Source organism: Neovison vison, chromosome 12 (genome assembly GCF_020171115.1).
Source record: "Neovison vison isolate M4711 chromosome 12, ASM_NN_V1, whole genome shotgun sequence".
NCBI classification, from domain to species: domain Eukaryota; kingdom Metazoa; phylum Chordata; class Mammalia; order Carnivora; family Mustelidae; genus Neogale; species Neogale vison.
The window spans coordinates 120,680,613-120,751,679 of NC_058102.1; the positions used below are offsets into that span (position 1 = coordinate 120,680,613).

The 71,067-nt window shown below is 45.9% G+C and overlaps 2 protein-coding genes across 6 annotated transcripts in view; both read right to left on the reverse strand.

Annotated features, from left to right (window-relative positions):
- Nucleotides 1–10,037, reverse strand: part of LOC122891703 (phytanoyl-CoA dioxygenase, peroxisomal-like) — a 22,865-nt gene extending 12,828 nt beyond the window's left edge. The window contains exons 1-4 of one of the 2 annotated variants that reach the window (XM_044227570.1): nt 9,734–10,037; nt 6,280–6,338; nt 4,210–4,320; nt 3,412–3,580 (exon numbers count right to left, since the gene is read on the reverse strand). In XM_044227570.1, coding sequence (XP_044083505.1) covers nt 3,412–3,580; nt 4,210–4,320; nt 6,280–6,338; nt 9,734–9,808 — 414 coding nt within the window. In that variant the 5' untranslated portion in view covers nt 9,809–10,037. Of the gene's footprint in view, nt 1–3,411; nt 3,581–4,209; nt 4,321–6,279; nt 6,339–8,879; nt 9,076–9,733 lie in introns of those variants that run through there. The other variant, XM_044227569.1, reaches the window with a different exon arrangement.
- A 10,444-nt stretch (nt 10,038–20,481) lies between these two features.
- SEPHS1 (selenophosphate synthetase 1) lies at nt 20,482–51,769 on the reverse strand. Of its 4 annotated transcripts, XM_044229297.1 has the most exons (10): nt 48,940–51,102; nt 48,468–48,737; nt 42,602–42,705; nt 39,718–39,825; nt 38,683–38,837; nt 34,742–34,832; nt 32,693–32,792; nt 24,011–24,223; nt 22,257–22,426; nt 20,482–20,913 (listed from the first exon to the last, which is right to left on the reverse strand). In XM_044229297.1, the coding sequence occupies exons 2-10, from the start codon at nt 48,658–48,660 to the stop codon at nt 20,887–20,889; spliced, it is 1,161 nt and encodes a 386-aa protein (XP_044085232.1). In that variant the 5' UTR covers nt 48,661–48,737; nt 48,940–51,102; the 3' UTR covers nt 20,482–20,886. The 4 variants fall into 4 exon arrangements, with proteins under 4 accessions (XP_044085232.1, XP_044085230.1, XP_044085231.1 ...); XM_044229295.1 differs by lacking the exon at nt 48,940–51,102 and adding an exon at nt 51,630–51,769 and having other exon boundaries at nt 20,482–22,426; XM_044229296.1 differs by having other exon boundaries at nt 20,482–22,426; nt 50,774–51,101.
- Nucleotides 51,770–71,067: the final 19,298 nt, after the last annotated feature.

A 71,067-nucleotide genomic window follows, 5' to 3' on the forward strand; every position in this document is an offset into this window, starting at 1 on the left:
AGTGGCACAAAGTACAATTATCTGTACAAGAGCCAAGATGCCTTCATTCAACACTTGGTAGGAGCACCTGGGTCGCTCAGTCAGTGAAGCTTCCAACTCTTGATTTCTGCTCAGGTCATGATTGCACATTCACGGGATCAAGCCCTGCACTGGGCCCTTTGTTCAGTGGGAAGTCGACTTGAGATTCTCTCCCTCTGCCCCACCCCTCCAAATAAACAAACAAACAAATATACATATTTTTAAAAACCACTTAGTATTTCACAACATTGCAAACAAAGCTTGAAGGCAGGAAAAAGTTGTAACAGCAAGTCTGCAACACTCTGAATTAAACAGGCTTTTCCAAGCCAGTTGGAACCTAACCACTTTTTCTACATGGGAGGCATGTGGGGGCGCCTGTGTGGCTCAGTGTGTTAAAGCCTCTGCCTTCGTTCAGGTCATGATCCCAGGGTCGTGGGATCAAGCCCCGCATCAGGCTCTCTGCTCAGCGGGAGCTGCTTCTCTTCCTCTCTCTGCCTGCCTCTCTGTCTACTTGTTATCTCTGTCTGTCAAATAAATAAATAAATAAATAAAATTCCAAAAAAATGGAGGGAGGCATGTGTTTCTCTGAGAAATCAACTAGGAAGGGCAGAGATAAACCTTCTTTCAACTGGAACTCTCCATAGATACGTAGCGAGCAGGCAGCTTCCTCTCCGCCCCCACCAAGACACTTCATAAGGAGGGACCATGAGGGGGGCTTGGCTGGCTCAGTAGGTAGAGCATGCAACTCTTGAGCTGGGCTTGTGAGTTCAAGCCCCACATTGAGTATAGGGCCTACTTAAGAAAAAAAGAAGGGACCATGAGAGGCCCCAACATGTGCAATGGCCATGCATAGCCCAGAGGAAAAGAGAAGGGCAACTGGGGTGCTACCTCTTTACCTCTAACCCACCGAGGGAGGGGTACATGCAGAAAGGAGTCTGCAGTGTATGCCGACTTCCTGCAGGGGGCTTTATGCATCAGCCCACCTAAACCACACAGCGATCCCTGAAAAGTAATGCCCCCATGGATGAATAATCCTTTAAAGTGAACACCCATACAAATAAGCCCAAAGATAATAAACTGCCCTAGTTTGCAGAGCCAATTCAATGAAAAACATGGTATTGAATCTCCAATTCTGTCTGACTCTAAAAAATGAAGCATATTCTACTGCTTTCTCGTTGTTTGATCCTGTGTAGAAGGAATACTGGCAACTTGAGCAGGAAATGCTTGAAATGAAACCAAAATCCTAGAAGTCAGGCCTCCTACTTGTTTGTTTAAAAGAGTGTCAACTTTTGCAATTTCCTTAGGCCAGTATTTTCTTTCTCTCTTTTTTAAATAATCCCTAATAAAACAATGATGCTCGAACTCAGGACCTTGAGATCAAGGATTTCATGGTCCCACAACTAAGCCAGCCAGGTGCCTCTGACCAGTATTTTCTAAACCTCAGTGACCCTCAAGAGCCATTTTACCATTTCTATCATACTTTACAGAGGTGCCCAATATAGTTAGCCAACAATTTTTCCTAATTAACTTACGTCTTATCCTGATTAATAATATTCCTGAGGTCCTAGGTTGGATGTGCTGGTTATTTTTTCCAATACACATTAAAATAAATACCTAACTACTAAAATCGGGACCCACCTCCTAAAAATCATTGCATGAACCAGCAAGTGCATGGTTCAGATTTTAGAGCGGTGGGAAACCTGGATGTCCCGGCCGTGCTAACTCTACCCTGTGCTGCCTCTAACGTCAAGATTTTCCTCTTTGGTGGATGGACACAACTTCAATTTCCATAGCAGGACTTGAGGCTGGGAAGTCATATCCCCTCCTGTCCCCCAGCCAAGGGTCTGGACTTCATAGCTGGCTTACCTGTACACAGTGTTTTTTATGAGGCAAATTTTCTTTATTTTTAAAATTATTTTAAATGTTTTTTTTTTTAGATTTTATTTCTTTGTCAGAGAGAGCAAAAAAGAAAGCAGTAGGTCGAGGGAGAAAAGGGCTTCCTACTGAGTAAGGAGCCTGATGTAGGACTCCATCCCAGGACCCAGGGATCCTGACCTGAGCCCAAGGCAGATGCTTAACCAACTAAGCCACCCAGTTGTCCCATTTTTTTTTGAAAAAAAATTTTTAAGTTATAATTAACCTCCACAACCAGCCTGGGGTTCGAACTCACAACCCAAGACCACATGCTTGGGCCACTTGGGTGGCTCAGTCGGTTAAGCAACTGAGTCTTGGTTTCAGCTCAGGTCATAATACCAGGGTCCAGAGATCCACCCTATGTCAGGTTCTGTGCTCAGCAGGGAGTCTGCTTGAGATTTTTCTCTCCCTCTGCCTCTGACCCTCCCCCTCCACCCACCCCTCCCCTCTAAAATTAACGCAAACATCTTAAAGAAAAAAAAGTAGCCTGCTCTACCAGTGCAGCCAGCCAGGTGCCCCCATGGGCAAATACTCTAATAGCACTTGGGGTTATAATTTCCAGTATGTACTATATGCAATGTGTCCTTCAAAACCATTCTAAATAAAACGTTCATAAACTGTGATACATTTATGCAATGGGATGTTACACAATAATTTAAAAGTATAATATAGATGAATGTGTAAGTGATAGAGAAGGATGTGTAAGATCTACTATAAGTGTAGAAACTACACTTGTAAAGTGGACAACCAGTATGTTCCCATGTGACACAAAAGGTGGGGGTAGACAGATGCACCCGCATAGCCATGAGAGACTTCTAGTTGAAGACACCAGAAAGCTTACTGTGAGTGGGGCTGGAGAGTGGGAGACTTTCCTTTTCATCTTATGCCCTTCTGTACTATGTGGATGTCTTTGTAAACCTGAACTACACTTAAAAAATATTGATTTTTTAAAAAATGAGTTTAAATCTGAACACAAACTTAAACCTCTACTGACCAGTTCATTAGACAAAAAGAAACAATAAATGGATGTCCAGTGAGTAGAATCTGCAGTGTCCCTCCACAGTGCCCATATCCACAGTGAGAGAGGCTCCGTCTCTAAGGCAGAATTCCTGCCCTTCGCAACCAAGAATGATGACCAGACTCCAGAAGAGGGTTCTCCATCTGCCCACGACTGACAGTTGGAGCTCGATAAGTCATCATTTGGGGGAGGGACTATTCTGCACATGGTAGGATCTCTGGGCTCCATTAGCAGCTCACCCACCTACCATGCCCACCTCTACCCTGACAGAAGCACACGGTCCCCACCATGTGCCAAGCCAACACAGCTCCAGGCACCACCAAATGTCCACCTCCATTTGAGAACCACTGCTCACCAGCCACAAAACAGAGGGGCCAGATAAAGTGTAAGCAATTCTACAGGCAAGCATGCAGATGCGTTATTCACTTAAAGAAAAAGAATACGCAGGAAAGTTCTCGAACCTCAGGGAGAGTGCAGTATCTGAAGAGTTCCTCATCTTCTTGGAAATCTTGGATCTTTGAAACCATCTTTTCACCTGGAGTAAATTCTGATTTTGCAATGCTTACATCTCTCATTATCATCATTCCCTGTGGTTTCACCTCCCCTTTGCAGATTCTTTCAAACTCGTTCCTAGAAAATTAAATTGGCAGATGATGTCATGACTGCAGGCTCCAGGCACCTGTCTGGCCAGTTCTGTGGAAAGAGTCTCAGAGATAGAGCAGGGGGGTGTCTCTGCACCAGACTGACCTCCAGGTCAGGCTGAGTAGTTCTGAGGATGGAGAGAGAAAATGACCAGCGCAGCAGCCCCTGTCTCCTCACTGTGAGGCCGGAGCTCACTGCGGGGACTCCCCTATTCCTTAGCCCAACAGAACAGTGAGGAACCGTCTGTGCTGTGGTGTACCTGAGTAATAACGGCAAATAACTTCTCTCACGCTTACCATGGGCCAGGGCCCGTTCAAAGGCATCTGTGTGTACTTCACCTTATCCAGTCCTTACAACAACTGCCGCGTAAATACGATTAACATCCCCATTGTACAGATGTGAAAACAGAGGAGTAGAAAGTACGTTGCTCCAGGACACACAACAGGAAGTAGTCTGGCTAAGAAGAAAGCCAGCCAGTCTGGCTCCAGAGCTCATGTCCCCTAACCGCTTCCCAATGGGCCAATCACCGAAAAATATTTGAACACACACGCTAATCCTACTCACATTCCCACTGCAAACACAACATCATTTTGTACAACAACGAAGGGTTACTGTACCGAAAGCGTTCAATATCAGCATCAGACACCAAATTTCTAATGACGAGAAACCCATTTTCTTCATAAAACTTTCTCTGTTCTAGGCTTAGAACATTATTATCCCGAGTATACCTAAAGGAGAAAAAGGAATTACAAATAAGTGTAACTGAAAAATCACCGCCCAACAACATGTATCAAGAGCCTGAGGAATCTTCATACTCTTCCACCCAGCATTTCTACTTTTATTTACTCTAAGAAAATAATCTGAAATTTCTTTTTTAAACAAATCTAGAGGGAAGGGTTTATCTATTTTTTTTTTAAGTAATCTCTATACCCAATGTGGGGCTCAAACTCACAAACCAGAGATCAAGAGTCACATGCTCTTCCCACTGAGCCAGGCAGGCCCCTAATCTGAACATTTTTAAAAAGGTTTAAATCTAAAATGGTAACTACTACTGTTACCAAAAAATAGAAGAATAATGAATTATATCTGCTCAATGGGATAGGACACCGGCCTTAGAAATGAAGAGCTTGGGGCCCCTGGGGGGCTCAGTCAGTTAAGCATGGACTGGTTATTTCAGCTGAGGTCATGATCTCATAAGTCTGAGATCGAGCCCCCAAATGGTCTATGGGCTCCGTGGGGAGACTGCTTGAGAGTCTCTCCCTCAGCCTCTCCCCCAACTTGCAATGTGTGCACTTTCTCTCTTAAATAAATAAATCTTCTAAGAAAATGAAGATCATATAACGGCATGTACAGACTGACTATAATAAAATATACTTAGATTTGTGTAACACCAAAACACAGGTACCTGGGTGGCTCAGTTGGTCGAGCATCTACCTTTGGATCAGGTCATGATCCCAGGGTCTTGGGATCGAGTCCCACATCGGACTCCCTACTCATCAGTGAATCTGCTTTTCCCTCTGCCCCTCCCCCTGCTCCTGATCTCTCATTCACGTCCGGTCTCTCTCTCTCTCTCTCAAATAAATAAATAAGATCCTAAAAAGGGTACCTGAAAAAAATGCAAATAAATTTTAAAAACACAGTTTTTAAGTGATTGCTTCTATGTAATGGAATTGTGAATGATTTTTCTTAATTCCACTTCTTCTCTTTCAAATTTCTTCGATAATGACTACGTATGGTTGTTCAGGTAGGAGACAAATTCAATACATTTTATACTTTAAATTGTCTAGATCATATCTTCTCAGAAGAAATCAAAGTGACAAAATCCAAGTAAGTGCATAGCATATGCACAAACTCAGATCACCCAGTCCATTCTTCCAGATTGGAAATGGGGCTCTATGAGAATACTCCATGGAGATCGATGTCTTCCCCTACAAAGGTAATTTAAGATAAACCAAAGACGCTAGCTAATAGAGCAATAGGACCACAAGCCATAGGCTAACTTAAATCAGGTATAACATGTCTGAATTTGAACAAAATCAGATTATACAACTCTGATATTTTTCCTCTTTCTGAACTTTAAAATACATATAAAATTACTGTCATCTTTAAATTTTCATAATTGAGTTCTAATTAGAACTTGTCCTGGCAACAAATGATTTGTATAATGAATTTTTTTAAGAATTTATTTATTCGGGGCGTCTGGGTGGCTCAGTTGTTAAGCGTCTCCCTCGGCTCAGGTCACGATACAGAGTCCTGGGATCAAGCCCCGCATTGGGCTCCCTGCTTGGTGGGAAGCCTGCTTCTCCCTCCTCCACTGCTTGTGTTCCCTATCTGGCTGTGTCTCTCTCTGTCAAATAATAAAAAAAAATCTTTAAAAAAAAACGAATTTATTTATTCTCTGTAGAGATAGGGAGAGAAAGAGAGGGCAGGGGCAGGAGCAGAAGGAGAGGGTGACGCAGATTTCCTGCTGAGCACAGAGCCTGACCCATGACTGATCGATCCCACAGCCCATGAGATCATGACCTAAGCCAAAATCAAGAGTTGGATGCTTAACCCAGTAGCCACCCAGGTGCCCCTGTGTAATGAATTTTCACCAGACAACATGAGATGTGTTTTATATCTTAATTACCCCTAGGAAATGCTTTATACACATTGTATGGTTACTAATGACAATTCAATCTACTTACTGGAATTGTGGAGGATGGAAACTGTTAGGAGAAACAGCTCCTGAAGTGCAGTGAGCTACCTAGGTAGTGAATTAAGGCAAATAAAATGAAATTTAGGAGTCAACTCTTTCTAGAAACAACAGTCTGCCCTGAATTAGCTCTCATCATGGAAGACTGGGTTACACACATAGCTGCGGACAGGCACGCACGGTTGCTTACATTGTCTCATTTCACAGAGCCCAGAGGAGGGGCTGGAAGTCCCAAGACCTTTATCACCATCCCTGCTGCCCAGAGCAGGAGAATGAGACTCACAGGGCTCAGTAACTGGGTCCCAGATCATCCAGCAGGCCTCAGGCCAGACTCGACCCATACTCTTTACTTCATAGCTTCCACTAGTTTCTTCCACATACTATTCCTTCCACTAAACTGCCGAACAAATAAAAATTGTAAGGTTCAAATCTAGCAGTAAGAAGAAATGTGCTCTTCCAAAGAGAAATTGAATTTAGTGGGAATCCATTCTGAAATACAAGAAACCATTTGGCTTGTTACTCTTCAAAAAAAAAAAAAAAATAGATTAAATAACAGTGGCTAGGCTCTAGGGAACATATGATCCACATAGTTTAGTATAATTCTAACTATCTTAAAGAGCTAGAAATTCTTTCTAGTTTTCTATCCAGAGAACAACAGCAAATTTACTTAGCCTCTTCTAATTTTTTCATTGTTTCTTTAGCTTAAAGAGTGAGTATAAGAATGTCATTACTCATAAACATGCTATTTTTGTCATGTCTTTATGTAATTGGGGACAGTATAATCCTCTGTTTTCCTAGACAAAGACTTAATGACCTTTGTCAGCTACTAGCAAGATGTGGTGGCCAGAAGGCAGTATTCCAGTTCACAATTCTTCTCCTTACCATTGTGGGTTCTGGTGGTGGTGACTGCTTTCCTCGGAGAGTTTTTTCAATGATGTGGAAATGTTTCATGTCCTTACTATATAATGTTAGTAAACATGAAAAAATGGGTCCAAAAAGCTATTTATACAGGATGGCTATAATTAATGTAAATGCACAGGAAAGGAACACACCAAAACATTGACTGATATTGATCCGTGAGAGTTGGAATTATAGGTCATATTTGCTTTCTTCTCGATGCATCTCTGCATTTTAAAAATGCATTGTGTTTTATGTTTTAAAATCCCTGCCTTATGCCAGAACCCACATCTCTCTAGAACCAGTTAAGGCTAGGAAGAGACGGCCACGTGATTTGCAGGATTGTTTTTAAGCCCCAACCACATGCACGTTCACTGATTGTTTCAGCAGAGTTGTCCAATACCAGAGCCCCTGACCTCGTCTGTCTATTTAAATTGAAGAGAATGAAGGGGCACCTGGGTGGCTCAGTGGGTTAAAGTCTCTGCCTTCATCTCAGGTCGTGATCCCAGGGTCCTGGGATCGAGACCGGAGTTGGGGCTCTATGTTCAGCATGGAGCCTACTTTCCCCTCTCTCTCTCTCTCTCTACTTGCCTACCTGCCTACTTGTGATCTCTGTCTGTCAAATAAATAAATGAAATCTTTAAAAAGAAAAAGGAGAATGAAAAGGAAAACTGCCCCTAGCCATATTTCAAGTGCTCAATAGCCACATGGGGCTCCTAGTGCTGGATAGTGCTGGTGTAGAATTCTCCACCATGGCAGAAGGTTGACAGGATAGTGCTCTTCTAGTCAACACAGATGAAAAAGAAACTCTAACCTCAACACTATTAGAGAAGAACCAGCAAGATCTGAATATTTTTTTAAAATTATTGTTATTTTTTAAGTAGGCTCACCGCCCAGCATGGAGCCCAATGCCGGGCTTGAACTCACAACCTGAGATCAAGAGCTGAGCCAGGGGGCGCCTGGGTGGCTCAGTGGGTTAAGCCATGCCTTCAGCTCAGGTCATGATCTCAGGGTCCTGGCATCGAGTCCCACATCGGGCTCTCTGCTCAGCAGGGGCCTGCTTCCCTTCCCCTCTCTCTGCCTGCCTCTCTGCCTACTGTGATCTCTTTCTGTCAAATAAATAAATAAAAATCTTTAAAAAAAAAAAAAAAAAGAGCTGAGCCAGAATCAAGAGAGGTCTCAGGGACTGAGCTACCCAGGCACCCCAGAATTTTCATAGTAGTCACAGACTGGACCTGGAAACCTTCATTCTGGTTCCAGTTATCTCCAGTCCCCACACGTTGGTGGTTCTCACCGGTGGGCATGTATCAGAAACAAGTGAGAACAGATGCTGGGCCCCACTCCGCAGTATGGGGAGTCCACATGAGCCTGGGAATCCGCATGTCTAACAAGTTTCCAGGGGAAGTTGTTGCTGGTCCTGGGAACACACTTTGTCAACCCCTGGTTTCGTTAATTAAATGTCTTTGGCCAAAAGTTTTAATATCTCCTGGCCTCGGTTTCTGTGTTTTCACTGGTCAAATGAGATTACATAATCGCCTTGATCTGCGACGGCATTTTAGGTGGACAGTGGTTCTGCTACATCGTGGCTGGAAGTAAAAGTAAAATAAAAGTAAAAAGAGACATTCGTAGAAGCATTTTTAGGAAGGAGTTCAGGATCCTGCACACAGCAAAACACAGCCTAACACCATCACTTACGGGGAAATCCCACGCAGTGTCCTCTTCGCCCCCAAAGTACCCCCTGAAAGAGAGCACTGAATCGGAGCAGGAGAAACAATTCCATAGAGATTCTGACGTCCGTGTCCCGTAGTGACATTTTCCGGGATCCGACACGGGTGGCGCACACATCGCCTCCGAGAGTAACTCCGAAAGAACAAGCGGGAGACCTCGTATCCACTCCTGCGGGGCTCAGGGACGCCCTGGCGGAGCAGCTCGCACAGCTCTCCTCAAGGAAAGACGAGCCCGAGGGTGCGGGCCGGTGCCTCCCTCCCTCCCCCCGCCCCAGCGCGCTGCTGCCTGAGGGTCCACCGGCCCGCCCGCCCCCGGTGCTCCAGGCAGCCCTGCGCTCCTGTTTACGAGCGACGGGGACTGGGCTTCGCGCGCCTCGGACTCTGGGCGGTCGGAGGACGCGCGGCCAAGTGCAGAGAACGCCACACTAGCTGAGAGCAGGCCCTCAGGAAGAACTTCCGTTCTCCCCGGGCCAGGCAGGGAAACAGGCCCTAGCAGGGCCGCGAAGCCTGGGGCGGCGCCACAGCAGCCCCTGAGGCCGGCACGTCACGCGGCCGCCGAGCGAGCGGGCAGGCCGGGCCCCCGGCTGGGAGCTCGGGGCTACCCGCGCTGGGAACTCGGGGCTACCCGCCTGGGAACCCTCCTGCCCCGGCTCCCCTGCCGCCCCGGCTCCCCTGCCTCCCCGCCCCTGGGCGCCCGGAACAGCTGACGCCAACGCCGGGACGCGGGCGCGCAGGAAGGGGCAGAGTCCGCTGGGCGGCTGCGCCATGAGCCCTGGAGACCACCACACTTGCAGCCCGAGCCCCGCGCACCCCAAAGGATACGCCGACGCCGGCCGAGCGCTGGCCGAGGTGTCCGAGCACGACGCGCAGGCGAGTGCCTGCATGGGACTGGTTCATGGCTCCCGCGAGGAGACGAGTCAGCCGGGCCTCAGTCTTCCCTCGGGGCGCCGGGCGGGGCCTGGCCGAGCGCTCGGAACTCCGGGGATTCCGCCTGGTGCGGGGATGCACGGGGCCTCAGGGTCCACGCACTGGGCCACCGACCCGAGCGGACCTCCTGTCCGCGCGTCCAGCCCCTCCGGGATCACAGAGCTCCTGCCGCACAAAGCAGGGAAACTGGTTGTGAAGGGCTTAGCAACCCGGTGAAGGTCGCCCAATGAGAAATGAGCCAAACATGACCCACCTTCCCAAACTGTCAGTCTAGTTTATCCCACGTGTCTGTCTCTCTGCTGCTGAAGTAGCATTTCAGATGTTCAGCCCTAGAAGTAACGTGCTGTTCAGAAAATGCGTTTAATTTGTTGGGAATGCAGTGTGAAATACTAGAAACATATTGGCTTTCATTAAAAAGGAAAAAAAGGTACATGAAATAAATGACTTTGTGAAATGCGTCTGATCCACATAGTCTAATATAATCTTAAATTTTCTTAAAAATTACAAGTTCTAGGGGCGCCTGGGTGGCTCAGTGGGTTAAAGCCTCTGCCTTCAGCTCGGTCATGATCCCAGGGCCCTGGGATAGAGCCCTGCATCAGGCTCTCTGCTCCACAGGGAGCCTGCTTCTTCCTCTCTCTCTCTGCCTGGCTCTCTGCCTACTTGTGATCTCTGTCTGTCAAATAAAATCATTAAAAAAACAAAACAAAACAAACCCCTACAATTTCTTTTTCTTTCTTTCTTTCTTTTTTTCTAAGTTTATTCGAATAATCTCTATACCCAACATGGTGGTCTAGTTCATGACCCCAGCGTGAGGAGGTAGGCATTCCACCAACCAAGCCAGCCAGATGCTCCTTCCTTCTTCCCTTCCTTTTTCCCTCCCTTCCTTTCTCTCTCTCCCCCTCCCTCCCTTCTTTCCTTCCTTTCCTCCATCTTCCCTCCCTTCCCTACACCTTCTTCCTTCTTTCACTCATTTTTTCTCTTTTCTCTCTTTCTTTTCTCTTTCTTTCTTTCTCTGTCTCTATCTCTTTTTCTTCCTTTTCCAACAGTGTAAATACTTCACGGACAAATATACAGGATTCCGGCCACCATCATCAAGGTCATAAACATCCATCACCTCTCAAAGTCCCCTCCCAGACTCTTGCCCTGATTATTTTGTGTGTAGGTGGTAAGGACACAGCCATAAGATCTACTCTTTTAGCAAATTTTCAGTAGATAATGCCCCATTGCAAGCTACAGACACTATACTGTATTGTAGATCTCCAGAACCATTTACTTAGCATACCTGAAACTTGGTAGCCTTAAACCATCCCCTCTCCACTCTCCTCTCCCTTCACCCTGGTAACCACCATTTTCTCTGCTTCTATAAGTTTGACTCTTAAATTCCTCCTATAATTGGTAGCGGGTAGTATTAACCCTGTGACTGACTTATTTTGCTTAGCATTGTGCCCTCAAGCTCCATCCACGTTGTCACAATGTCATTTATTGTCACAAATGGTAGGTAGGATCTCCTTCCTAATTAGGGTTGAATCATATTCCATTGTGTGTGCCTACCGTATTTTCTTTATCCTTTCACTTGATGGCAGACGCTTAGGTTGTTGGCATATCTTGGCTCTTGTGAAAAGTGTTGCGATGAACATAGAGGTGCAGATATCTCTTTGAAATCTAATTTCAGTTCCTTTGGAACTGGAATCCAGTGGGATTCCTGGATCATATGATAGTTCTATTTTTAATTTTTTGAGGACCTTCCATACTGTTGTCCATAATGGCTATAAGAACTAGAAATTCTTTCTGAAATATCTTCCCCGTCTAGTCTCTGCAGGTGACTGACACGGCATCGAACTGTTTCTTTGCTCTCCCTCATTTTTCTCATTATTTCTTTGTCTCAAAGAGTAACTTCCAGAATGTCTCACCTTATAAACAAGTTATCATTTCTTTTTTTTTTTTTTTTAGATTTTATTTATTTATTTATTTAAGAGAGGGAGAGAAAGCAGGGGAGCAGCAGAGGGAGAGGAACTGGCAGACTCCGTGCTGAGTGCTGAGCCAGAGGCCAGGCTCTATCTCAAGACCCTAAGATCACCAGCTGAGCTGAAATCAAGAGCCAGCCACTTCACGCATTGAGCCACCTGGATGCCCCTAAACATGGTATAGTTTCTGAAGGGATGTCTTTACGTAATTTGGTGAAACCGCCATACTCACAGAGAAAAGCAGGCCAAGACTCAGAAATTAGTTTATTAGCTGCTGCCTATTTCCTCAGAGGCCGGGTGGACAATTGTCAGCACCCAGAGCAAGGCCAGCCCTTTGGCCTTCATCTTTGGGTTCTCTATCCTTTACCCATGATTCCTCCCCACCCAGACTCTCAGATTTTTTAGGTTGACAGAAATATCCTGGGCCTTACCCCCTTAGTTCACCCACAAATTGATCATCCCAGGACTGAAACCTGATCCTGAACTCGGTGACTGGGTTGCCAGGGGTCTTCAGGAGAGGCGCTTTTGTTTATCATAGTTTAAAGTGAAGTATCTGGCCTTTGGTAGGTAAAGCAAAGAGATTCTCCATCTTTCTGCTCCTGAGAAAAAGGGCTCCTCCATCAGGCATGGGTGACTCCGTGGGTCCTTACCGCCCTCGCCTGGTGGAATGTGGGCACTGCAAATGTAAATTCAATCCAGGCCAACCCAGATTATTTCAAGGTCAAGGCATTTACCCGCACAGGCCCTGAAAGTTTTTGACTTCCCTGACCAATGGGAACAGACAGTGAGATGAGACTACCTACACCTGTAGTTTTAATGTTCCCCCCAAATACCTCATTTTACAAGTGTGTGAAAATCCCAGCTGCTCTACTGTGAGCTGGTTTAAGTGGATGGTTGTTCAGAGAGACGAAGAAAATCTTTGAACGCTTCCAATTATTGCTGCCTCTCTTAAATTAAAGGATGATGGGTTTAAAATGTCTCATTGAAGATCCCATGGGGGAATTAGAACAATAATTTCTCCGTAGGTAATTTGATGAATGTTCCCAGTTTTAAAAACAGTGATTTGGATTATTTGGAAATTCCTTAAGTACACGTCTTTAATAATTGTGCTATTAAAATAAATATATCTGAGAACATTTGAAATGGAACAGTAAAGGAAACCAACATTATCACAAGAATGATCATTTCTTTCTCCTTCAGCATTTGGTATTTATTCTTATTGAAGTTGGACTTTTGAAGATCACTTCAAAATCACCTTCAAGCAAAATCCTCTTCAAGCAATGTGCTTGGTTTCCCCAAACACTGAAAGTAACCTTGAAGACAAATACTGAAACACAACGATTTTCAAAACCATCCGAGGAATACTTCTCCCCAGATGTGTAAGAAGTTAAAGAAAATGATTTTTTAACAATTAGCCATATTTGAGCAGCTAAAAACAAATGAGCGTGACCAAAGAAACTTGAATTAAATTGTTTAAGAGTTGTGCACACCTATGACCATTTTTAAAAGATTTTATTTTTAAGTAACCTCTACACCCAGCTCAGGCCAGAGCCCACATCCTGGAGACCAAGCGTTTCATGCTCCACCAACTGAGCCAGCCAGGTGTCCCAAAACTCTCTCATTATATGAAGGAGAAATTGCAATCAATCCCAGATTCAGATTCAAATATACCATTCTTTCCTGAGAAGAAGAGATGATCGTATCCCAGTAATTTAGCAGCAAGGTTTAAAGTTGGTCAGATTCATCCGTGCATCAAACAGATGGCCATTACCTTGGCCATTGCCTGCAACTCTCCTCATCCTGGACTGTCTCAGCTATGGGGGCAGTTCAGCGCTCCCAGCGAAGGCCAGTCCTCCTCTTGGGCAGTGACCCCTATCTCCTGTCTTGACTATTCCAGAACCTTGTTCAAGCGATTCTCCCTTCTTCTCCACCCTGTTGGCTCCCCCTCTTCCACCATTAGCATAGAAGCCTAAGGCTAGCACTGCATCTCTTGGAGGCTCCCTGGTGATACCATTTCCTCCAGCTCCCACTCACACATTTCTCCATTCTTTCTGCAGCAAAGCTTGAAAAAACTGGATACATTCCCTGTCTCCACTTTTTCTCCTCTCCTTTTCTTTGGAAGCCAGTCAATCTTCCATTCCACCCAAAGTGCCGGTCAAAGTTGACCAGCGATTACCATGTGGTGCACCCAAAGGTGGATTCTCATTTTGAAGCTTATAAGACCCCAAGCAGCACGGGACTCAGCAAAACACATATGCAACTTCCCTCCCTGTTCCTTCTCAGGCTCCTTCACTGGGTCTCCCTCACCTCCATGCTCCTTTGACAGCTCCTTGTATACACACGGTTTCCCCAGTAATCTCCATCTTGTGACTTTAATTTCCTCCTGTAAACTGATGATCCCCAAATTTAAATCTTTGGCCTGAGCTCTCCAGAGGATTCCAGACCCTGCTTCCACATCGTCTAACAGACATCTCAAAACAGAATTCCCGAACTTCTCCCCTCAAAAGTCATACCCACCCACAAAAAAAAAAAAAAAGTATGTTTATGGCCTAACCCCCAAAAAGGGTGAAAGTGACATTATTTGGAAAAAGTGTCCTTGTGGGTATGATTAAGGATCTCAAGATGAGATCATCCTGGATTATTTGGGTGAGCCCTCAAACCCAAGGAAAAAATCTCTCCAGGTAACGACATCTGACTACCCCCACTCCCTTTCTGCTGAGCACCACTGATCTCTGGTATTTTGTTATGAAACTGAGAGAGGGAGGAAAGAAACAAAAACATTGGAGGAAAGGAAGGGAAAAAAAACAACACACATGTACCCAGGCACACACTCCACTCATTTCCATTCCTTTAGACCCAAATTATAATTCAGAATCTGTCCCATAAAGATCATTGTCTTCTCACATGAAAATAATTTAAGAATAACAGTATAAATCTAATTCTAGGAACACAAATTTAATTAAGCTATGTGTTGTAGCTATGAGACAAGCTTTCTATAAATCATTTCCACACAAAGAGACACAAGTGTATTTTCTCCGAGCCTGTTTCCGGTATCAGCCATAATTAAAACTAGTCTGAGGGACTGACAGGGTGTGTGCTGCCCAGATTCGTGATCTTTCAGCATGAACTTGAACCTCAAAGATACATATGTATGAATCCAGCAGAAGATGAAAGGATAAAATTACCACTTACAGAATTGTTCAGGTTGAGATACGTCAAGAGGCCTGTGGTAAATTACCTAGCGTGAAGGGAAGAAAAATCAACCCACAAACCTTCATACACTCCTTGAGCACCTCACTTGTGCAGGGCTGTCTGCAAAGTAGAGGAAAATAGTGGACAGCTACCCTTCCTGTGAGCAGAGCATTGACGGCCTAGCTGGGGAGAAAGACAGTAAGATTCTCGCAAGGGCAGGCAAGCTGCAGGCGAAACTTCTTCCCAAGGTGTGTGTGCGGCCGGAGGAGAGGGAGACAGGCACCAGGAGACTCTGCTGGGGGGAAGCAGTGTTCATGGTCCTGATTTCAAATTGCCCAAGAATGAAGAGACCTATCAGTCCTGCTGGAACATTCCGCCTTCCATGGCCCCTTGTGTATATTCCAGCTTGGCATTTATAATCTTCATATATGTACATATGTTTGGGGCATCTGGGTGGCTCAGTCAGTTAAGCATCTGCCTTTGGTTTAGGTCCTGATCCTGGGGTCCCAGTGGGGAGTCGGCTTCTCCCTCTGCCTCTTCCCCTCCACCTACTTGTATTTTCTCTCACTTACTCTCAAATGAATAAATAAAACTTTAAAAAATATATATATTTTAAAATATGTGTGTGTGTGTGTGTATTTAAGGTCTGATGTTTTGTGATCAAATGTAATACATAGGCATTGTAGAAAAATTGAAACTAGAGAAAGAATTTTTCAAAACTAAAATTCACTCATGTTCCTGCTCTCTAGGAGAAAACTTGTGTTAAAATCCCATGTATTTTTCTCCATTCATATACAGCTGGAACAAGGAGCCTGACGAGGGACTGGATCCCAAGACACTGGGATCAAGCCCTGGGCTGAAGGTAGATGCTTAACTGCCTGAGCCACTCAGGCATCCTAAATAGCTACTTCTAAAATCCTCAGATCTTGGGGCACCAGCCTGGCTCAGTCTAAGCAGCATGTGACTCTTTGTCTCAGGGTCATGAGTTCAAGCCCCATGGGGTGTAGAGTTTACTTACATAAACTTCAAAAAAAAAAAAAAATCCCCAAATCTTACTAGCTAGGGTATGGATGTACAATAACAAGGTTCTCAACATTCCAAGGATTAGCACTGAACACAACTTAAGGTGAAGGGACTGGAGACATTTGGGAATATCTTCAGTATTTATCTATATTTCAGCAACTGAGTATCCTGCGGCCATACAATGGAAAACTAGAGGAGCACCAGGGTGGCTGAGTGGGTTAAAGCCTCTGCCGTGGGCTCAGGACGTGATCCCAGGGTGCTGGGATCGAGCCCCGCATCGGGTTCTCTGCTCAGCGTGGAGCCTGCTTCCCTTCCTGTCTCTCTGCCTGCCTCTCTGACTACCTGTGATCTCTCTCTGTCAAATAAATAAATAAATAGAATCTTAAAAAAAAAAAAAAACTACATTAGGGTTAACATGAATGGGGATATTTCTGTGATCTATGATTGGGAATTATGATAGAAAATGATAGGAAGTTATGTCTAGAATATAGTAACTGAGAAGAAACACTTTGCACAACTATATATGTATATATTATGTAAAACTAACTATATATGTGACTATATATATATATATATATGCCAATTTTTAAAAAAGATTATTTTAGAGAGACAGAGAACATGAGTGGGGGAGGGGAAGAGGGAGAGGGAGGAGAAAAGCAGACTTCCTGCTGAGTGCAGACCAGATTCACGGCTCCATCTCATGACCCTGAGATCAGGAGCCGAGCTGAACTCTTAGACGCCCAACCGACTGAGCCACCCAGGTGTCCCTATACCAATTGTTTTAAAGCTGCACCTCTCATTTGGTATTTCTCTTAGTTTAGCTTACCTCAGTGATTTTTTTTTTTTAAGATTTTATTTATTTATTTGACAGATAGATCACAAGCAGGCAGAGAAGCAGGCAGAAAGAGAGGAGGAAGCAGGCGCCCCACGGAGCAGAGATCCCGACATGGGGCTCGATCCCAGGACCCTGGGATCATGACTGAGCCAAAGGCAGAGGTTTTAACCCACTGAGCCATCCAGGCGCTCCTTACCTCCGTGATTTTAAATTGGAAGTTCTCACATACTATAAAATCTGCCATGGAAATGCTGTGGCTAGATTCACGGCACTCTGATCACTGGAAATCATGATCGTCTGGGGATGTGCCCCACCGGCCACTTGGCAGTGTCACAATGTCTGCAGTTCACTTATGACAGTGACTCTACCAAAACAAAGGAATGTTTATGTGTATGTCCATATGTGTGCATGTCTGTGTGCAGGTGTGGAAGGATATCAGCACCTCAACACTTCTAGAGTTGTCTGTTGTACTATTTTGTTAGTTTTTGCTTAAACTTGCTCAAAATAAAAAGTTGGGAAACAGAAATAAATGTCATCTGGATTTTAAGCACCCCACAAACTTACTGTAAGTGGATTTACTAGACTGATTTGACTGGCTAAGGTGGATGATGGCTATTTACTTTTACTTTTAATTTTTTTTTAAGATTTATTCATTTATTAGTGAGAGACTCTCGTCACCTGTGCAGGGGAGTAGGGGAGGGGGAGAAGGAGAGAATCCAAATAGACTTCCTGCTAAGTGCTGAGCCCAATGTAGGACTTGATCCCATGACCCTGAGGTCACAACCTAAATGGAAACCAAGAGTCAGATGCCCAACCAACAGAGCCACCAGGGTGACCCTTTATTGGTAACTTTTTAAAGTCCTGGTTAACAGTCTCATATTAATACTTGAGAAATCCTTTATAGATGTATCTGATTCCTTTGTGTTATTTTTTTTTTTTAGATTTTATTTATTTATTTGACAGACAGAGGTCATAAGCAGGCAGAGAGGTAGGCAGAGAGAGAGGAGCAGAGAGCCGCTGATGTGGGGCTCGATCCCAGGACCCTGGGATCATGACCTGAGGTGAACACAGAGACTTTAACCACTGAGCCACCCAGGCACCCCTTCTTTGTGTTATCTCTTAATGTGCTAGAAACAGAATCTAGCTTTTTACTTAAAACTTAAAAACAGGAGTTTATGGGTGGATCTAGAAGGTATTCTGCTAAGTCAGAGAAAGCTGTACCCTATGATTTCACTTATATGTATAATCTATTTTTTTTAAATGTGTGGAATCTTAAAAACAAACAAAAAGCAGAAATAGACCCATAAAGACAGAGAGCTGACAGTTGCCAGAGGGGAGATTGGTGCAGGGATGGCAAAGTGGGTGAAGGACAATGGGGGGGGGGGTACAAGCGTCCAGTGGTGGAAAAGGTAAGATACTGGGAGGAATGGTACAGCAGAGGGAATATAGTCATTATTTTAATAGTGGTGAGAGATGGTAGCTGTACTTGTGGGGAGCACAGCATGAGCAAGGTAGGGTTCAACTACTATAATTTTCTTAATTATTTAGATGGACCAAAGTGGGGCCATGCTCCAGGAACCACTATATATCATTCTTCTCTACTAACCAGGCAAAATATAAAAGACATTATATTAACTCACTATTTCATAGGTCTCAATGAACCTCTAGACGCATTTGCTTTTGTTCTTGAAATACAGATTAAAAATATGTTGGCTATTCTGCAACCAGATTGCTAGTACGTGGAATTTTCTCTTTCCTTCCATAAAGTTTTGGCAGGCTTCATTATATGCCAGCCTCCCAAGCAGGAGTTTCCCTCCACAAGCAACAGGACTGGGAAGGACAATCAGAAACCACTAGAAACACCCACTATGTACCAAGTCAGAGATCAAATATTGATGAACCTAAAAATAGGAAATACAAGAAACCCTACAGAGAACACACCTGGGAACTATCCCCCCGATGTCCATGGACCTGCCCAAAGCAACCGGAGGCTTGGATTCTGCAACTCTTGAGCAGATCTAGATATCCATGGGCACCCTGTCCCACCGATGGTTTTACTTGGGGAAGGCCAAGCGAGACTATGGTTCACTAGGTTGAGCCACGTTTAGGTTCAAGACACAGAGACTCAACCAGAGGCAAAATGCTATTCCCACACTTCACTTTAAGAATTGGTTTTTGAATCTGTTGGCTTTCCTTGTGTACCTTGGCAGGTTCAAAAATTGCAATTGTTCATGTGTCGACTTCTCATGAGAAAAGGTACAACTTACGGTTGAAAATAAATTATATTATCTGTGCCACCAATACCTCATCTAGAGAAAAACGTTCATCTGAGCATGTGAAATGAGCAGCTCAGGGACGTAGGTAGAGAGAAATCCAGATCTTTCTATGAACACACACACATGCAAACACATGACAGTTAATTATCTGAAGCATCATTATTTGTGCTTGCTTTACTACTTCTGAAAATATAGTAGTAGTAGACTAGTATAGCTATTCTGTCTCTCTTTATGCAGAACTGTAAAACTTAGAATTCAGATTTAACTCTTTTAAAGGCAATGCTAAATTCAGATTGAAACTGCGAGCTCATTCATTTAAAATCAGAACTTAAACACTCACATTTATTTATCATAAGGCATGCTTGGGAGACTAGGGTACTAATTCAAAAAATATTGCCCAAAAAGTACATATTGCTTACACAGTATTTTAGAGTCTCTTCCAGGAAAAAAATTACCGGACAGTCCATGTTTCCACACAGCCTGTGCAAATAACAAGCTAAGCTTGGATATTCTTGGGAAGTCACTCCGGTGGCCCGAAGGATGATTGAGCTCACCAGGGCCCCCCGCCTTTTCAGACTGTATGTAAAAAATTCGGTGCATTTTAACAAGTTGTATTTTTGGATGCAGCTATGCCATAGGATTTAAAGAAAATAAATCACTATACCGAGATCAATGTGAAGTTTGAAAGTACTAGCAGGAAGCCAAATAATTGTCTATTAACTACTCACCAAATTTTAAGATACCTTACACAGATATTGTTAGAAGTCAAAGATGCATCACTTGATTCAAGAAACTTTCAAAATAACATGGGGTTTTTTATGTGCTTTGTTGGGCCCAGATGTCAATCCCCAGAGTGGTCAAAATGGGAAAGAACAATTCCAGGAAAAGTGTACTAGGAGAGCAGCTCCACTGTCCTTCCCTCCTTGGCCTCTCCTGGCCCTTGGTACCTAACTTCAGTACGCTCGGCCACGGGGGGGATGTGTCCGAGTCAGATTCCCTAGACCACCCGAGCTTGGACTCTGCACATCTGCGGCGTGGCTGGAGAATGTGCCTGTGACAAGCAGCCCCAGCTGATGCTAAGGGAGGTGATCTGGAATGCTCTCTGGGAAATCCCGCTTTAGAGACCTGTTCTTCCTCCTCAGGATCACACAAATTACCCAGACCACCATGTACCCAGCATTTTCTAAATACTAATCTTCATGAAGATGGTTTCCTCGGGTGCATAATCTGCTTAGCTCCCTTCCTCTCAGCAGACTTGCCACCGAGGAAATCAGCATTCAAGACACGATCAACATTAAAAAGAATTCAGTTCATCATCACTAGTGAAAGAAAAAAAAAAAAAAAAGCCCAACAGTCTGTTCACCTTACTCAGAGGTTTCCAACACATTTTATTTTTGTCGACCACTGGTCTTTAGCTTTTGAGGACCAACATCTGTATAAATCCCTAGAAAACGTCCAACGAATGTCCGTTCCGAAGCAGCCTTTTGGGTGCCGCACACCGTACTTATGGCTTGAGTTCCAGCTACACTTGCAAAAAGGCTGCCCTCTGGCTCCTGACGGAGGGCGCATCCAAAGGGAAGCCTCTTCGGGGCGTCCTCTCCGCAGGGGTGGCTTCCTTTGGCAAGAAGATCTGTCGACACGGCTTTGGTGCCCGGGCGCAGGAGGCATCAGAGACTCGCAGGGCCGGCGGCTGCTTCCCTCAGGCGGACACTCGAGGAGTCAGCGCGCTGCTTACTAACCGCGATCCCTCCTTATGGTTTAGTGGGTTAAAATAGAAGGAAGCCTCTGTTTTTAAGTAACACAGATAAACACCTTTTTAGATCGTCTATTTGTTCTAGCACTACAAAATTTAATTCAAGAAAATATAGGTCCCATGAAAGACTTAAAAGTTTTATAAAACTAAAATCTAGTTTTCCCCAATAAATTGTACTTTTAGCCAAAACCCTCCCAACGCTTCTCAAATGATACTAAAGGGGGCATCTGATTATACAAGAGCAATAAAAAAAATTAAATATTTATTTGAATAACAAGTTTCAGTTCGAGCTGCGACGTTGGCAATGCAGATTTTTAACACAGATCACAAAAAGCGTGCACAAAAACGTACTGGCGCCAAGGACAAAATAATGCTAAGATTTCGGCTAAAGAACTGCTGAGTTCAGGAAAACAAAAGGCCTGAAATCACTATACAAAATATAAAATGTAGTAACCACTACCATCCACAGAACAGTCTTTATTATTGATTATATTTCAAAATTATTTGTGTAGTTAATTATAGACTGAATTGTAAAGGAGTATTCTACATAAACCCCCTTCCGGAAGGCTGATTCCTTGTTGCACGAGCGAACATCTAATTACATTGTAGTAAGGATCCTTGCTTGCTGTCCATAAAGAAAACAGTTAATAGTATTACTGTAAATATTAGGAAGGCTACAAAAAAAGAAACTAGCTTTCTTTTTTTGTCTTCAAAGTGCTTTCCATGCAGAGTTAAGCACTTGCCTTACTGAACTGAATACACTACTGGGGAAATGTCTTGGGTCAAAAGAGACACTCTTGAATGAGGAGACCGGGCTTGACAAAGCAAGGACTAGAAGGAACCATGTAACCCTCTCACTCATGGGATACCAATGTGTCACTTACCAATTCCATCTTTCCAGAATACCATCCAAGACACTTACAAAAGACCAGACCGAGAATGATAAATACACACAAAATGGAAAGACACCAACTGCTATCTGACACCACGACGGGCATGTCTGTGCTACGGGAAAGCACCTTTAAAAAGAGCCTATGCGGCAAGAGATAAGTGTCTAAAGATTCAAAATGAATCAACAGTATTGGATAACAATATAATTCTCAACTCAGAAGCTGCCTCAAGATTAGGTGCATCTTCAGTTAATGTAACAGGAAAAAAAGGCGATGGATTTTATTTTATTAATTGCATCCACTCACAAATCGACCTAAGGTCACCAGATGTGTAGACACAATGAGATTTTTTTTGTGGCCGTTTATAGTCTTTAATTGAAATGATGAAAAAGGAAATAGATCTATTTAAAAACAAAACCAAAGAGCTACTTGGGTCGAGATTAAGAGGTGGCCCCCGGGGTGGGGTTCACGTTCTGAGTGGCCACCTGCGGTGCGACTTCGATGATCCGGGGCTTGTCTATGATTCTGGCCGTGCGGTTGCCCTTCTCCACGATCCCAATAATCCATGCTTGGTGGCCTTCCCCGTATTTGGGAGACTTGATCTCTGCGCAGAACCGGGCGGCTTGCTCTCGCGGTAAACAGATGAGGAGGCCTCCTGGCAAAGCGACAGAGAGAGAGAGAAAGGATCATCGTCTACTGGGATGCCCTGTTGGTGGTTTCTGGGCCGCTGGCTTTCCAGGGCACACCCACCCCCACTGCCAGCTGGCGACCAACCCGTTTCTGTCTCTAAGTGAGTCACCCTTTTCAGTCAACAGACTTTCCGCTGATGACACGGTAGAGCAATGTGCAGCTTCTTGGCGAACAGCTTACTCTATTAGAGGAACACACGCAGTGAGCCTTAAACTCTGAAAATGACCTCGTGAATCCCTGAACATTGTGCACGAGGGAGGGGTCTGAGGGCTCAGTAACACACGTGGTAGCTACTTTCTTCTTCCCACACGGAAAGTACTTAAAACCGAAAGAGAACTTTTCTTTTTTGACTTGATTTTCTACGTGGATTCCTCCTTTTATAAAAAAGACTTTCTGTATTTTTTTTTTTTAACTTAAAAGTTAAGATCACGAAGAGGTGTATGTCTCAAAGTACAAAGGTCCTGTCACTGGCTTTGTTGCCTCCAAAAGAGAAAGAGCATAAAATATGTTACAAAAGCCTTCACCACAATGTCGCTAGCTAGGACAGAAAATTTTATGTATTCATAAGTAGAAATAATACAATCAGGAAAAAATATAGATCTATACTTATCAAAAAGTAGAAACTTTTCATTTTTGAGTAAAGGAAACATGGAATTTGATGGTACGATTTGTTTGTTCATTCAACACTTACTCCAGGCCCACCAGGTGGTGGGCACTGTTCTAGCCGGATGCGGAACCAACAGTTCCCACTGCCCGCCTGGAACTTTCTTACTAGAAACTGGATTTTGGTTTGTTGTTGTTTTAAGGACAGGAAACTGCAGGCTCCTGGACAGAGGCCGTGGGCAGCCTATAGGCAAAGCGCAGGCCTGCCTAGCTGGCGGGTGGGCAGAGCTCTGTGGTCTCGCCTCCAGCTGTACCCCCAGAAGCCCACTGAGGCACTGATAGAATTCCTGTGCACCAGGCCCACCCCAGACTGCCACAGTCAGGTTTCCTGGGGGTCAGGTATAGGCACTGGCATTTTTAAATCCCCAGATGATTTCACTGCTTTGTTAGGGCAGGGAAACTACGAAGTTCGAAAGAAAAGAGAAATACGAAAAATTGAAGAGTGGGAGGATATCCAGAGCGAAATACGAGAGTCCAGGTAAAGGGCAATCTGGAGACATCACATACTACCTCATTCTTAAAATAGCAATTTTGGACATTTTCTTCAAGGAAAAAAACAGCATGTTCAAACCTATAGGGAATCACAGTTCATTCAAATGCTAAGTTTCCTAGGAAAGCCGAGGAAGGACCCATTTCCCCATTCCCTCCCTCCTGTCCTGTTACCAAAAAAGCCACGGAGTTTCATGCCGCCGGATCACACACAGATGGGCAGGAGTCGGGTGACCTACAGCCCCCGGGGATGCTGAGGACATTCGTGTGAAGAAGGCCTAGGTTATCTGCCAGCACTGACCTCACACACAGTGGGGTCGTGCTCATGTACTTGTCAGGGGACTTTCCGTTAGCCTCGCTAGTTTAATCCTCAGATCTGGGCCCAGGATCCTTGTACCTGATGTCTCCGGGCAAGTCCCGTGCATGAGGCCAAACATGTTTCCACAGGCCTTGCTCACAGCAGCCATCTTGGCCAGGACAGGAAGGTTGTGGATCACGAAGGACACCTCGTTCCTCTGCTGCTTGGCCAAGTTCTGCGCATGACCCAAAATTCCAAAGCCCGTGATGTCAGTGGCAGCGTGGGCATTGAATGTGTGCATGAGCCCGGCAGCTAAGAGAAAACAGAGGAGCCATTTATTATCTGCTGACATAAATGAAGATGGACAAAAAAGCCGCCTTTCCTCAACTCAAAATTTTGCACACTTTGATTTCAAAATTGCAAATTTGTCAGGGTGGTGGCATACTGGAATAATGAAAATGTAATTTCTAAAACAAAACAAAAAAAGATCAGAGTGAAGTTTTGAAAGCAGATTTTTTTTTTTAAAGATTTTACTTATTTGAGATAAAGCAAGAGAAAGAGAGAGAGCATGAGCCATGGGGAGAGGCAGAAGGAAAAGCAGGCTCTCCTGAGCAGAGGGCCCGACGTGGGGCTCAATCCCAGGACCCTGAGAACATGACCTGAGTTGAAGGCAGATGCTTAACCAACTGAGCTACCCAGGCACCCTGAAAGCTTGTTTCTTATTCTACAAGAACCATTTAGAACCATCAGCAGCTTCAATCAACAGTAATTTTCCAGTAAACAAACAAAAAAATCTGTCCAGAAGAATCAGATCTAAACCATTCTAAAATCAAAGAACAAGACTTTTTAAGACAGACGTAATTCAAAGCACTATTATAAGTGACCTGCCTAGAAGGTTAATTTTCTAATTAAAAAAAAAAATAGAGGGGGGTTGGGAGAAGGAGGGTAGGGTTATGGACATTGGGGAGGGTATGTGCTTTTGGGTAAATTAGAAGGGGAGGCGAACCATGAGAGACTATGGACTCTGAAAAACAATCTGAGGGGTTTGAAGTGGCGGGGGGGTGGGAGGTTGGGGTACCAGGTGGTGGGTATTATAGAGGGCACAGCTTGCATGGAGCACTGGGTGTGTTGAAAAAATAATGAATACTGTTTTTCTGAAAATAAATAAATTGGAAAAAAAAAATAGTTCTCTAGTTTTAGGTTTAAAGAAAATTGAGCAGGATTACCGGAGGTTCCCGTATAGTCCTGCCTTCTTCTCCCATTATTATTGTTATTATTATTATTATTTCTTAAAGATTTTATTTATTTATTTGACAGAGAGAAAGATCAGAGTAGGCAGAGAGGCAAGAGCTTGATCCCAAGACCCTGAGATCATGACCTGAGCCAAAGGCAGACGCTTAACCCGCTGAGCCACCCAGGTGCCCTGCCCCTTCTCCCATTATTAACATCTACATCTGTTACAAGGGATCCAAGCCATTACTGATGCATTATTAAGTGAAGCTCATAGTTTACACAGACACCCACTCTTGATGCTGTACAATCTCCAGGTGCTGACGAGTGTACGATGTGTACCCATGATTGCAGTATCATATAGACTAATTTCACTACCCTTAGAATCCTGTGCTCTGCCTACTCAACCCACCCCTCTCCCCAACTCTTGGCAACCACTAATCTTCCAACTGTCTCCATAGTAGTGCCTTTTCCAAAATACCAGAACTGGAATCAGAATATTTTCTCTTTTCAGATTGGCTTTTTTCACTCAGAACGATGCATTTAAGTTTCCTCCACATCTTTTATGGCTTGATAGCTCATTTCTTTTTAGAACTGAGTAATATTCTATTGTCTGGATGGACCTGTTTACTTACCCATTCACCTGCTGAAGGACTTCTTGGTTGCTTCCAAGTCTTGGCAAATATGAATAAAGCTAGGACAAACATCCGTGTACAGGCTTCCGGGCGGAGAGGTTTCCGTTCAGTTTGGTAAATACCAAGGAGAAGGACTGCTGGATCATATTAGTGTTTATTGTATTACTATGCGTGGTAAAGGACTTTCTCCCAGTCTGTGGCTGGTCTCCTTTCTTAGTGTCTTTCACTGAGAAGTATTTTTATAAAGTCCAATTTCTCAATTTTTTCTTTAATGGATCGTGCTTTCGGTGCTCTAACTAAAAAAGTCATCACTAAACCTAAGGTCACCTGCATCTTCTCCGAGGTTACCTTCTAGAAATTTAACAGTTTGGGTCTATGATCCATTTTGAGTTAATTTTTATGAGAAGTGTAAGTGAATTTCTGCCTGCGAATGTCCACTTGTTCTGAGCCATTCGTTGAAAGGATGATCCATTCCCTATTGAACCACCTTTCCTCTGTCAAAGATCAAACTACGATTTATGTGGGTCCATCTCTGGACTGTGTATTCTGTTCCACTGTTACATCTATTATTACATCTATGTGACCAATATCACACTGTGGTGATGACTGTAGCTTACACCATCTTGGAACTGCTCTTTGGTGTCTGTCCTCCAAATGCTCTTCAACACTGTGTTGGCTGTTCTGAGTCTTTCCCCTCTGTATATAAACTCAGAATCAGGGGCACCTGGGTAGCTCAGTGGGTTAAGCCTTTAGCTCAGGTCATGATCCCAGGGTCCTGGGATCAAGGTTTGCATTGGGCTCCTTGTTCAGCAGGGAGCCTGCTTCTCCTCTGCCCCTCCTCCCATTCATTCTCTCAATCTCTCTCTCTCAAATAAATAAGTTCTTTAAAAAACAAAACAAAATAAAACAAAACCCCTCAGAATCAGTAATAACTGGCTAGGATTCTGAAGGGGACCACAATGAATCCATACACCAAGTTGGGAAGAAGTGACATCTTGACAATATTGAGTCTTTCTATCCCTGTGCCTCGAAAACTTCTCCATTATTTACATCCTCTTTGACTTCTGCCATCAGTTTTACAGATTTTCCTCACATGGAGCACATACTTTATTAGATTCATATTGAATTATTTCATTTTGGGGGAGTAACTGAAAGTCTAATTTTTAAAAAATTAAATATCTCTTTCTCATGAAATGAAATACAGCCTACGTTTACAGGAGTACCCTGGAGGAAATGTGGTTTTTTGGCAAATATTCTCTTTGTAGTCCAACATTCTCAACCACAAGAGGTGGAGAGAAGAATTGACATTTTCTGGTCCATCGTGGTAGTTAGGCAACCAGACATCCCATTCTGTTCATGCATTTGCCCCAGGGCAGTGGGGTAAGAAGCCAAGACCTGCACTTCAGAAGCTCTTCCTGGTGTCATCTTGGGAGAGCTTAGAGGCCCAGAGGATACAAGAGGTCACACGCGGACTCCTAGTCAGTAACAGGGATTCCATTTTTAAGGTACTCATCACCACCTTGTCCCTGCAAAGGGAACTACTGCTGCTAATATTTCCTATGGAAATTTTAATGAAACACAGAAGCAGAGAAGAATAGTACAACAAACTCCTGTGTGCCCAACAAAAACCAGCTTCATCCACTACCACCTTTCCACTAGGGTTCCCTCTCTTCTGGACTACTTGTTCCGGGATGTGAGTAGGGTGGGTGGATCACTTTATTTATTAATTTATTTGACACAGAGAGATCACAAGTAGGCAGAGAGTCAGGCAGAGAGAGAGGGGAAGCAGGCTCCCCACTGAGCAGAGAGCCCAATATGGGGCTCGATCCCAGGACCCTGAGATCATGACCTGAGCGGAAGGCAGAGTTTTAACCCACTGAGCCACTCAGGCACCCAAAGGAGTGTATCAGGTTAAAGCAAACCCTAGTCCTACCACTTCACCTGTAAATATTTTGATATGTATCTCTTAAGGAGTTACGTATCAAATAAATCTTAACCACAATACCACTGTTATTCCAATGCAATTAATACTGTATGTAACAGATCTCTCTTAAACCTCTGAATTTTTAAGCTTCCCCCTTTTCTCCCCCATGCCCTCTGTTTGTTATGGAAATGGAGTCCCTAGAAGTTCCTACATTCGGGATTTGGTGTCCTCCCTGATGAGATAGATTCATTTTTTTTTTTCTGGCAAGAGTACTTCCTTGGCGGGGATAAGGAGCACTTGTCACCTCCACCTGAACCTTTCACCTAATGGTTTTAGCAGCTGTTAATGCTTGTTGAGATTCCTTAAATCAAAGCGGGCAGTAAAAGTGGCAAGTGCGTGATTCAATCATTCCTCCTGCATTTATGAGGAGTGACTATTCTAAAGAGTTTAAAAAACAATTGTTTGGATTTCCTGAAGTACAGCCCATACAAGAAAGGTAAAATGTGTGACTGATTCCTTTAATTTATTTTCAGGATGCACTGGTGTTCTAGCAACTTCCAAAGGTGGTGGCCCAAAATGTTAATTATTGTTATGGTTTCACTGATGTTTAGGTATGTGCTTCAGCTGGCTTCAGTCACTCTCCTTGCTGATGTCCACATGCCCCTTCTTCCCGTTTGATTGGCAGGAGCCTCCCCGAGTTCTGGTGCAGTGACGTGACCCCATCAGTTGGCACCTCCATTACTTTCAGGCACAGGAGGCCCCAGGCTTATCTTCTGTACTTCCTTTCCCAGAGCTGGAATCAGCTGTTTCCCCAGGGAGTGCTGGCACTTTTTCGTGGGAAATGTTAATTTTCAGATTAGAATCTGGGCACTAGAAGTTCAATACTACTGGCTTATTATCACTTCCAGGCTTGGAGATAAACATATTTGGGGGGAAAAAATAGTCCTGAGTTCACACTGATAATTCCAAGTAAAGATTATAGTTTTTAACAACTTAGCTTCTTCAGTCTTCTTTTTATTCTTAAAATCTTTGTTGCAAATTGTATTAACTTATTTGCTTTCAGGGGTGCCTGAGTGGCTCAGTCAGATGAGCATCTGCTTTTGACTCAGGTCACCATCCTGGGGTCCCAGGATCAAACCCTGTTGGGCTCCCTGCTCAGTGGGGAGTTTGCTTCTCTCTCTCCCTCTGCCCCTCTTACCTGCTGATTCTCTCTCCCTCAAAATAAATCAATATTCTCACAAACGCAGGCCCAGTGAATACAATGAGATTTCTTTGTGGGATTTTGTCCCAAGGATACACATTGAAAATATCAGGCTCAAAGTGACTTGAAATAATTCTTCCCCGTGTGGTTTTGCCATTAATTTAATACGTTAGGCAGCTTTTAAAAAATTTTGTTTTAGAATTATAAGCAATGCTATTTTTTACATAAAATTTTAACCATTGAAAACATTCATTCTGAAGGCAAACTACAAAGAGTTTTACTTCCTCTTACATGGATCTATTTTTTTAAAAATATTTTATTTATTTATTTAACAGAGAGAGAGAGAAGAGAGAGAGAGATCACAAGTAGGCAGAGAGGCAGGCAGACAGAGGGGGAAGCAGGCTCCCTGCTGAGCAGAGAGCCTGATGTGGGGCTTGATCCCAGGACCCTGAGATCATGACCTGAGCTGAGGGCAGAGGTTTAACCCACTGAGCCCCCCCGGTGCCCCTACATGGAACTATTTTTATTCGTGATTCATTTTCCCAATGTTCTTTGTGAAAGTATAAAATACATATTATTCACATAAGAATGCACAAAATGTAGCATACCATATATGTTCTTCTGTCCCTTTCTTGTTTGATTATATCTTAGAGCATCCAGGAATAGAGAGCCTGCTTTCCTTTTAATGGCTGTATAGTATTCCACAGTGAACACGTAGACTAGATAACTCTATAACCTACTGGTAGACATGCAGATTGTTCCCCTTTTTTTGAAATTATAATCAGTGCATCAATGCATAATCTTATAGACATGCCATTTCATATTTTGGCCACTGCAGCTTTGAGGCAGAGTTATAGAAGAAGGACTGCTTAGGTCAAAATAAATGTATACACAATTTGCTACATATGATCAAATACTCCCCCATAAGCTTCTGCCATGTTGTCACTACCAGCTGTGCATAAAAAGTAAGGGTGGGGAATCTTAAATGCTCATATACAAGGAAACTGAAAATTCCTACAAATAAAAATTAATCCATTACAAATCCCTTTCTGTTAAACGACTTAAAGAATCAGAAAAGGGAAAAAGACTCCTTGTAGAGTTTAAATTGCACAGGAACAGAAAGGAAAAGCCTTGGTGGTAAGTGAAGAGAGCATCGGGGGACAAAAAATTAAACAATTACGATGTCACTTTGGAACAGGGCCAAAGAAATATTCCTGGAATGCAGAAAACAAACTATGGAAAAATGTGATGCCCCAAACAACTATTCAGGAGTGGGCAAAAGGTAAATTATGGTGTACCTCTCTGGTAGACCATCCAGGCATTAAAAATTGTGTTCCAGGGTTATATAATGTGAAAAAAAGAACTCAAAAAGCAGACTCAAATACAAATAAAATGTATGATAACCACCAGCTGAGAACATGAACAATAAAACAATAAGACAGTAAGCCCCTATCAACCACAGGAAAAAACCCTGGAAGGAAACACAAATATACAGTAAGAGATGTTTTGGAGGGTGAGACTATGGAAAAAGTTTCTTCTCTGCTTTTTTCATTTTCTAAGAACTTCTATAATCCGCGTGTCATATTATTACAGTAAAAAATATATATACAATAAATGGGAAAAGAAAACACATTACAGAAATTTTCTGTATGCAGTGGACCACTGGATGCCATCGTGTGTAGGCCCCCCGGAAACAGCAAGCGCTGGCCACAAAAGCCACAGCACCGCTGACCTCTTACACGTAGTATCCCAGAAGCCCTGGCCTAGAAAGTTCTCAGCGGGAACCTGAATGCCCTCCAGCAGTAGACCATATAAGTCAGTCACGGAGTGGAAAAGTATACAGCGGAGAAAATAAATTAAATACAAGTACATACACCAGGAGTAACGCTCAGGAACAAAACAAGAAAACCCCTTAGGTAGGATTCAAATAAGCAAAAATTTTAAAACTAACTGCTTAAAGATACAAGTCTCCGTGATGAAAAGACTTTACAGTGCAGAGAATGAACATGAGATTCAGAGCAGTAGCTGGGTCCCCCCGCCCCCGCCCCAGCAGCAGTCCCGGCGCTGAGTGTGGGAGGGGTAACTCTGGGCTTCCAAGGCCAGACTCTGTTTCTCATACCAGATGGTGCTGCATTGCTGATCCTGAAGCCCTGCACAGATTTTATAAAGTTCTTTTGTATAAACTTGGGATCTCATTAAAAAAAATTAACTTAAGAGGGGAAAGGCAAATATTGGGGGGAAAAAATGTTCTCACATTTTTAAGTACCTTTAAAACCAGACTGTCAGTCATCAAGATCTTTTCAGATCTGCTGGTCAACCCTAACATTTCTTCTTCTTTTAAACAACCGAAGACTCCATGATTAAGTATTACATACATTTGGTTCAAAATCATTTGGAGAAAGGCGAAGATCAGAGGGAATAAGACAAAGAAAATCCATTCAAATGCATTTCTTTCTTTTTTTTTAAGAGAAGCAGAGTCAAGCAGACTCCACACCCAGCAAGGAGCCTACTCGGGGCTAGATCCATAACCCTGAGAGACCGTGATCTGAACTGAAATCAACAGACTCTTAACCCTCCGAATCACCCAGACCCCCACATTCAAATCCATTTCTGGTTGGTGGCTTAGGGAACCCTGAAAAACTAAACAAAGAGTGGGTTTTTTTTGTTTTTTGGGGTTTTTTTTGTAGGCTCCATGCCCTGCATGGAGCTCAGTGCAGGGCTTGAACTCACGACCCTGAGATCAAGACCTAAGCTGAGATCGAGAGCCCGATGCTCAACCAACTGAGCCACCCAGGTGCCCCAAAGAGGGACTTTTTTAAGGAAAGAATTTCTGAACTTCATTTTTCAAGTTACAAAATAAAATGTCACCCAACCCACATCCTTAAATACAACGTGCCAATAATGATGAGAAAGAAAACTGGTTTTTCCAGAAAAAAAAAAAAAAAAAATCATAAAAATTTCCATCACTGAGCTTATCAACATTGATGAAATGTGGTACTGGAGGAAAAGCAGTGTTTATAGTTATACAGTTTTGGGTCTGAGAACAGGATCTGCCCATGTTAATGCATTTCCTCTAGGGCAAAGGGGAGAAAGAAGGTCGAGTTCTCATGATTATGAAAAAAAGGTCTGTGAGGCACCATAAAGAAAGCTAGCACATGGTATACAAAGTGAACTCATCCGGTCCACATTTAACGAAGACCTACAGTGAGAATGAGTCTCTCGTTCTTCGAAGCGCCGGGGCCACCGCAGTGAACAAAACCAGTGGAAATCCCCGCCCTCTGGAAGCTGACATTCTACATGCTAGTTCGCTTCCAAAACATCTGCACAGATGCTTTTCTAGAAACACTTCCTCTGGCATGTCAGAGATCAGGACTTCAAAGACCCAGGAGAAGAGCTTCCTTCTTAATTACACAATATGCCTGATATTTTCTACATCCATATGAAAGCCAAAAAAGGGGGGAGGGAGGGAGTAGAAGATGCTTGAACTGTATCAAGTAATTCCCTTGGCAAGCCTTGCTGCTTTCTAGAAGATGAACTGTGGTTCTTGAACTTTCCTGTTTCATTTTAATCTGCTTTTGAAACAGTGTGGTACCAAAGCACTCGCTCACTTACAGTGCATAAAGACTGTGGAATAGCCTCAATTTCTTACTTAACTATATTCAGAGACGATAGATAATAATACTTGAATGTGTCATAAGCGGTAGTTCCAAACCCCGGGTCCCCACTAAAGCACTGTGGGGCCCTGAGCAAGTTACCGCTCCGTAACCAGACGAGCCCTCCCACCCCCATACCTGTTCTGTTGAGCCTCGCCATGTTCATCATTGCCTCCTGGTACGCCAACTCGACGTCTTCTTGGGTGACCACTAGTTTGATCTTGTTCCATTTTTCAGGCTAGTAACAGGAACAGAGGTTAGGAGGAAAAGGGGGGGAAATGTGATTAATCTTTTAACCACTTGAAGAAAAAGAGTATTTGGGGGGGGGTCATCTTCTGGGGGTTTGTTTACCTAATTTTGTACATAAAGTTAGGTTTCCAACTTTCGCTTGTGACCAGTGTTTTAGGTGCCCCCATTGGACACGGAATCATGCGATCTTTTCTGTTTTCGACCCCCCCCTTCTGTGGTCCAGTCGTGCAGCTTCCTGGCCACATAAGCCCAGCAGGACACAGGGCCGCAGAGAGCAGCTACGCAAGTGCCAGGTGGCTTCTTCCCATGGAAGGGCGCAGATTACTCCGGGAACAGTTCCCAATGTCCTTTGCCGCTCTCCTCTAACAAGCTGATGACCTGCATTTTCATACAATTATACTTTTACTGACTTTACCTAAATTCTGCATTGAGCCATCCTGATGGACAAACGAGGACGAAAACAGCTTTGACTACGTGTGCCCCGAGGATAGCCTTGGGTAACCACAAAGGAGGTCACAAAGGTCAGGAGAAAATTAGTTTCCTTTTTCCTCAGTCTGATTTCCAAAGACTCTAGCATCATGATACTATCATCCATGCTCCATGAGTGGCCATCATCCAGGCATTTGGTTTTTTTAATAACACCCAATAATCCACCACCCAATGCTGTCACTGAAGTCCAACCATGTGCTCCTCCCTTAACCCACAGCTCCCCGTATCTCCCCCAGAGCTAACAACTAATGGAATTTTATACTCCTCTTTCTCCTACCATACAAAATGAAGTATTCTCGTACATATAGATGCCAAAACAATATACTCTTTGGTTGCTTCTGACCTTTATGAAAGGGCATTATGTATTTATGTAATTTTTGGATCTTGCTCTTTTTAATTCTGAGCATTAAAAAAAAAAAAAGTAAAGGTGGTGTCAGGTCGGGGGTAGGGAGAAGGATCCCAAACCCCTCATCTTAGAGGCTCCTCTGCCTCACCTGCTTCCTTGCTAAGAGACTCCAACCTCAGCAGTCGCATGGAGAGTTACTGTGGCCTGCTGGCCAGTTATGGCCTTCCGATCTGACTTAGAGATCGAACTTGATGGGAGGTGTCCCCTCCTCACTGGATGGAAGGGAAAAGTAACTCAAGGAAGTGGCTCAGAGATTTTTCTCTACTCTGCCATAACTAGGAAGATATATCTGCTTGATCAATAACATAAAATTATTATTCTTTTTCAACTGCTTCTCAGGAATGGTAGTTCAGATGACAGCAGCAGAAATTAAAAGCACCAAGCTATGTGAGGATAAGCCACAACTGTATTAATTTTTGAATTGTTGTGGCAAGGAGAAGATTCCTAAATGAAGTGTGATCATAGCTCAGCAGAAAAGTGACTCAGGATAAACATCTTCATATTCTAGAGGTTTTCTTTACAAGATAATTATTTATCAAAATGTTTGAGTTACTAATTAGTTTAAAAAGACAACACAACCAAACACCTCATTCTCATGAATAAAATTAAATTGTCAGCAACGCTGCCTGTATTTATACCCCCAAACACTACACTTTCCATATATTCTCCTATGATTTCTTTTAGTGATGCTTAAGACACGGAGATAAAGCACTCGATATGTGGAACTCTGATTTAATAAAAGAAGATAGCCCCCAGAATCTGTGAAGGACATGGCTGACACTCTACTCCCTGGTGGTGGAGCTGAAGGAGCTCATTTCTGGAAGGCAGAGTGAAGACACGGGGATGATCTAGATCTGAAACGTGTGAATGCATCTAAGGGGCAACGCTCGCTCTGGAGCAGACACGTCTCAAGAAAGCGTACTCCGGCACAAGCAGACCAAGGAGACACTCGCCCGACCGGAGGAGCAGAGTGAACGCCCTGCTCTCCACGCCCGTCAACATGCTGTCCACCCCGCCCCCACGGCAGGCGGTCCTCCACTCACAATGTCCAGCCACTGGTGCACCGCCACGGCCACCTGCGTCCCCAGGGGCTTCGTCAGCACTAGCACATCCCCTGGCACTGCGTTATCTGGCCTGAAAAGAACAAGTCAGTTCAGTGTAATCAAAGAGGTAACTCACTAGCGGTAGAACAGGAGGAAGAAAAGCCTGGTAAAATGGCAGTAGAACCTTCCTTGCGACTTGCCACTGAGACCATTGCTAGAGCAGAAACACTGAAAGGACTGAAGAGTCTGCAAATTACCTACAGGATCGCCCACACCCCCAAGGAGTGGATGAAGAAGCAGACCACAGCCTTCGAAGGCAAAGGTCTCATTGGGCCACACCTGTGTGCTTTCTTAGTAGGGACCCACCATGGTTCTGGGGCAACAAGACTTCTGACACCAAGCCCGTTTCTCACTATCACTTGTGAGGTAGAGACGCAGTGGGATGGGGCTCCAACCGGTGAGTCTAACGTTCTGGTGATTTCAGCAAAGTTCTCAAGTTCAAACTGACCAACACTAAGTTCCCTAGTTGGCATCCAGACAGACAGGCCAACCCTAAAAACACAAAGCCCGACCCCCCAAGTGAAACCCCTGTCACACTGCGTCCTCACTGAGGGTCTTCCTTATGTCGGTTCAAGCTGACCACCCAGCCACTCTGTCGTCTGACGGGAGAAGACTCAGATACTCACCCATGTTGGGTCACCAAGCCAGGGGCACAGACTTAAAATCAACTGCTAGCTCCCCAGCTCACCCTGTGATCTCTCTATCCACTGTTAGCTTTGAAAAATGTTCACCTGGTAACGGTATCTAAGAAACTCCTCTTCCAAAAACTAGGCCCTAAGACATTAGTGTCTTTCAGGTGTGACTCAGCTGCACTTCAGCGCTGGTAGGTTCTTAGACGGCACAGGTCATGTGCCAGCCACAAACATGACTACCCACAACTGCCGGGTGATTTTCAAGTTCACGGGCACTACTGGAGGCACATATACCCAGGTGGGCAGGCTCCTTCCTGTCTGACAAACTAAACATAGCACTGTTGACCAAAAAAACCCACTGAAGCTTGTTTTGTTATGTTTTCCTCTCTCATTTTTGCAATGGCTTAAGTTCTTTTTCTACCGAAAAGCTGAAATGTGGGAGGCAGTGGACTCTGGGATCTTTTGTCATCTCTGTGTGGAAGCTTGAGAACCAGGAACAAATAACACAGGAAAACAAAACTTTGGTGTAAGTAAAATGCAAGACCCGTCATGTGAAAGCTATCAGAAAATGTCTCTAAAATGAGCTCCCATCAATTAAAAAATGGGCAAAAGACATGAATATATGAAAAACATGCTCAACTTGCATCACGAAGGAGTAAAGTTTATGCCACCAAACAGAACAAGAGGTTTGCACGCAGTGTTGGTGGGGAGGTGGGGAGGCACTCTTATTCACTGCGGGCTGAGCCTCCACACAGGCCAGTCTGGAGAGATTGATGACGATCACTCTGCATGTATACCTGACCTAGCTATTCTTTTTGAAGAAGTTCTTACTAAGAGTCAGACACATGCAAAATGATGTACTTATCAGGTTACAATGAAATACCATTTGCAAAGTCAAAATAAACCGAATGTCAAATAGCAAATTGGCTCAAATGGCTCCCTCGCCCAGTAAGGGAAACCCTGGCACTGCAGATCTCTATGTTCTGAACACAAGTCATGTGAACACGCAGCCTGCTAGGACTTATGTACTCATGCACAGAAAAACGGCGAACGGGTGCCCGGGGGGCTCAGGCGGCCCCACAGCAGGCGCCCTGCTCTGCTCGTGCTCACCTGCCCTCTCCATAAATAAAATCTTAAAAAAAAAAAAAAGAAAGGTAAACAAATGGAGTTTCTTCTTTCTTCATAAAATGGGACATTTTCTGTTCTTAGTAAGACATCAAACATGTGAAGTTAAGAACTTATGTTGAGAGAATCCTTCAAAAAAAAAAAAAAGAGAGAGAGAGACTCTTCCCTGAAGATCTAGGAATGACCAGAAAGCACATGAACAGATCATACGATCAGCTACCAGGGAAATGCCAGTTTCACACAGGGACGCAGATGCCCTCGTGCCCGCGAGGACGACTATTCTTTTTTTTTTTTTTAAAGATTTTTATTTATTTATTTATTTGACAGACAGATCACAAGTAGGCAGAGAGGCAGGCAGAGAGAGAGGAGGAAGCAGGCTCCCAGCTGAGCAGAAAGCCCGATGCGGAACTCGATCCCAGGACCCTGAGATCATGACCTAAGCCGAAGGCAGAGGCTTTAACCCACTGAGCCACCCAGGCGCCCCAGAGGACGACTATTCTTAAACACGCAGACCGGGGAATGAGGACTAGTGAGGATGTGGATACAGGCATTCTCCTACGCTGTGGCTTTGGATGTAAAACGGTGCCACCGTTAGAAACCAGTGTGATGGTGGCTCAAGCTACACAGTTACCATGTGACCCAGTAATTCTCAGGTACATCACCGTGGGAAATGCAATGTTATGTCCACAAAAAATGGCACACAGAGGTTCACAGCAGCATCATCTGTAACAGGTAGAAACAACCCAAAGGTCCATCAACTGTGAACACGTGAACACGCGCTGGTCTACCATACCATGGAGTGTCATCCGGCCATAAAAAGGCACGAAGCAGTGACACACGCCACGACACGGAGTCTGGAAACGTCACACTAACTGAAAGCAGCCAGACCCCAAATACTGACAGGGCCTAGGATTCCATTTTTCCACTTATCAGAAATGGTGAAAATGGGCAACTTCACAAGGCAGAAAGTAGACCAGTGGTTTCCAGAACACAGGGGGAGCAGGGAGTTGGGAATGACTGCTTATAGACATAGGGTTTCTTTTTGGGGTGATCGAAATGTTCTGGAATTGGACAGTGGTGGTGGGTACACAACCTTGTTAATACTAAAAACCAGTGAAGAATATATTTTAAAAAGCTGAATTTTGGGACGCCTGGGTGGCTCAGTTGGTTAAGCAGCTGCCTTCGGCTCAGGTCATGATCCCAGCGTCCTGGGATTGAGTCCCACATCGGTCTCCTTGCTCGGCAGGGAGCCTGCTTCTCCCTCTGCCTCTGCCTGCCATTCTGTCTGCCTGTGCTCACTCTCGCTCTCTCTGACAAATAAATAAAATCTTTAAAAAAAAAAAAAAAAAGCTGAATTTTGTTGGGTGCTTGGCAGTCAGTTAAGCATCTGACTCCGGTTTTGGCTCAGGTCCCGTGTCAGGTTCTGTGCTCTGCAGGAGTCTGCTTGCCCGCCTCCCTCCCCCTCTGCCCGACCCTCTACTTTCTTTAATAAATAAATAAATAAGCAAACAAAAAAATAAAATTTTTTAAAAAGTTGAATTTTATATGATGTGAATTTTGTTATATGCATTGTACTTCGGTTTAAAAAATGCCACAGGGGCACCTGGGTGGCTCAGTTAGTTAAGTAACTGCCTTAGGCTCAGGTCATGATCCTAGAGTCCCAGGATCGAGTCCCGCATCAGGCTCCCTGCTCGGCAGGGAGTCTGCTTCTCCCGCTGACCTCTCTCCTCTCATGCTCTCTCTCTCTCATTCTCTCTCTCGAATAAATAAATAAATAAAATCTTTAAACAAATAAAAATAAAAATAAATTAAAAACCCCACAAAATTCAAAAAAATAGGAATAAAGCACTGCTACGTGCCACAAAACGATGACCCTTAAAAATAGCGTGCTAGTGTCACGTGAAGTGAAAGAAGGCAGAACGGGAGTCGGAGAACGTGGAGTGACAGCGAAGGGGGATGGGCTCCCAGCTGGGGTGACGAAACGTTCTACAATCCTCGCTGGTGACAGGTATGTAACTGTGACAGCACTGATGGGATGTGAATTCATATTTCAATAAATCTTTACAAAAAAAGAAAAAGAAAGGCAGAACCAGGCCGGGTGATGGGAAAGCAACATATGCTTACATGATGAATTCGTTGGGCTGGCAGACGGTTGTGGCCACTCCTCCCAGCACGATCCAGGGGTTTAATACCGTCTGGCCGCCAGTCACAGATGTTCCTGCCTCCTCTGCTGCATCTTTAAAACCCTGTATAATTAGGGGCATCACTTTATCCCTTTCCTAGGGTTTAAAAGAACACAAATTAAAAGTCACGTAACTCAGTTCAAAACCCAGAAAAGAGAATCTACGCTTATAGTTATAAAAAAAGGATCATAAAATCCTACAGGGGGTCCTGTGGTTTACAGCCAGGGTGGGGGATCAGAGGAAGAAGCAGGGAAGCGCTTACACTGTAGCCATTCTTTATCAGAAGTTGGAAGGCGCTCTAGGTTACAACGTGGATAGAGCCCAGACATCACGGAATTAAAAACTGGAATTTGATGGCTCCACAGGTCTGCCCACATCTGAGAGCCAACTCTTTCAGGGGTCCTGAAGAATGCCAGGACTAGCTTCGCATGTGTCCACACGCCCTCCTCCAAATGTGTGGAAGCGATGACCAGCTCTAATTTCTACGAGGTATGGCAAACCTCTAACTGGGGCACAAAAACAGGTACCTTTTAAAATCTATAGGGAAATCATCCCTGTGTCAAAGGACAAGGGCTGACAGCGAGGCCTTGGACGCTGCTGTGCAAGCAGGTGACTGCACGGGGCACCCCGCCATGTCACCGATCAGGACCCCATCAGCCAGCGGAGATAGGCGCCTGCCCTACACAGGGCACACCCTGGGTCTGTTAGGGTAGGCCTGGGCCACATCAACTTTAGTAAAGCAAACAAACATGCCTGTCTTGGCTTCTGTCTACCTGGAAGAGAGAAAGGGAAGCAGGTGGTGGAAATGAGAACAAGAATAGGCCAGAGTCTCTATTTTAATTCACCAGTAGCTGCCAAAAAATAAATGGGGAACCCGATGGAAGAGGACAGGCGTGCAGCTAGGCGCCGCCCATTACAGACGGGGGATGAAGGACTAACCAATCCAGTGACACCAGCAAGACAGCAGACCACTTACCCTGTCGGTCATTTTATTACTGATTCCAAGCAGCATCAGCATATTGTCACATTCCGTGACCCCCATGGCGTACAGGTCACTGAGGACGTTGGCACATGCTATCCTGCCCTGGAAGAGAGGGGAGGCGTGAGAGAGGACAACTCGGGGACTTTCCGTGCGTGCCTACAGAGCGCCTCCCAGGACAACTCGGGGACTTTCCAGGGACAGGGTCCCCACGTTCTGTGTCCTTTATCCACAACCACGAGGTCATTCCTTCACTTTCTCAGACATTCCTGGGACCACCTCTTCTTTCTTGTGCAGAACACATAATTTCCGTGTTCCTTCCCATTCTGAATATTGGGGGAAGCCTGCCATTTATTTAGATGCGGGAATGGGGGTGGAGAGCAGAAGCTGGGGCGAGCAAGGTGGGAGCTCATGGGTCTGAGAGGAGAGCTTAGGGAATGGAAAAGTTGGAAAACAACTGTCCTAACAAACTTGGAAACAGCCACGTATCCTGAACAGACTCTAAAAATATGTGGACTTTATTGGTTATAGAGAAGATGGTTTTTATAACACAGGGAGGGAGACATTTCGGAAGTTTCTCTTCAAGGCTGTATAAGATAAACAGGAAAAACATCTTGCTTGAGAAATCAAAAAACAGAAGAGAGAAAAAAACATCTAGGCCTGAAGTCAGATTGTTTTCTAAAGCACATAAAAAGCATTTCCAATAAACTATATTATTTAAAGGAGCTTCAATTAAAAAATCTGAAAATAAACTTTTTTTCATCTCTACTGCAGAGTTTTTAAATATAAGTTGTCAGGGGCACCTGACTGGCTCAGTGGGTGCGGCACATGACTCTTGATCTCGGGGTTGTAAGTTTGAGCCCCATGTTGGGTGTAGAGATTACTTAAAAATAAAATCTTTTAAAAAAAGTAGAGGCCCCTGGGTGGTGCAGTCTGTAGAGCGTCTGAGTCTTGATTTCAGCTCAGGTCATGATCTTAGGGTCGGGAGGTTGAGCCCCATGTCGGGCTCTGCCCCACCGTGGGCATGGAGACTGCCCGAGATTCTCTCCGTCCCTCTGTCCTCCCCACCACCTCCTAAATAAATAAGTAATAAATGCAAGTTGTCATTTCTAGACAGTGAAGGAGAAAATGACAAATTATCCTTCTGACACAAGGATAATCAAATTCCCAAGTATGATCACTTCAGCAGCTGGCTTAATGCTCGTTGAGGTTTTCTTATGACTTCCTGGCAGATCAGCAGTGAGCACGGAAGTGACAGGGGCAATGGAGGTTTGGCAGCTCGGAGGGGCCTGCCGCTGCTTGGGGAGGCAGCCATGTTGTCCCCTCTCTGATGCTTGTAAGAGACGCTGGCTAGGGGTGCCTGGGTGTCTCTGTCAGTTAAGTGTCTGCCTTCAGTTCAGGTCATGATCCCAGGGCCCTGGGATTGAGTCCCACATCGGGCTCCTCGTTCAGCGGAGAGCCCACTCCCTCTCCCTCTGGCGTTCCCCCTGCTTATGCTCTCTCCCTCTCTCTCTCTGTCAAATAAATAAGTAAAATCTAAAAAAAGAAAAAGAAAGAGAGAGATGCTGGCTAAAGGCTGAATTCTGGTCCTAGCTGCCTCCACTGCCTGGTCAGGTAGGGCACCAGTCTCTCAGGAGTCCTGCTCCAGAGGAGAGAACAGATGGTCATGCAGAGGCCAGACAGGTTTCTAGTCAACTGTACATCTGTCACTGGCACCTGAGAAGTGACTTTCCTCTTCCCCATACTTAGTTGTCTCAGGGTCCAAGTCCCTATGCATGTGTGGCTTGAGTCCAATGCCCCTGACACACAGGGAGGCCCTTTTCTTTCTTTTTTTAAATCTTATTTATTTATTTGACAGACAGAGATCACAAGTAGGTGGAGAGACAGGCAGAGAGAGAAGAAGAAGCAGACTCCCTGCTGAGTGGAGAGCCTGACGTGAGGCTCAATCCCAGGACCCTGGGATCACGACCTGAGCCGAAGGCAGAGGCTTTAACCCACTGAGCCACCCAGGCGCCCCAGGGAGGACCATTTCTTTTCTTTTTTTTTTTTTTTAAAAGATTTTATTTATTCATTTGACAGAGAGAGATCACAAGTAGGCAGAGAGGCAGGCAGAGAGAGAGAGGAGGAAGCAGGTTCCCTGCTGAGCAGAGAGCCCGATGTGGGACTCGATCCCAGGACCCTGAGATCACGACCTGAGCCGAAGGCAGCGGCTTAACCCACTGAGCCACCCAGGCGCCCAGGGAGGACCATTTCTTAACAGCATGATGCTCCCCATCTCTTCACTGGCTCCTTGTCCAGGAGGGTAGAGGGTCAAAGTCAGGCAGACCAGGGGGTTGCTGGCATAGCCAGGCACTGAGCCATCTGGAACTAGATCTAGGCAGGCCACTGTCAGTAGCCAGGAACTTAACGCCACAGTTCAGATATGCATTCTACACAGTGACCCATGCACCCTGAGGTGCATAGTGACCAGAGTCAGAATCAATGTCCAATACTTAGCTGTGGTGAGATGCTAAGCTGTTTATTTTGGGAAGGAAACATGAGTCCTGCTACTGAGTGTGATGAAGCCTGAAACACAGGAATGTGGAATTTACAAATGTCAGAGAGAGGAAAAAAGAAGAAAACACTAAACACGTCCATCAGCAGACGTGCTGAGGACGCAACAGGTGTTGCGCAGGTCCAAGTGTGGCACAGCAGCTCCCCGCACCTGCCTTCACTGCCTTCTGCCAGGTACCGAGCGTGAGCAGGGCAAACCTGACGGCTGTGAGGGCGGCAGGATGATGACAGCTGGCACATGTGTATGGAAAGCAAAGGCCCCGGGCCCAGCCCCAAACCCAACCAACAAGCAGTTCCAGAGGCAAACACACACCCGGACCAAACTCACCATCATGTAAGGGTCATCGACGATAGGATAGATGTAATCCGTGGTTTGAACCAGAGAGAGACCACCATGCCTCAAAGGAATGACGCAAGTATCCATTCCAATGCCTGCAAAGATGAAAGTTGTCAGCATCCAGAAACCAAAAGGAAAAGCCATTTCATTTTATACCATCAGTGCTGGGACCTGGAGCAGTTTCATGCATGACGCTTACAGAGCACTGCGCCCTGCCAATAAGCCAATGTGTTTCCTATTGAGACCGGAACTGAAATAAACGTGAAACAGAACTAGCTTAAGATGGAAAGTGAGAATACGATTTGTTAGTCATAAGACTCAACTTCAATATGGTACAATTTTTAGACTTTAATGGTGCCTCCAATGGACATTTTTCCTTTGTGTTACTGCATCATCTGGGCTGGCACCACAGAGAATTTTTTTAAAGACGAGAAAGCATCAGTGGAACTTGGGTTGTCTTAACTACATTGCTTTTTGAGCAGATCTTTAGGCATTATTCTATTTTTCCCAATGGAAAATGTGTAAAATCTTTCATATATAAGAAATGTTATTATTACTTCTCCACTTTAGTCAAAAATGAAAATGACAAAGGTGGGGAGGGCACCTTGCCAGCTCAGTCTTGTGACTCCTCATCTCAGGGTCATGAGTTCAAGCCCCATGTTGGGTGTAGACCTTACTTAAAAATAAATAAATAAGCTTAAGTGAGAGCAAGAGAGGGAGAGAGAGAAAGAGGAAGGAAAGAGAGAAGGACAAAGTCAGAACAGGTATTCATGGTTTCCAATCCGGCTTGGACAGACACTGGTACTTATGGGATCTGGTATGTAGGGTCCCAAAAGTGTTTTTTAAAAAACACATTTTTAAAATCCCATGTTATTTCTCTTGTGGAAAACTTGTAAATGTCATCTTTACTAATGCTATAAATAGGGAAAAATATTTTGCTAAACAAGCCTGCAGGAAATACTTTAATTTATTAAAAATTGTTACTAAACATTTAGAAAGACAATATGGACGGTGGATGATCTAATTAGAAATAATTCCCTTTTACTGAAATCGGTTTAGAAATAGTCAAAACTAAGATACAATAGGTAACATTACTTTGGAAATCACCTGTAAGGGGGACATTTTCAAATTAAGACTGGCCTTCCCACCCAGTAAGCAGAATACAGAGTGCTTTCCCTCCCCTCTCTCAAAAGGACACCATCCTGCCCCCTTAGGAGGATATCAACTTGGCAGCACGACAGCCGAAGGTGGAGAAAAAAATCTGGTTAAAATACCAAAGGAACGGGGCGCCTGGGTGGCTCAGTGGGTTAAGCCGCTGCCTTCGGTTCAGGTCATGATCCCAGGGTCCTGGGATCGAGTCCCGCATCGGGCTCTCTGCTGAGCGGAGAGCCTGCTTTCCTCTCTCTCTCTCTCTCTGCCTGCCTCTCTGCCTACTTGTGACCTCTCTCTGTCAAATGAATAAATAAAATCTTAAAAAATATATATATATACCAAAGGAAGTAAGTGGATGGCACCCTCTAAATTCAGAATTCCAAATGGAATGAGAATGAATCGTATCTTCACGTTGAAACGAACACATGAGCACCCCTCATAGGGAGTAAACTGCTGTGGCAGGACCATCTCCGCACTGCCACGGCAAAGAACCCACGAGAGGCCACGTCACAGGGGCGCCTCCTATTCTCAGGCCTTGATCCATTATTATTAATGCACAAATAGAAATTGAGTTTAATAAAAAGTCACGCTCTGTGAAGGCGGGCTGATTTCCAGCACACAAGATGGCAAGGCGGTATCCAGGTGGCAAGTCTCAGGGAACGTGTGACCACGGAGCATGCTGCCCCGGTCAGGAGTGTCCATGTGCATCAGATGGGACACGTGTGATAATTCATCCAAATGACACATACATGCACACCTCCCAGAATCTTCACCAGATGACTGCTTTTGAACAGTAAGTGGAAAGAGGGCAAGAACCACAATTTTACTCATACTGAGTCTCCCTAAATTGACCCAACAGGTCATTCTGAGGAGATTAGTGTTTGCTTTAGGAAAGAGGGAAATACAGTTTTCTTTGGGGTTTCCATGTGTAAACTACAGGACTACTGAAAGAGATTAGACAGAACTGCTGAATGTTAGCTTTAAATGTTTCCCAGCAGGGCGCCTGGGTGACTCAATGGGTTAAATGTTTGCCTCTGGCTCTGGTCATGATCCTGGGGTCCTGGGATCTAGCCCCTCATCTGGCTCCCTGCTCAGCGGGAAGTCTGCTTCCTCCTCTTCCTCAGCCCCCGCCCCACCCCCCATTTGTGCTCAGTCTCTCTCTCAACTAAATAAATAAAATCTTAAAAAAAAAGTAAATGCTTCTAATCTGGTTATCCAAATTTGAATTAAATAAATTTGATTTGTGAAGGATTTAATTTCTACTTATATGTATCATCAGAGCATTTAAACTGATGACTCTTAAGCATGTTTACAAAAAAACCCCAACATTTCATTAATAATATTTTATATCAATTGTGCGTTTATTTTCTTTTACAGATTTTCTTTATTTATTTGACAGAGAGTGAGCAAGAGCAGGAACATAAGAATAGGGAGTGGGAGAGAGAGAAGCAGATCACCCTGCCAAGCAGGGAGTCCAATGACGGGCTAGATCCCAGGATCCTGGGATCATGACCTGAGCCGAAGGTAGACGCTTAACAACTGAGCCAACCTAGGCACCCCTCAATTATGTGTTTAAATGACGTTTTTCATGTATACGGTTAAGTAAAATACATTAGAACTAATTTCACCCAATGCTCTAGATAATGTGAAATTACACGTGGCCCACATGGTATTTTTTTTTTAAGATTTTATTTATTTATTTGACAGACAAAGATCACAAGTAGGCAAAGAGGGAGGCAGAGAGAGTGGAGGAAGCAGGCTCCCTGCTGAGCAGAGAGCCCGATGCGGGGCTTGATGCGGGGCTTGATCCCAGGACCGGGAGATCATGACCTGAGCTGAAGGCAGAGGCTTAACCCACTGAGCCACCCAGGTGCCCCCCATGGTATTTTTTTCATACAGCACCTGTCCACAGTGTCTGGGGGCGAGAGGGCATCTGAGATGAGCCCTTGGCCTAAAAAAACCAGAATGAAGTTGAAAGGGAGGGACAGTCCAGGGAAAGGGCAGGTGGAAACAGATGCAAATACCACAGCGGGGAGAGGAATTTTGGGTTTTCAGCAAGACTGAAACCATCCATCAAGAAGAAGAACCTTGGGCGCCTGGGTGGCTCAGTGGGTTAAGCCGCTGCCTTCGGCTCAGGTCATGATCTCAGAGTCCTGGGATCGAGTCCCGCATCGGGCTCTCTGCTCAGCAGGGAGCCTGCTTCCCCCCCTCTCTCTCTGCCTGCCTCTCTGCCTACTTGTGATTTCTCTCTGTCAAATAAATAAATAAAATCTTTAAAAAAAAAAAAAAAAAAGAAGAACCTTGTGGGGTGCCTGGGTGGCTCAGTGGGTTAAAGCCTCTGCATTCCCCTCAGGTCATGGTCTCAGGGTCCTGGGATGGAGCTCTGCATCAGGCTCTCTGCTCAGTGGGGAGCCTGCTTCCCCCTCTCTCTCTGCCTGCCTCTCTGCCTATTTGTGATCTCTGTCTGTCAAATAAATAAATAAAATCTTTAAAAAAAGAAAAAAGAAAAAGAACCCCAAAGACCATACTAGCACCAATGTCGGCAGTCATCAGTACTTGACAGCTCTTAAGTCCCAGGCAAGAAACACCGACTTTAACATTTCTTTAGTGAGAAAACATCTAAATCAACACATATACATTTAACAACTGTCACCATCTTAGGATCCAGGAAATCTGACACTCCTTTAGAAAAATAGTTTAAAAACAGATAAACACATTGACTGCTGTGTACATAGATTATATGTCTGTCTGGGTAAAGATACACATGGTCCATACACACACTTAGAAACCATAAGTATGGTTAGCTCATTTTAAGATCGGGACTCATACACACATACATAATTTCTTGTACTTCCAACACTTAGAAACCATAAGTATGGTTAGCTCATTCTAAAGATCGGGACACTGTCGCTCAGATTAACATTAGTGACTCGGTAGTGACTGTGTCCAGACAAGAATCTAGATCTGATTTCAAAGCAAAGCTTTGGCTCTCTAGAAGTTACCACTTCTGGACGAGGTTTTAAATACTACGCTTCCTTCAGCACCCATCTGCTGGTAACCTGGGGTCCTTCTACCCCTGGAGAATGCCATGAATGCTCAATTTTGTGAGTGTGCATTTTTCTGGGAAAAGGTCATGGCTTCCAAATGCTTCTCAAAAGCCCTAGGAGACTAGACTTCTTCGTGCTAGTGTTCTTCTAACAGCTTTTCTCTGCCTCTCCTCTTGCTGTTCCCATCTGTCCCCTTTGCCACAGTTAGGATGTAGCCTGCAGTCCCTCTTCTCATTGCAAACATGCTGGACTTACAGAAACTGGGCGACAAAACAGTATGGTGAGCGGAGGAATCAGAAAACATGGATTCCAGGTCCCCACCCTCGCTCGCCAAGTGACACGGAATGGGTTACCCGGCTTTCCTGAGCGTCATGGGGCTGAGGCAAGGAGCAAATGACCTGACCCGTTTTCCAAGTGCTTAACAGTACATGGCATGCTCATCAGGTCAACCGGGGACGTCATCAAGAGGAACTCCTACTGTATCCATAAGGCTTCTTGCATTTGGTTTTGCCCATTTGGCAGCTTATTTCTCTCGACAGAGTTAACTGACAGCGTTCTCAGTACATTCTTATTTTTTGACAAGTAAGCCAACATCTAATCCAACTCATTCACGTGGTATTTCTCCATGCTTAGGCATCAGCTAGACGAGGCTGGTTTTCTAACTGAGCTTGTGGGAGCCAGCCCTGCAGCCCCTAGAGCGTGGGGTGTGAAGTTTCCCCTCCTCCAACCAAAGCAGCTCTGCTTTTGTATCTGCTTTACATATCAGGGAAGAAAGGAGCATCCTGGGTTGTGAGACAGAATGCTGTACGCCAGAACTGCACAATAAAACAATGGGTGAAAAAGAACAGAATGAAGACCTTACGTAAGAAAGCCGATCGGGTCACACACCATGATCACCAAACACTCCAACTTCTAGAGTCCGTGCCTGACACTCCAAAGGCCAAGTGATCATGGGCTTATGCCACATCCTTAACACACCAGACAATGAAAGCTTAACAAATATCCCAAGAGCCTAGAATTTCCTTCTGAACACTGTGTTTGGGAAGAGGCAAACCACTAAAACATCGGAATTTAGTCAAAAACAAAACAAAACACCACCCTCTCCAGGTCAGACGACGCCCTCGGGTCAGGCACAGACTCGGTCTCGTCTTCTCCTTCCTCCCTATCGGACGGAGCTCATCAAACAGCGCACGGCGCAGAGGAACACCAGAGCCCCCCCCCCCCAGCCCAGTCACCACCCTCGAAGCACCGCACAATGACACATATGGACTACCTTTCCTAAGGCAAAGGAGAGAATGCAAGAGCTTTAAGGAAAATTTTAGGACAGGGGTAATAAGGAGTTTCTGCTTAATCCTCAGCTAACTATAAAATTCTATTTAGTAAAAAATACTCTTACTGTAACAGAACTGTCTCAACTGCACACTTAATGGTTTAAAAATGGTTAGAGTACATTTCTTGATGCTTTTCAATACTTCCTCCAAATAAGTTAGGATAATAGAATAGTTATCGTTGCTTTGCTCTTTGAATCCTTATAGAAATTAAACTTGTAGAACAAGGCACCACGGGATGACAGAAATTTGGCTTTCGACTCATTGACTACAGTGGCAGCCAAGATGCTCTCCTTTTGGGAAGCGTAAAAGAGATAATGGTTCACATACCAAGCCTTGGCATAACTGCTCCCAGAAACTGCTCATCTTCTTGGAAGTGGTTCTCTTGTAAGGATTCCAGCAATTTCTGCAGGACATCTTGGGGCACTTTGCAGCCGGTGCCCTTCAGTTCAGTGAATCTGGTTAGCCGGAAGCTCTTGTCCAATTCATAACTTTCCGGGTTAAAGGACTCCCGCGTAGACATGGTTCTGGGGCGCGCACTCCTCACAACCGGGCTCCTCCCCTCCCTCTCCTAGCTGGCTGGTTTCTTCAGAGATCCACCTAGGTCGAGCCAAAAAACAAAGACACCATTAAAAGAATTCTCACCGGTACTTGCTAAGAATCAAGTGAATACAGGACAGTGACAAGTAAGTGTGAAAAGAGCTGCAGTCATCAGACCACAGGCACAGGGGGATCAGAAGCCCCAATAGTTCATCACAGGGATGCATAAGCCAGAACAAATCATTTTAAAAAGTGACTGTACCATCACAGACATCTTCTCTGGGAGAAGACCTGACGTCTGTGTCGCTGTAACTGGGGCTCTGAGGGGCAGCCAGGACACCCCCCCGAAGAAGGCAGTCTGTGCCAGTTGGCACATAACACAAGGCCATCTTGAGCAGTAAGTCCCAAAGGTTCCTCTGGAGGCCAGCATCATGAGAAAACTTCAAGTCACTGCATCTGTCAACCTAGGAGCTCTATGGTTTAGAAATTACAAGGCCTGGCTAACAGCACTTTTCTGGAAAACCTTTTAATATCTTCTGTTATCTCACATAGAAAAATAAAATGCCCATGAGACAGACACCCTGCAGGAAAAGGATGCTGATGGAAACGCATTTCATGAAATTCTTTATGATGCTCAATTTTAGAAAAGCATGTTTTTACTCTCAGCCAAAAGTAGAAGATGATCCAAAACTAAGGAAGCCTCACTAAAGAACACAACTTGAAAAGTGGAATGCCTGTTTAACACAGCAAGATTAATTTTCTCCAAGAGAGCAGTGGAAAATGCTCTAATATTTTAATGCAGAGCGCTTTCCTAGAAAGCAAACATCCCGCCCAACCAACCAGTACACACACATCATTGGCAAAACAAATACGCTTGCTCCTGCTCACTACGGTGTCACTGCAGAACGAAAATGAGAAATTAAACTGTACTAAATCACTGGCATTTATGGTACTAGGTACCAGTGAAAAGTTTCTAGGGCAAACTTCTAAATTTGAAGTCTCCGAGGTTAAACCAGAATCTTACAAGTGCTCCCAGGTTTTACAAACCTCCAGATTGGTATTTTATTGGGCATAAGATTACAAACACCCAAGTTTTAGAGTCAGTTTCCCCTATAAAATTTATGATTAAGAACATAATTCCCATTTATAGAGTTTCTGATCTCCTGGGAAGCACATCACTCATTTAAAATCTCTCTCTCTGGCACTCACGCGTACACACACACACACACACACACACAAAAACTAAATAAAATAAATCTCACAAAGCCCGAGTATGGGCAGTAATCCAAACTGTCCTTACAAAAACATGTTTGGGGGTGAGCAATCATTTCGGTTTGAAACCTACAACTCTGCAGGAATAAACCTCCCAAGACTCCAAGAAAACCACCTGTGCAAAAGGAAGGTGGCAGGAGAGCAAAGCAAATTACCCAGAGGGGAATTCTGAAGCCATTTCAGAGTTAGGAAAAGTCCAATAGCACTTTGACTTGGAAGAATTTGGAACAAAACAACAGTGCTTTGCTCACAAAACGCCTCGCACTTAACACAGCCTCACTCCTACCAGAGGGGAAAAAAATCCAACTCACGAGGCATCCAGTTATTTTCCTACCTCCAGCCCTACCGACTCCCCCTTCCCCGAAAGAGGCGGGGAATTTGAGCAACTAACTTCCTTTTAAACGTAATTTCTATTTTCCCAGATTTTTAAGAGAAAAAAAGTTTAAAACACCTTAAGTCCAGAAAGAACTCAGGCGCCTTAAAATTCGAAATGGAACGAGGGACACACATCCACACTCTCGTCCGAACCTTGAAAACTTAGTTTTTGGAGGGTGGGTGTGCGAAAATGGGGGTGGGGGGGTGCTTGGGGAAATCGTAATTAATGGGGGGAGTAAATGTGCATAGCATAAAGCAGTCCAACCCAGAAGCCGCCTGTTTACACCTTTAAAACAATGATATGAATATTTAAAGACAACGGTTAACCCTTTCCTTCTCGGCCACCTTTAATTTTTTTTTTTTAAACCAAGGGCGCCAAGCGGGCCGCACAGCTCGGGGAGCACGGTAAGCAGGGATGGGAGAGCGTGCAGCCACAGCCCCGTACCTACCTCCCAACCCCCAAGCCCCTGAGCCCAGGAAATAAACAAAGAGGTGGACTCCGGGCCCGGCGCGCGGAGACCGGGCGCTTTCCATGCAGCACGCGTCCAGGACGCAGCCGAAGCGCGGAGGCCGGCACGCGGGGACACCTTAAGTCCCAGGCTGCCGCCTTTAAAGGCAGACCGGGCCTCCGCTCTTTGTGCGGCGCGGCGCGACTGGCTGGCCGCGGCCGGGCGGAGGCAGCGCGGCACCGCCGTCTGGGCCATGCCCGCCAGCTCTCCCGGCGACGGCGGCGGCAACCGCAGCGAGGGCGCGAGGCGCGCAAGGCTAACCGGCCGCGGAGGGGCGGGCGCGAGCGCGGCGGGACCCCGGCCCGCGAGGCCAGCCTGGCCCGGGCGCCAAGGGTCAGGCGGCGCCTGCGGGCCGGAGGGCGCGCGCGTGGGGGCGGGGAGGGCCCCGGAGGGGCCGCGCGGCGCGCCCGGGGACCGGGCTGGGTTCTCCCGCCGCGCGCGCGGGCCGCCGCCGCCGCCGCGCAAAAATGTCGGCGGGCGAAAAAATTAACCCCTGCGTTGCCGCCGCCGCCCTCCCCCTCCACTCCTCCCCCGCCCTTTCCTCCCTCCCTCCTTCCCCGGCTCCGCGCGGCGGCGGCGGCGGCGGCGGCGCGGGCGGTGCTTCTTTTTTAAAGCGGCCCCACCAAGCCCTGGCTCTGCCCCTCTCCAGGCAGCGCTGGAGAGCGCCGGCCGTGCACGGCTCCCGGCGGGCCCGGGCGGCCCGGAGGGGGATCTGCACGGCCGCCATGGGCCTGCGGACGAATATTCCCCTTTAAGCCTGGCGTCGCGCCCCCCCCTCCCCAAGCCAGGCGCTTACCGGTTCGCTTTGCGCCCTCCTCCTCCTCCCGAAAACGGGACTCCGGCGCTCCCACAATGCACCGGGCGCGGCCGGGCTCCCTTAAGCGTCGCCTGAATAAAAATGCCGCTCCCGGCGGCGGCGGCGCGGAGGGCGGGAGGGCCCGGGCCGCGCCTGGGCGCCGCGGGGGCTAGGCCTGGCTCGGCGGGCCCCTGCCGGGAACCGGGCCGCCGCGCTCCGCCGTGCGCCGCGCGCGAGGGGCCTTTAAGGGCCGGCTACCGCCCTTTAAGAGGCGGCGGGCCGCGGCCGGAGCGGCTCGGTGGCTGCGTGCGGCCCGGGAAGGGGGCGGGGGCGATGTGCAGGCCCGAGCGCGGCAATGATTGGTCTCGGGGGAGGGGTGGGGGGTTGCAAACCCAAGGAGCGGTGGCATCCGTTGCATGATGCAAAAAGGATTGATTTCAAAAGTTGCGAGTTGCATTGGCAGCAGTCTTTGGCGCCCGGGCCACCACCTACTTTTCCTCGACCCGCCGGAAGGGCCGGGAATGTTTTCCAAAACCTGGCCAGGCTCCACCGCGCTACACCCTGCGGGACGCTGTACCTGCTCCCCGAGCGCCGCCGTCGTTTCGGGCTGGGAGACAATGACCGTGGAAAACAATTTGAAAAAGAGTGGGAGCAGAGGGGAAGCCGCCTCTGCCACGGGAAAGATTTTTTTTTTTTTTTTACAAAAAAACATAAACGGCGCGTTTGATTAATGATGACCCCTGTCGTCTCTCCTTTCTATTGTTTAGCCTGGCTCGGGAGCCAACGTGAGCCTTAGTGGATATGCAGACGTCCCGCAAAGTTTTTTGACTGTTCAGCGTGCTTGGTGGGGAGTCCGAGCTCAGGGTTCCTCGGTTACATTGTTTGCTCTTCACATGTCCAAGTAAATATGGCAGCCTAATAACTCTGTGTCTGAATTAACACTGATAGAACAGCTTCCGCATGAGAGAAGGCTTCCTTCAGGCTTTCCACTCTCTAATGCATTGCTGATTCCAATAAAACAAAACGCTTTCCCAGAACTGCGTCTTTCAGGGCTGCCCTCAAAACCAAGCAGTGTGCAGGAATGCCGACCAAACTTTTCTAGGGTGGTTCAGCATTTTCTAAATGGATTTGGGGGCAGGAATTTTTCCGGTCACCGAAAGGTGCTTTTTGTTGTGCACCAGGTTCGCAGGCTATGCAGATGCCCTTTTCAATCTTAAAATTTCTGCTGAACGATTCCTCCGGCTTTTAATCTCAGTAAGGATGCAGAAGTGATGTAACCTAGCAGACCGGCTGATGCAGGCTTTTCCGCTCTGTGGGTCTCCCCCCCCACCCCCCGCCCCCGGGACCTCTACAGTAAGTTAGAAAAGAGCAGAGTAGCCAGGATTGTCTAATGTGAGTGGTTGGACTTGTGTAAGAATGGCATAACGTTGTGTTTGGCAAAGCTGCATCGCCTCTGAATCACCTGGGATCCCCAGGCAACCCTCCAGACCTCCGGAACCAGGGACAGGGGATGCAGTATCTTTATTCTTCCCATCATCTCCTTTTTGAGATCAGTTTTGTGAGTTGTTTGGGGGTTTTGGTTTTGTTTGTGAGGTGTTTTGTTTTGTTTTGAAGCAAAGAAGTCCCAACTAGGGAAAAAAAGATTTGGGGAATTAGGGGCAAGGTGAGTAGGGCCCTGCATGGGATGGTGTGTCGCGCTGGGGAGTTTGGTATTTATGCCTTAGTCACCAGAGTTTGTCAGATTTGGTTTTTACAACTTGAGCTCCTAAAAAGGCTGTACCACATCTGGGAGGATGCCCTCCCCCAGAGGGGAAAACGGGGCCACATCTCTAATTAGGAGATAATTGTAATCATCCAGCACAGAGTTGAGGGAATTTAATTTGGAGGAAGAAGCTGAAGATGACCCCCAGGTTTCTGGTTTTGGGGGACTGGGTGGGTAGTAATGCTAACGGAAATAGCAACTATGAGAAGGCAAACAGGTTTAAGGCTGAGTTGTGTTTTGGAAATAGTCAATTTCAGGCACCTGCCAGATATTCTAGGCAGAGTGCAGTTGGTCAAACTAGGGCTTGGCACTTGGGGTAGGGGGTGGGCTCTGAGTTTGAGATGCAGATGTGGGGTCTATCAGCATGTAAATAGGGTTTAAAGCCGCGGAAAGAGGTAGGATTAACCAGGAAGGGGAGTTCGGGATGAAAGTGAAGTGAAGGAGACCTTGGACAGAGCCCGGCGGGGCTTCCAAATGGAATGGCTAGGCAAACTGGAGGCTGTTCCCTGCGGAGTCTGTGGGAGGCCAGCATTCTCAAAACCTGCTCCTTCCTCTCCCAGCACCCCCCACCCCCAACTTTAGCAGTTCCACAACAACTGAAGGCAAATTCTTCTGGGCAGAGGCTGTAGACTCTTCACTAAGCCACGGATGCCTTCATTCATATGGAGTCCGTCTCCAACCTTGGGACCCGGTAATCTACTGGATCTCTCCACCACCACCCCTTCTTTGCCCTAAAAGCCTGCCTCTCTGTGATTCCCCCAGTACGCTTTTCTCGCACCAACCTTTTTCCGAGTCCTCCCCAATGGAACCATCGAGCCCCATTTCATTGGAAGCCTTCTTCCCTGGGTTTTTATGTCCTACAGACTCCAACTAAAAGATGGTTCTCCTGTATTCCTTTACCTTGTGCACCCTTGTTTAAAAAAAAAAAAATACACATTTACCAGCCCTGCTCCAAAGATTGTATCTAGCTGGCGTAATGGGTTGAATTGCTAGAAAGATTCTTTGCTTGACCAAATTTTAGTCGGGCTCCTGAAACTTCTAGGCCCATCTAAGTGCTTCCTTGTAAAATCCCGTTTTAGCAAGATTCCCTCCCCCACCCTCAAAAATCTGATCGGTTCCTCACCCCTCTCCATCCCCCAGGTGATGTCTGATCACCCCAGCTGCCTGTTGCAAGAATCCTGTTAGGTCGGTTTAGCCAGAATCCCCCCACCCCTGTTATTTCCTCCTAGTAATTTTCCACACACGGGTCCTCACCCTGCTCCTTGACTGTAAATTCCCTCTTGCCCATGCTGTATTTGGAGTTGAGCCCAATCTCTCCCCCCCCCACTACAGAGTTTTCTTGCAATGGTCCTGAGTAAAGTCCGCCTTGCGGTGTCTAACCCCTGCCATAAACCATTTTTTTTTTTCTTTACTAATTGTGTCCCCCACCAGAGATGTGTTGAAGTCTTAACCCCTGGTACCTGCGAATGTGACCTTATTTGGAAGGGTCTTTGCAGGTGTCATCAAGTGAAGAGGAGGTCATGATAGATTCGTGTGGGCCTTAAATCCAAAGACTTAGGAGAACAGGGAGATTTGGGTGCAGAGACACAGGGGAAAAGGCCTTGTGAAGACCAGGGCAGAGATGGAGTGAGGCGCCTTCAAGCCAAGGAACGCCAAGGATTGCTTCTGACCTCTAGAAGCAAGGAAGACCCTCACTAGAGCCATCAGAGAGCGCGGCCCTGCCAACCCCTTGACTTCGGACGTCTGGTCTCCAGAGCTGTGGGAGAGTACATTTCTGTGTTCTGCATTAAGCTGTCCAGTGTTGTGGTATCTGTCACAGCAGCCCCAGGAAATGAATAGAGCCAGTTGCGGTATGTGTTTGGGAGCAAGGAGTACTAAGAATCATTGCTTTTAATGGGCTCCCCTGGTGATGGTGATGCTGATGCTGGGGAGTGGGTGGTGAGCACTATCTTATCTTATCCGGCACTCAGAGGGACAGGAGGCTGCCTGTTCCGCCTCCCACATTCTGCAAGCTCCAAAGCAGCTTCAGTGTCATGGCTTACCTCCTGTCCTGACTTTCTCACTTAGGGTTTTTGCTATCCAGCATTACCACCATCTGTTGCCAGGGTAGTCACTCCCCTATGTTGCTTGCTTTGTTCATGTTCAAAAGTGGTCCCTGATTTGTCATCATGGGAGGGGGGCGTGGGAGGACTCTCTGGTCATGACTAAGACCTGGTAGGTGATGGACACCTCAAATCTAATGACTTTTACTTTCACTCTACTCTAGCTACCCATTCTCATCTCTACAACTATAACGGTCTCTTCTCTGGAATATTAAGCACCAGCATCCTATCTCCGGTCCTGTAATCCCCTCATTTCTTTATACCTGGCCTCCTGCACTTCCCCTGTGTGGGGGTCACTGGTCCCTCAAGATGGTTCCTTTTCCTTCTGTCCAGCCTGGAGCCTTCAGTATGCTCCACAGCTTTGTGCCCAGCCTGGAGTCCTCAGTATTCTCCATAGCCTTGTCTCCAGCCTGGAGCCTTCAGTACACTTCCACAGCCTTGTGTCCAGCCTTGAGCTCTCAGTATTCTCCTCAGCCTTGTCTTGGACCTGGAGTCTTCAGTAAGCTCCACAGCCTTGTCTCCTGCACTGCCCTTTGACCACATCCACCCTCAGACATCCGGCCTTACGTCCCTTCCCTCCACCCTCTTCCCTACCATTTTACCAGGAGAGAAAACTCAGAACTTAGAGATAGTGCTAGGATGGATATACGCTATCCGGTGCCCACTGGGCTTTCCCAGCAGCTCAGAAATCCTTAAATATGCTCTTTCGAATGTTCTTTATTGTCCCCAAAGTCTGTACCACGCCTGTATTGCCCTCAGGAGCAGATGTAGCTCAAGAAGAAAACGGATGCCCTCAGAGGAAACCCTCAGCTTTCCCACTGTGTCCCCACCCCTCCCTTCTGACCATCAGTGTCTCGGAGGGAGAACCATCTCTGTCTGTCTGAGGCTGGCCCCTCCCAGGGCACCAGCTGTCCCCTTCCAACAATAGCTAAATTAGGTTGAGGACTTACTATACACCCCACTGTATAGACTCTTGTATGTACGTTCACTCTTAGAATTCTCCCCAACAGTCCTGCAATCCAAGGACTATGATATATTTTGCTTTCATGGTGGAGGAAACTGGGGCTCAGACTGATTGAGTCACTTGCTCAAGATTACTGTCTTACTTAAGTTTCTTCTGGGGCAGATCTCGAGATGAGGATTTGGAGGAAGGGAGTTGATTTGGGAGGTGATCTCAGGAAGCACAAGGCAAGAAGTGGGCAACATGAGTCAGGGAAGGAAGAAAGTGCAAAAGAATGTAAGTGAGTGGGTCGCCAGTGTAGGCTCAGCCCTGTTGGCGTCTATCTGGGAAACTGGCACCCCCTCTGGGAGGTAGACTAATGTCCCTTCCCCAAAGACGTCTGTGTCCCAATCCCTGGGATGTGTGAACCCATTATGTTATTGGATAAAGAGGAATTTGGGTTGCAGATGGGACTAAGTTTGACCTTAAGGAGGTTATCCTGGATTTCCTGGGTGGACAACACAGTGTAATTACGGGGTCCTTACACATGGAAGAAAGAACCAAAAGAGAGACTCAGGGACATGACAGCATGACAAGGATTCAGCCCAGTGTTGTCAGCTATGGGGGAGGAAGTAGCCACAAATAGAGGGAAATGGGAGCTTCTGGAAGCTGGAAAAGTCAAGGTAACAGAGTCTCCTCTATTGTGTCTAGGAAGGAATGCCCCCTACAAATACTTTGCTTTTCGCCCAGGGAGCTCCCTGTCCAGCTTCTGACCCACAGAACTATCCAATCACAAATGCGCCTTTGTTCACAAAGTTAGTGGTCATGTGTTACCGCAACAGTAGAAAACAAGTACGCCCTCCTAGAATCATAGCACTGGCAGACAGGGAGACTGAGACATTTCCCTGATGAACACTCTGGGTCTCCCTCCCCCTGGACGGGAGGGAGAAAAAAAAATGCACTGGAGCTTGAAGACTTAAAAAGAGAAAAATAAGGTAAACTATCTCCATAGTTTTTATATCGATCCATTTTGAAATATAGGCTGGGTCCTGGAAAATAGATTATTCATTTCATATGTTGCGTTTTACTTGTTTTGCTGTGGCCACTCGGCCACTGAAAGGACATGGCGGGCTGATCACCTGTTTCTACCGGGCGTTGCTGCTCCGGACCCTGCCCCAGACACAGGCATCCACCAGCGTCCCTCAGAACCTCACAGTCAGCGCACGTGAGGAGCGAAGGAATCGAAAGAATCATTCCCTTCCAACCCTGACCCCTCCACCCCACTCCTGCACCCTGGCATCTCTTCCCCCTTACGGACTATCCTGGCGAATGGACAATTATCCATAGCGTTGTACATGCCTTGGACCCAGTGGCTCGCCCCAGTCCCCCTTTTCCTTTCCCTTCCCCCTCCCCTGCCTTCCCCTCCCTCCTTCCCTCCCCTGCCCTCCCCTCCCCACTCCTGTCTTTAAAGATTTTATTTATTTATTTAAAGATTTTATGTATTTATTTGACAGAGAGAAATCACAAATAGATGGAGAGGCGGGCAGAGAGAGAGAGAGGGAAGCAGGCTCCCTGCTGAGCAGAGAGCCCGATGCGGGACTCGATCCCAGGACCCTGAGACCATGACCTGAGCCGAAGGCAGCGGCTTAACCCACTGAGCCACCCAGGCGCCCCCCACTCCTGTCTTGATTCATTTTCTCATCCTTCACCTTGACAACTCTGAAAGTATGCTAACTTTTTGGTTTTGTTATAATGTTCGCTTGTTTCCATTCAGTCCGAAGGGACCGATGCTGCCGGAATGGCATTCATCAACGTAAACCTGACCATGTTCTTTTCCCTGACTAAAACCTTCAGGTGGTCTGCACTGCCTCTGGCTCTGTTTCTCCACGTCCGGGGCTCATTCATGGGTGTGTGGGGGTGATTTTAGGTGGTAGATGCAAGACCGTTTTCTATTTGTAGTTCTGTATTTGTTTTAACACACATTGGGAAGATAGACCTAACCTATAAAACCTGTGATTTCGGGGACATTATTCTTTAGGACAAAAAAAAAATGAGTCGAGAAAATTTTAAATGTTTTAAATTTGTATTTATTTACTTTACATTTTATTTATTTGTTGATCTGAGAGAGAGAGCAAGAAAATCTTAAGCGTGTTCCATGCTGAGCATGGATCCCCGTGTAGAGCTCGATCACACAACCCTGAGATCATGACCTGAGCTGAAACCAAGGGTTGGACGCTCGAACTGACTGCGCCACCCAGGCGCCCCTTTATTTATTTATTTGAGAGAGAGCATGGAGAGAAGGAGCAGAGGGAGAGAGAGTCTCAAGCAGACGCTGCTCAGAGCAAGGAGCCCCAGATGGGGCTCCATCCCCTGGCACTGAGATCTGGACACCAGCTGAAATCCCATTCAACCAACTGTGCCACCTAGCCACCCCGAGTCAAGAAAATTTTAAAGAAACAGTAGCCCACGTTCAAGTAATAGCATTGTTCCAGTGAATTTCAGATACATTGCAGACTCTTGACTAAGGTTTAAAAAAAACCAAGAGCAAAGAAACCTTCTGTAATCCAGCTTCTCCTTTTTCTCCCTAATCTGGTCTCAGGGAGAACTCCCTTCCAGTTCTTCAGCATGTAGTCAGACCGAGCATTGGCCGATCTCCAGCCTCATCTTCTCTTTCTCCGCTTAGCTCAGCAAGCGCTGTTCCTCTGCTCGTACCTACCGTGTCCCCCCTTCAGGCAAATGAGAACTAAACCCATAAGATTCTGCTCCAAGAGTCTTCTCTCTCAACAGAATTTCAAGAGTTTTCTCTCTCTGGCAGCTCCAGGAGGAATGACTGTACCATCTCCAGGAGGCAGCTTCTTAGCCCCTAGTATGATTTTGCAGATACAAGTTAATTAAGGACTTTTTTTTAAATTAAGGATTTATTTATTTGACAGACAGAGATCACAAGTAGGCAGAAGAGGCAGGCTGAGAGAGAGGGAGAAGCAGGCTCCCCACTGAGCTGAGAGCCCGATGTGGGGCTCGACCCCAGGACCCTGAGATCATGACCTGAGCCAAAGGCAGAAGCTTTAGCCTGAGCCACCCAGGCACCCCGAGTTAAGGATTTTTTTTTTTTATAAGATTAGCCTGGATTATCTGAATAGACCAAGGCAACCACCAGGATCAGAGTGATTAGGAGTCACAAGCCAAAGAATGTGGGTAGCTTCTAGAAGCTGCAAAAGGCAAGGATATTCTCTCCTTGAGCCCCTAGGAGGAACACAGCCCTGCCCGCCCCATTCTGGTCCTCATCTTGGAACCTATCCTGATGATCTACAGTTGTTCCTTATACTTAATCTCCCTTCTCTCCCCAAAAGCCCTGAGTTCCTTCTAGAAACCATCTTTGGTATCTTTGCCTCCCAGTGCCTAGCACATTCCTTGGCATTGGTAAGAATGGCAAGAGAGTGGTATTCTGGAATTGGGGGGACAAAGAATTTTAAGAAGGTAGGAGGAGCTGACATTGTCAAGTGCTAGAGAAAATCGAGGTAAGATCGTAATTGAAAAGAGATCATTGGGTTTAAGAGGTCCCTGGTGGCCTTGCAGGGAGATAGTTACATACAGGGTCTAGGATAGAATGTGGGACATGAGTGTAGACACCTCAGCATGCCATAGGGATGCCTAGGTGGCTTAGTCGTTAAGCGTCTGCCTTCTGCTCAGATCATGATCCCAGGGTTAAGTCCCACATGGGGCTCCCTGCTCTGTGGGAAGTCTGCTTCTCCCTCTCGCTCTGCCCCTCCCCCAATCACATGCTTACATGCATGCACACACGCTCTCTCTCAAATAAATAAATAAAACCTTTAAAAACAAACAAGAAAACAAGATTGATTGCTATGTGCTGGTCCTCTTCTTGGAGCTCTACGTATATTAATTCATTCAGTCCTCGTAACAACCTACGAAGTAGGTACCATTATTATTTCCATTTTATAGATGAGGAAATCAAGGCACAGAGAGTGTAAGTTACTTGCCCAAGGTCACAAAGGCAGAAAGTAGAGGACTTGGATTTGAACTCGGGCCCTCTGTCCCTAAGTCCGCATTCACGGATGGAGGCACTCAGTAAGTAGTTGTCAAGGGAAGGAGGAATGGCGCTAGCTTCTCCTGCTCCCCTACCTAGCAGGATGGGTTTGCTCTCCTGCATCTCTCTTCTCCCTTCCCCACAAAGGGCCCCCTCAGCATTGTCCTCTCACAGATGAGGCTTCTGTGAAAGGTCTAGCTGTCTATTGGACCAGGGCTGAGGCCGCAAAGATTTCTGAGATCTTATCCTTTAACCTCCATCCTGGAAGCAGGACTCCAAACACTCGGTTCCTTTAGCATGACCCCTTTCCAGACACCCCCCTCTTCCCTCCTCCTACATCTTGGCTGAGGCCAGAATGAGGATTCACCAGGCTGGCCCTTGCTTCCCAGCAGGTTGCTGGAATATTCCTTCCACGTTTCCCTCTGCGGGCTTGGCTTCACCGCCCTAGAATTGTCTGACAGCAGGGCTTAGAGCCAGGGTGAGGGTCCAAACACTACTGTAGGTAGGTTTCTGTCGGGGAAGGCAGAAATTCAGACGCAGAACAAGGAGGGTGAGAGAACCTAGGAAGGCGTGATGGGGACTGGACAGATCAGGCAGGAAAGTGACATGGAATCACTCATTGTGGGTAAGCTTGCAGCCAGCGTTGTCCTGGCAGGTGAATTCTGGAAAGGAACAAGTTCCCTAAGACAAATGTTAGGCTGCATTTTGATCTTTGGGAGGGGCGGTCCCCTCTGTTTTCTCCTAGGCCCCTGTTGAGGCTTATTCTTATAACTACACATTTTTCCAGATCAATTCTCCCAAGAGCTTAGGCTCTAGATCCCTGTCTGGATAAGAGAGATTGGCTTTGTTTCTTCATGCTGTGAAATTTCCAAGGGATCCAAATCCTAATAAAAATGGAAATAAATGGAAGGCCAATAGAACATGTTTTCTTGCACACCATAAATATGTGTTCTCCCAACTTCCTAAATATCTTTTCTCTCATTCCACCATTCTTGCCTTAAAAAGGTTAACAGTGAGTCTTAGCTTTGAGGAACTACTGGTTTACGGGCACTGCGCTCAGTATGGGGACCCTAAGAACAGGTCAAAATCCCAATCAATGAAAGAATTGCTGTAATACCAAATGCGAGGTGGAGAGCTCAGATTTTTTTTTTCTTTTGGAGGGAGTCCATGAACATTCTGAAATGATGTACAAAATTGTGTCTACTTGTGCATTTCTGGGAAGAAGAGCATTCCTAGCTTTCACCAGCCCCTCCAGAGGGGTCTCTGACCGCCAAACTGAATAACATGGTGGCAAGTGTTATGGGGGGGCAGAATTTGAATGTAGAGGAGAACGTTGAAATACAGGGAATATGTTGTTATTCCATTAATTCATTAATGCTACCGGGATTTCAGTAATCATCATTCACTTTCACCAGTGGACTTTTACAATCTGCAATAAAAACCGTAGGTTTTTTTGGTCAAGAAATAAAAGGTCACGAGAAATTTAACATGGGGTTGGCACTTCTGTGTTTGGTTTCAGAAACAGTGACTTGATTATTTCTAAATGAAGGACACTTTTTTTTTTTAATGTATTTATTCGACAGAGAGATCACAAGTGGGCAGAGAGGCAGGTGGAGAGAGAGAGGGGGCAAAGCAGGCTCCCCACCAAGTAGAGAGCCCGACGTGGGGCTCGATCCCAGGATCCTGGGATCACGACCTGAGCTGAAGGCAGAGGCTTTAACCCACTGAGCCACCCAGGTGCCCAGGACACTTTTTTTTTTTTTTTAAGATTTTATTTATTTGACAGAGAGAGAGAGAGAGAGAGATCACAAGTAGGCAGAGAGGCAGACGGGGGGTGGGGGAAGCAGGCTCCCCGCTAAGCAGAGAGCCCTATGTGGGGTTCCATCCCAGGACCCTGAGATCATGACTTGAGCCGAAGGCAGAGACTTAAGCCACTGAGCCACCCAAGCACCCCATGAAGGGCACTTTTTTTTTTTAAGCTTTTTCTTTTCAAAGATTTTATTTATTTATTTGACAGAGACACACAGCGAGAGAGGTAACACAGCAGGGGGAGTGGGAGAGGGAGAAGCAGGCTTCCGCAGAGCCGGGTGCCCCATGTGGGGCTCAATCCCAGGACCGTGGGTCAGGACCTGAGCCAAAGGCGGAGGCTTAATGACTGAGCCATCCAGGCGCCCTATGAAGGACACTTTAAATAGAGTCGGTCCCAGTTAAGAAGCCCCCTCCATTCCTCCCCAGGGTCTCCCGAGTGACACCCCTCTCCCCGCTGAGCTGGAGGCTCCCTCTGAGACGGCCCCATGACACCCTCCCCTTCACTGTGCATGGCTCTGTGATTGGGCTCAGGAAGGCTCAGGGAACCATGTCGAGGTGGCAGGTTGGTGGCAGGATGAAGGATTCTGACTCAGTGCACACACTAATGAAAGAGGACACCCATCTGATGAAGATGGACAAAAAGACGATCCCCAGTGTGGTCGGTCACGGGGGTGTTGCCACTGAAATGCGATTAACGGTAAGGCAGTGTCCGAAATTCTGGCCCTGAACCTCCCAAAATGTGGCCACTTTCCATAAGATCCCACCATGTCGTGGTATTTTCCCAGCAAATCCTGTTTCTTTCAAGCACAAAGGTGATTAATTTGGTGCTGTGAAATGAAGATGTCATTGTTTGCACCCAGAGAGCATCTAAGGCTACAAAATTAGTAAATTTTCCCTTTGTCTTTCTCATGCATGAAAGATAACACTGGGGGGGAAAGGATTTATTTTCTTTTATTGCATGCTCTGTCCTTCTCCCTCCTGTCTCACCTGATTAAAATGTGTCTAGTTTTGCATCTCATTTCAAAAACCCGCAAATCCTGAGACCCCGATAGCCAACCCCTCTTGATTATTACTCTTTTTTTAAAGATTTTTATTTATTTATTTGACAGACAGAGATCACAAGCAGGCAGAGAAGCAAGCAGAGAGTAGGAAGCAGGCTCCCCACCGAGCAGAGAGCCCGATGCGGGACTCGATCCCAGGACCTTGGGATCATGACCTGAGCCGAAGGCAGAGGCTTTAACCCACTGAGCCATCCAGGCACCCCCAGCCTCTTGATTATTTACCTAGTTTTTCACTCAAACATTCAATTCTCTTTAATTCTTTTTTTTTTTTTTAAGATTTTATTTATTTGACAGAGATCACAAGTAGCCTATGCGGGGCTCGATCCCAGGACCCTGGGATCAGGGGCTTTATTTAACTCACGGAGCCACCCAGGCATCCTTCCAGTCTCTCTTTTAAGAAAAGCTGCTCTGGGGATGCCTGGCTCGCTCAGTCAGTAGAGCGTGTGACTCTTGATTTCAGGGTTCTGAGTATGAGCCCCATGTTGGGTGTGGAGATTACTTAAGGAAGAAAAATCCCTGCTCGTGCATTCTTATCAGGTAGCCTGTCCCGGCAATTTCCATCACCTCCAGCCTCCTGTCCTGCAGGGATTCTGCAGCGTAGAAAGAGTCTTGATGACCTGGGTTTGGGCACATCTCTTCCCACTTTTTTGCATCACAGGTAACTAACTGGCTCTCTTCTGTCCTCTGCTCATGGTCATATTGTAACAAATGGTGGTCGTTAGAAGCCAGGTTGTAGCCAGGTTGTCCTGCGTATTTGGCGGAGACAGGAGAGGAAGGGAGGGAGGTGGAAGGTTAGGTGGAGAAGGCACCTGTGTGTGAATGCACGTCTCAGGCTTCCTGTCTCTCTCCTATTCTCAGAATTGGTTCAATTAAAACTGGCCCCAGAGGGGCGCCTGGGTGGCTCAGTGGGTTAAAGCCTCTGCCTTCCGCTCAGGTCATGGTCTCAGGGTCCTGAGATAGAGCCCTGCATCGGGCTCTCTGCTCAGCGGGGAGCCCACTTCCCTCTCTCTCTCTCTGCTTCCCTCTCTGCCTGCTTATGATCTCTGTCTGTCAAATAAATAAATAAAAAACATTAAAAACAAACAAACAAGCAAACAAAAAAAACTGGCCCCAGAGGGACGTCCTAAGTTAGCTAGAAGTCACTGTTGTCCAAGGAGGTGGGGGGACACGCTACTCATTCAGTCTTTGTTCCCAATGCTCAATGCACCGCAGACTTTACCCTTTGCTCCCCACAGGCACCATCTTCCTTAATTATCTCCTCAGGCCAGAGGTCACTGGGGGAAGTACTTACAGATTGAGCTCCTCCTACCCCATGGTGACTGTCCTTGCCCCGCACTCTTGTGTTGGAGCTCTGCTGGGCATATGCTCAGGAGTGGATGTGGCCTTGGGGTCTCTAGGCAGGATGCAAAATGAAGAAGTAAGTATAATGGTGGAGGCAAAAATTGTTTTTATTTTTACTCCCTTCAGAGCACCCACATCTGGAACACAGGGACCACGTCTGCTTTTGGATGTTGTTCAGGTTTGGCGGTCCTCGGCTCGATTTTCTCTGCGCAGAGCCAATCCTCTGTCCTTTGCAGCACTCCGCTCTTCAAAGAGAGAGAGCAGGAAATGTTTCCATTTTGATGTTTGGCAGGCGGAGGCAGCACATGGGCGGTTGTACTGGGTGCACACTGAGACCTTTTCTGGCTCGGAGAGTCTGTGATTCATTTGAAGGGGAGGCGCACCCCTGATGGTTTGCTGGTATTGATTTCCTCGGCTCAGTCTGGCTTCCAGGGGATCCTACAAAGGCTGAGACCCCACTCAGCTGTTACAGGAAGCCCTGCCTTGTGCAGTGACTGCCTCTCTGAAATTCCTGGAATGTCCACGGTGCTTAGATATCCCACCCAGCAAGCCCAGTTCGAACGGCTCATCACCCAGTGCCAGATAGTCTTGTCCTCACTCTTGAAATGAGGAAGGTGGATACCAGAGGCCCTCAAAAGTCCAGACAGTAGAGGCCCCTGTGTCTTCCATCACGTGAGCATGAAAAATGCCAAAACTTGTAAGCAGGAGTGCTATCATTAAAATATATATATTTAACGAATTAATGGTTTTCATACCCATACACAAAAATCAATGCAATATAATTGTACATTGCAGGGTAATTACAAGGTTTATTGAGGAAAAGCAAATCTTTACACTTAGAAAAGGAAGTATCAGAGTTTATGTCCTCTGAGCAAGAAAGATTTTCTTTCTTTCTTTTTTTTTTTTTTAAGATTTTATTTTTAAGCAATTGCTATACCCAGTGTGGGACTCGAACTCACAACTCAGAGACTGAGTCAGAGACAACTCAGAGACTGAGCCAGCCAGGCACGCCAAGAAGGATTTCTTAAACAAGACAAAAAGCACATTTCAGAAAGAAAAATATCAGTAAGTTTGGCTATATTAATACTTGAAAATTTTCTGTATATTTTAAAAATATGCTTAAACCAAGTTAAAGGACTAGGAGTAGAGACGTGTAATTTGTAATCAACAAAGGAACACTTTCCAGAATATGTAAAAAATTCATAGAAATAAATAAGGAAAAAATCCAGTGGAAAAGAAATGGTAGAGATCTGAATGGGGAATTCACGTAGGACATCTGAGTTGCTAATTCATGAGAAGATGTTCAGCTTCCCCAGTAATCAGCAGAATGTAAATTAAAACAAGATAGCATTTTATGGCCACTAGATTAGCAAAAATTAGCAAGACCACATGTGGTCAGGAATGTGGGGGAATTGGGGCTCTCTGATGCTGATGGCGGGAACAGAAGAAATTAGTAAAGCCATTTTGGAGAGACTTGGACGCTCTGTAGTAAAGCTGAAAGGTGCATGAACCTCCTGACTCATTAATTCCTCTAGCAGGTGGATGAATGCACAAAGAGACATATGTAAGAGCCAAAAATTGGAAATCATTTAAATTTCCATCAAAAAGAGGGGGGTGCCTGGTGGCCCAATCAGTTGAGCTTTGGACTCTTGGTTTCAACCCTACACTTAACCATTTGCCTCCTAGAGATGTTCTCCGACATCGGTTTGCAAAGGCTGGTCTCACCTGGGAAGTTACTGGACAAATTGGGGCCTGCCCCCCCCCCCAGGTGAGATCAGGTTCTGGGGTGGGGCCCAGCAGTCTGCTTTAATGAGCCCCTGGGGGTGATTGTGGTGCTGGGGCAAACTTGGGGAACCATTGCTTTTCTATAATGAAGAGATATCTGCCTGCTTTCAACACTCTATCTGAGGCAGGGAGGTGTCCATCCAGAAATTTCCCAGAAGTGCTACAGCTCCCATGGAAAAGTGGGATATTGCCACAGCTCTGCATATGTTCTTCACAGTCCACAGTCCACTCTCCCCTCACCCCCTAACCCCCACCCCTAGCCCCTGTCTGGTCAAAATACCTTTCTATCCTCCTTAGCTTGGCTTTTAAGACCTTCAGGAACCTGACCCCATCTGCCCTTGTCTCTCCCCTGAAAGCACCTTAGGTTCTGGAAAACAGCAGTTCTTGCTCATAGAAGATCCTCACGCTTTCCTGTCTCTGAGGCTTGCATTTTGTTGTATTGTTATTTCTTCAGTCTGGAAGGGTTTCCGTATATGACAACTCCATCCCCATCCCCCAACCCATCCCCACAGACGTAGCTTATCATTTCAGATCAGTCTCAAATGCCATTTCCTCCTTCTCTAGCTAGAGGCAATTGCTTCTTCCTTTGTGTTCGGCTCATAGAGGGTTTTATCAGCCTCTGTAACCTGCCATTTATCTCCTACATCCCATCTGGTATTCTAGTTTATGTATATGTCTTGCCAGGCCATAAAACCTTTTATTTGAACCTCTTAGTCAAGTTGAAGCTTCTAATAATGCTGAGCGTATTTTCAAATTCAAGTGACATAAATAAGTGTATTATTCAAAAATACCTAAGACATGCTCTAAGGTATGTCTATGTCTAAAATACCTAAGACATACCCTAAGACCTCCAGTTTCTGGAGGTTTAGAGGGTGACAGGGACACCTATAAACAAGGTGACAGAGTTAAGGACATGGTGATGTGTTTGCTGGGAGGACAGAGTCAGCTTGGGAAGAGGTGTGGGATGGAGGTGGGCATAGTTTGGACAGAAGGTGATACTGGATGCTGTCGATGAGGAGATGCTTAGACCAGGCACAGACCTCCTTCCTCTGCTTTTTTGGGGTTTTGCGGGGGGCGGTCAGAAAAGTATATGAGGCAAAGAAGAGAAGTAAGTTCAGTTTCACAGGAGCCAGGGCCAAAGTATGGAGCTATAAACAGCACCAAAATATAAGTACAGAGATGCCATAACAAAAGGTCATCATTACTGCAAGACTTATTGTGGAAAGTATTCAAGGTGCATAACGCGGAGTAAAAAGATAGTGTCTGCGCTTTGCACAGAGCTGGAAACTGAAGGCACCTCTTAGAATTTAAGGTTTGGTTGCTGTTTGAACTTCTTCATTTTCATGATTTAGAATGGTGTTTTTCAATCTGGGGACTGCAGATATATTTAAAAGAGATTCCCCCCCCACCCCCTTTAGAAAGTCTATTACGAAGCACTGAACGACAGTTTTCCTACCTGTGGGCTTTGTGCAGTGTCTCAAGGTGGCCAGAAGGGGGCAGCACAACCTAATGTTCTGTGTCAGGAACCCCAGTTCCGTGCTTGGGTTCTTCTCTCTCTATCCTGGAAAAGGTAGGAATTAACAAATAAGCCAGACATCTTCAAACGTTCAATGAAGTGGGGGTTCTGTGCCTTGGCCCTGAAATCTTGAAAAGCTCAAAGCTTTTTACAAGCGCGTCTTTCTCGTTATTGCAAGTGGAAAGTGGCATATAATTCACAGTAGACATAAAAAGTAAGAAGACCGGTAGTGGACCTCTGGTGTGCAGACATACCTGAACTAAAATAAACACCCGAACACACTTGCACCTACAGGTGTGAAAAAGTGGACAAACATGGAGGAGAATAAATATACATCTAGAACAGGAAATTAGGAGAAAATGGTGGTTGGCTCGCGTATGTGTTTGGATTCCCTGGCTGCTACAGTCTCTTATGGATTCACCACATGCTTTAGTGTAGGGGAAGCTCAGAGTAGCTCTGTCCCACAGAAACAGAATACGAGCCCCAGATACAGTTCTGAATTTTCTAGCAAACCACATCAAAAAAGTTAAAAGGTGGGGCGCCTGGATGGCTCAGTCGGTTGAACGTCCAACTCTTGATTTAGGCTCAGGTCATGATCTTGGGGTTGTGGGATCAAGCCCTGCATGGGGCTCCACGCTCAGCACGGAGCCTGCTTGAGATTCTCCCTCTCCCTCCCTCTGCCCCTCGCCCAATACCCCCATTCCTGCACATGCATGCCAGGGCTCGCTCTCAAAATATATAAATCCTTAAAAAGTAAAAAGGAACGGATGAAATTAATTTTAACAATATATTTTACTGAACCCAGTATACTCAAAATAGTATCATTTCAAGGTGTTACTTATTATTTTAAAAACTAGTGTCTTGGAGTGTCTGGGTGTCTCCATTGTTAAGCGTCAGCCTTTGGCTCAGGTCATGATCCTGGGGTCCTAGGATCGAGCCCTGGTTTGTGCTCCCTGCTCAGCAAGAAGCCTGCTTCTCCCTCTCCCACTCCCCCCTGCTTGTGTTCCCTCTCTTGCTGTCTCTCTCTGTCAAATAAATAAATAAAATATTAAAACAACAACAACAACGAACAAAAGCCTCTTAGTCTTTGACATGAGGTATGTGTTCTACATCTCAGCACATCTCACTTTGGATGAGTCACGTCTCAGTCTCCAGGGCTCAAGGGCCACACGTGGTCGGCGGCTACCGTATTGCACAACCCAGTCCCAGAGAACCCGTGCCTAGAGGGAATCTTAAGGAAAACCTGAAACATCAAGAAGGTACCGGGAAAATAAGGGAAAAGAATCAAAGGCACCTTTAGTTTAATTTGTTAATTTCAAGATCAGCATCTTAGGAGAGAGCCCGTCCAGGAAAAGTGTTAAATGATGATGACTTACATTAAGATGAAAAACTTCCTTGTAACTGTGTTTCTGCTAGCACTGCTGGCAGAGATCAAGCGAGGTGCTTGCGGTCAAGGCCAGGAGGCAGTGGGGCCTCGTGTTTGCTGCTTTGGCTTCTCGCTTAATCTTATGTTTAGCTGCTTCTGAGTGTCTGCAGGTTGAGGCTGTGATTTGGTTGGGCGATTTGGGGTTGGGCGATTTTGTTTTATTTTAATCGGCAAATCGTGTATAGTAACAGCAACTATTTCTCAAACTCTTTAGCAACACATAAGTTTAGCTCCCCGTGTCATCCCAATTTTCTGGTTCTCTTACTTTTCACTGTGTCTGCATGCTGACATTCTCTTCACTCCCCCCGACCCCCGACTCTCCCTTCCCTTTGTCTCATCCTCAGACCAGGTTCCCCCAGACTGAAAAGGTGACAAACCTGAAGTATTCGGTCTCCTTTTGACCTGCTCTGATACCTCCCCGCACCTGCGCCTCCGTAAAAATGTTGTATGATTCACCACATTAATGAGAGTGTTTTTTTTTTCTTTTTCCTTCCTTCCTTCCTTCCTTCCTTCCTTCCTTCCTTCCTTCCTTCCCTCCTTCCTTCTTTCTTAAGGTTTGTTTGTTTATTTATTTGAGAGAGAAACAGAGAGCATGAGCAGGGCTGAAGGACAGAGGGAGAGGGAGAAGACGATGCCCCGCTAAGCAAGGAGCCAGATGTGGGGCTCGATCCTAGGACCCTGAGATCATGACCCCAGATGAAGGCAGACGCGTTATCGACTAAGCCCCCTAGGTGCCCTAATCGGGGTGGTTTTTTTTATCAGTGCTGGCTGTATAGTTGCGTCATGAACTGTGACCATAAGTCAGAAGACCTTCTCTAGGGGCGCCTTGGTAGCTCAGTTGGTTGGGCAACTGCCTTCGGCTCAGCCCCCTCATTGGGCACCTTGCTTGGCGGAGAGCCTGCTTCTCCCTCTCCCTCTGCTTGCTACTCTGCCTGCTTGTGCTCTCTCTCTTTCTGTCAAATAAATAAATAAAATTTAAAAAGAGGAAGAAGAAGACAACGACCTTCTCTAACCCTTTCTGTGAGGGCTCTGGATACGGGTGTGTAAGAGGAAGTTGGCAGTGAAATTGGACCCCTACTCTTTGCAGAGAATGTTCCACCTACCTCAAAATTCATCCAAAGGCTATCTGCTTTTACTTCTCAAGTACTTCGCTTGTTCCACCGTCTGTTAACAATTTAAGAGCCAAATCCTCCTCTAGGGTTACTGAGTGGGTATCTCCTTTTGTTATGCAAGAAGGTGTGTAATTATTCCGCCCAGGTTCGGACACCCGATCCAAGCTCTCCCGGGGAAGCTCCTTAAGTGCCCACTTCCCCAGTGACTTTCTCCAGCGGGCAGTGCCACGAAACGGAACCTGCGATCGGGTTGCCCCTCTTGGAAAGCAGCAAACCTCCGCCAGGCTCAGAGGAGCCTGTTTTATGTAAACGTGCACAGCTTAGCTCTGTCATCTCGTGACTTGCGCATAGATCCAGGCAACTGAGTTGGGACCACATGCTTTCGATAATTTTTTTTGGCAAGTAAGCACTTCCTGAAGCCAGGACTTCTCATTATCCTTTCTCTTCCTTAGCTGTTGAGAAAAATACATACATATTTTGTTGATTGCATTTTTTGAAAGTCGCTTGTCTGTTTTTTGGTGTCTGAAATAACTTTTATA

Bases quoted from the DNA above. Each gene is read 5' to 3' on its own strand.
- SEPHS1 (XM_044229295.1), bottom strand. From the start codon at position 48,660: ATGTCTACGCGGGAGTCCTTTAACCCGGAAAGTTATGAATTGGACAAG. The intron at 32,793-34,741 runs GTGAGTGGAGGA...TCCTGTTACTAG, and splicing joins TGCACCAGTGGCTGGACATT to CCTGAAAAATGGAACAAGAT. The intron at 22,427-24,010 runs GTACAAGGATCC...TCGCTTTGCCAG, and splicing joins GACTTGCCCGGAGACATCAG to GAGGCCTCCTCATCTGTTTA.